Raw genomic sequence first — 72089 nt, 5'->3', positions numbered from 1 at the left:
AAATTTTGAATCAATTTTGATGTATTATTGTAAATTCACTGCATTTTGAGAAGCGAAGCGCGAATAGAGTAGAATGTTAAGAGTCAAAGGGGCTTTTAGGCAGGTCAAAGCCCCTTCTTTTATGAAGGGATTGATTGTTTTGATTTCCTTGCGTGGTTCACAAACCATGGTAATGTAATGTGAAAGCCCTAAAAGGAAGTCATATAGGGGTCATTAGGAAGATTTTTGGAAGTGTATGAATAATATTTTGAGTCTGTAATTCTATATTTTGGAGAAGGGGAAGGCTCCTATAGCTGAGTACGTGGAGACCTTGGCATGTCCGTAGCTAAGTGCGTAGGCCCCTGCAACTATATGGCGAGGGTCAAAACAAGTGTATTCATTTAAGATCTAAAGTAATAAATCATATTTGGAGAAATTTCATGTGTTCTCTACATATTTATTTGTCTCTATGTTTATGCTTAGTTATAATTTGGTTCTTTGTAATATTTTTTTAATTGCATAGCAAAGGTCAAGATGTACTTTTGTATGATAACTTATGCATGTTAGAACAACTAGGAAGAGCTCATAGATCTATTTAAGTAGAAATATCTTTAACTTTGTGATTCTGAAGATAAGGGTTGACGAAGGTCAAACCAGGCCCTGTATTAAAGAAACACCTTGATGCTACATCACATAGTCTTCTGGATGTAGAAACCTGGTTCTAGCATCCCCTCATACTACCTTGGGTCAGACTGCAGTCTCCACTAAGCGGATTGTTGCCAAAAGGGGCGGTAGTGTATGGTTTTGTTGGTTACCATAGCTAACTCTAAACCTGGGTCAAAGCCCCATCAAACCAACAAATGGTTTAGTGGTCGAGACCAAGATCTATCTGTTCGATGTGTGATGTGGCATCCATGGATACCAACTAAGAAAGAACTCGAGAAGTGGATAGATCGGAAGTTTCACGAGTTTGAAACTCAAGAAAACTGAAATCCGCATTGGTCAAAAGAGAGGTGGCTACAGAGATACATATACATAGAAGAGCACAAAGTTTTCTTTGCATCATTCCCTTGTGAATTGCACGAGTGGCTTTATAAGTTAGAAGACAACGAACCTACTTGGAAACATGACGATCGTATTATATGGACCCCTAAACTAATCAAGCGTCTTGAAGCGTCTGATTATAAGTTTGCAAGGGTTTTTGACTATTGGATCAATAGTATTTTGGGCGGTTTCAACACTGAATTTATAATTGACACATTTGTATCTTATAGCGAAGCTGAATGCTGATTCTTTAAGGGCGTGAAAGGTAAGTTACTGAAATCACTTAAAACATGCATTAAAATGTTGTTGTGTGAAAATGGTGTTATTCCTTTGAATCGATGTTTAAAATAGGTCATACCGGATCTACGTGAAGTGGAAGAATATTTAGAGTCGATTAGAACAAATATATTGAGGGTGCATACAATTTATTATTGGGTGAATCAGGAATCGAAGAAGAAAGGACCAGTCCTAACACACCTAGAGGTGCACCACAGGCAGAAGGTCAGTAATTTCTAGAGTTCCACATCCATCCACTCCATCTCCATCTCCATCTCCACCTCATACACCTATTTCTATGCCTCCACCTCCACCCCCACCTTCATTATTCAGCATGGTGAATATAGTTAAAATGCCTTCATTCAAGGGTCAGGATCAGAGGACGCTGATCATTTTTGGTTTGTAGTGAAAGCTATGTGGAAGGCACAGCAGGTCAATGATGATGACATGAATAAAGTGAAACTAGTTACAACGATACAGGATACACTGGTTACATGGTATACCAAATATAAAACAACCAATATGAATTCTAGGTTGGCTGAGACAAAGACTTCATTGAATGTAGAATTTAGAAAGATGAAATCAGAAGCTCAGTGTGTTATTGAAATAAAGGAGATCAAGGAGATGGCTATCAAGTCTACATGGGATATAGATCAAAGGTTGAAGTGCTTAGTGAGACAAGCTAATATTCAGATTTCATATGAAAAACATAAGGAATGGTACATAGCTTCACTATTGCTAGACTTAGGATTTCCTTTGTCTCAACAGAATATCAAATCTCAGGCCGAAGCATTAGAGATCGCGATGAAGCTGGAGGCTCCGCCGATGTAGTATACGAATATAGGAGTTGAACAGATCTAGTCACAGTTAGAAATCCTGCATATGGAATTGCAGGATCTAAAGAAGGGAAAGGAGGTTTAGTCAGGATTACGCCCTGAAGTTTGGTCACACAAATGAAAGGTTGTAGGCCACTATAAATTTGAGTGCCCTGTGTACTGGGACTATATAGCTTCGGGAGGTTCCAACCCACTGAAACCAGAGTCTCCTGCTCGATGAAGTGTTGGTTCAAGTGTCTGGTGTAGTATCTGCCAAGTCTCGGGACTGCATCCGATAAGATAATTGTTATCTGTTGCAAAATTTTGTACAGTCACCAAAGAAACTATTTTTAAAATTTTGTAAGTCGATTAGCTATCATGAAAGAGATTTTTGAAGCTTTGACATGATGATAGAAAAAACCACAATGTATAGATTGCAGGCTGAAACCCTCACGAAGAATGATCAAATCTCACCTACGGCTCGCGGAGGATTAGAAGGACGGGGAAGAGGATGGGGAGGAGGCACTAGAAGAGGTCGGGGACAGATCATCCGCTACAACTATGGAGAACCAAGACATTTTGCACATGACTTTTAGAATTCAACTCATCCTTCTTGTCAATATTGTGAGCAATTTGATAATGTTATAGAAGATTGTCCTGTATTAATAGAAAAGATGTAGGAAAAGAAGAACCAACATCCAACAAAAAACATTCATATTATGACATATAAGACATGTGAAGACAATACTAGTGTCAATATAGTCACGCGAAGCGGTATAGGCACTGGCAAAGACAAGGTAGGAGGCAAGCAACCGGTATAGGATACATGGGTTCGCAGGCCTAACAAGAAGAATGTTGGATTTGACTTACAAAGAGAAAAGGAGAGGTTTATGGAGGTAAGAATTTCTTTATGGATCCAAGTGCTTCTATGTCTAAAACTTAGATACAAATAGTCCCGCGAAAAGAGAAATATGAGGAAATTACTACGACGAAGGACTCTGATCCCACGGTGTTGAAGTCATGTCTGCATATATGCATGAAGCTGTTGAGGGAGAAGAAGGCAATTGAATGACTACAATAACTGATAGATAACTACGATAGCAAGGACAAACCATTACCACAATAGCACGTAGTGAATAAGGTGAACCGAAGCAAGAAAAGGATTGGTAGGGAGATGCGTTTGACAACACAAATTAGTGATTTTGACATGGACCAAATAATTATAGACTTAGGATATGTCACTAATATACTACCAAAAATTACTTGGGAACATATGGGGAAACTTAAGTTGCAGTGGTCGCCAATCTAGCTGCTCATGGAAAGCCAACAAAAGAAAATTCTGATGGATTTCCTACATGGAGTGGCTGGAGATATTGAAGGAGCCAGGTGCTCGCAGATTTTGAAGTTATTTAAATATTAGATGACAGTAATCCATACCCAACATTGCCTGGGATTGATTGGGCTTTTGAAATTAATGCTATTATTAATTTTAAGAAGTGAAGCATGGTGTTTGAAAAGGATTGCCTTAGAGTGGTTTTTCCATTGGATCCAGATGAAGGTGCATGACACACAGAGCCAGTATGTGATGACTATGATGATGAGGATATTGATCACATATGTAAGCTCACTAAGCAAGACGAAGACTCGATTAATCCCACTACAGATGGACAAATAATTTGGGAGAAGGATAGTTCATCCCAATCAGACTCAGATGAAGAATTAGAAAACTGGCAGAATTGGTTACATGAGGTCTCTACATTACGATGCAATAGGCTTACAAAGTCTCTGCACTTTATATAAACTAAGGTATGTAAATTACCATATTATGATGGGCTATATTATGTCGATATTTTTCTTGGCCATTTTGAAAGAGACGTACTAGAGGAGCATAGGCTCTAGACTCAATATTTGGCTTTAAGAGCTATGCCTGCAAGATGGTGGGGGACCCAGAAGAATAATATTGTTGATTGGAAGGAATATCATAGAAAGATGAGATTAATATTTGGCTCTGCAGCAATGTGATTCAATGAAAAATACATAGGTAAGGATGACCCACGCTAACATTTGTCTCAATGGCGTAAGGATTGGGGTGAGGTACCTCAACCGGAGTGGGTACATATCTTTATTCATACCTTAGAAGTTATACCAATGAACTAGTATTCGGAGACAGAGTTGCAACATAGGACTACTGATTGGGATGAAATGAAGGAGAGTTTCCTACTAACGTTCTGATTTGAAGACGAATTTGAATGCATTTATGGGGTGCTTTAGGAGATTACGACAATGATCTTCAGAACACTAGTAGAACCTATAACCTGGATGCAACCTGATTGGAGCACACAGACACAACATTCTTTGGAATGCTACGATGTTACTATGGAAGAAGGTGATGGGGATAAGATAAATATCAATATTCCTGACTCTGAGGGAATGCATGAATTTGCAGGACCTAATGCATAGATCCATGATATATCACAGCTAGTAAAGAAAAAACAAGTAAATTTTGGCTCAGAAGCATAACCAAAATTCACGAATATTGGTGACTATTGGGATGAAGACACAGTAGGAAAGATTGCTGAATTACTGCATTAATATCAGGACTTATTTATGATAAATTTCTATTAATTAAAGGGTATAGTAGGTGATTTGGGTCTGATGAAGATCAATTTAAAACCAGATGCGAAGCAAGTTAGGCAGCACCCATATCAACTAAAGCTCAAGTACAAGGAAAAGGTAAGAGAGGAGATGGATAAGATGCTCATGGTAGGTATAATTGAGCTAGTGGAAGAGTCGAAGTGGGTCAGTCTAATGGTGGTCCAGGAAAAGAAAACAAAGGGTGATATAAGGATCCATGTAGATCTACAAAAGTTAAATGATTCATGCATGCATGATCCATTTCCTATGCCTTTTACAGATGAAGTTCTAGAAAACATTGGCAGAGATGAGGCTTATTCATTGACAAAAGGAGCTTCGGGATATGACCAAAATAATATTGTGCCAGAGAGAGTGGGCTTCATTTTAATATACAGTTATGTCTTTCGGACTGAAAAATTCTCTTGAAATATTTTCAAGGGTGGTAGTCACAACATTCAAGGAATTTATTCACAAGTTTCTGGAGGTCTACTTCGACGATTAGACAATATTTGGGCTAGTTAAGAAACATGTTTCTAGTATCTACCTAATGTTGGATACATGCAGGAAGTATTAGATTTCCTTGAATTTGAAGAAATGAATTTTTTGTGTGCCTTATGGAATACTCTTGGGACATGTCGTATGTAAGTAGGGATTGATGGTCAACCTTGCCAAGATCGTCGTAATTATCAATTTGGATCCACCCACGAATGTAAACCAGCTACGTACAACTTTTGGTCATACAAGGTATTACAGGAAGTTTATAAAGGCATATGTGAAAATCACTGCACCAATGAAGAGGTTGATGAAGAAGGATGCTACATTTTGCTCGGATGATGACTATAAAAAGAGCTTGGATGTTCTTAAGGAGAAGATGGTTACTGCACCAATCCTAGTATTTCTGAATTGGAAGAAATAATTCCATGTGTATGTTGATGCATATTGTATAGCGTTGGGAGCTATTTTAACTCAACCAGGTGAATGAGATATTGACCATCTGATTGCCTTTGCAAGTAGCAAACTATCTAAGGAAGAGAGAAAATACTCAACCACAGAATGAGAAGAACCCACTAATATAGATGAAGGGTTACCTATCGTGCAACTCTTCACTATTAGAGTTTCTGACTAACATTTTGCAGACATTATTTATTTTATGTCTACTGGCGTAGCTCCTGAAGGTTACACAACGCAGCAAAGGAAGGAACTAGTAGTCAGGGTTGTAGATTTTTTAGTGATTGCAGGACACTTATATAAGATGGGACCAGATGAAGTTCTGCACCAATATTTACCTAATTATGAACGACACAGTATTTTGGCTGAAGCACAGTATTATGGTAAGGTAAAAACACAAAATATTCTGTGAGCTAGATTATGGTGGCCTATAATACATAAAGATTCTAAGGAGTATTATAGTGTGTGCGATGTGTGTCAGAGGATGGGAAGACCACTGCGAAGGGATGAATTTCACTTAAATCCATAGGTCGCATTGTAAGCATTTGATAAATGGGCAATTGACTTCGTTGGACCAATTAATCCACCAGGGAAGAAGATGCGTGCACATTATATTATCATTGCGATATATTACTTGATAAAATGAGACAAGGAATAGCCTATGAGCATGGAAATTTCTGTGAATTTTATCTTCGAATATATTTTGTCACGGTTTAGATGCCAAAATATCCTGATGAGTGACTGAGGTTCACACTTCTTGAATGAAACAATTAATGCGTTGACAAAAGAGTTCCAAATGCACCATTAGAAGAGTACGTCATATCATCCCCAGGAAAATGGAACTGTCAAATCTTTAAACAAAATATTGGAGAATGCCTTAACAAAGATATGTAATGTTAATAGCAATGACTGGGATGTGCGCATGCTAGCAATTCTATGGGCATATAGGGAAACTTGTAAGAAATTGACAGTGAAAACAATGTTAGACTAGTATATGGACAAGAAGCAGTTATGCCAATGGAGTATATCGGGCCCATCTTAAGGATCGCAATAGTAACTGAGATGGAAAATTGTGACTTCATGGAAGAATGATTAGCACAATTGCTTGCATTGGAAGAGGACCACTTTTTGGATGGTTTTCATTAGTAGGTGGAGAAAGCTAGGGAAAAGGTGTGGCATGATTGCAACATTAAGCAGTGCACTGTTAAGAATGGAGATTTGTCCTGATGTATGAAAACAAGTTCACAAAATTTCCTAGGAAGTTTTAGATGCATTGGCTGGGACCCTATGTGATCAAGAATATTTCGGTTGCTGGCCCAGTTCATTTCACAAATCTGAATGGGTAGTTGTTTCGTGGAAGTATTAATGGAAGTAGATTGAAGGTATATAGGGATGATCCTGCCCTTGTATGGATGTAATGACCATATGATAGCAGAAAAGTATTAGTGCTTCACATAGTTGGAAGGAAGCGTAGCACTATAAAATACTCTGTCGAGGAAGGATTCCATCAAAGGAGGAGGGTTGCATGATGTTTAGGGAGATGGCGCATGTGGAGAATGCTGTGACAAGGTAGCTACACCATAAGGGAGGGTCCAGTGTAGCCTACCCAAAATGTGACCATTGGAAAAGCTACAGTTGATTTGACCATGATTTTGTCATTAAAGGGAGCAGGGGAAGTGGATTTAAGGAGCATATCTATGGAAATATGCCACTAAATTCACATTTATGAGGAGGATCTGAAGGCATTCAAGGAATTTGAATTTGATTTTGGCTATAAATATGGCATCCCTCTCTACATTCGGATACTTTACCTCTTGATGAAATCTTGTGAGCTTTTGCGCCTAAGTCTAAGCTGAAAGAAGTGTTGCATGTCAGGTGAGGATTGGCAGGACATCTACTAGGAATTTCTAGAACAGGAATTAATAAAAATCATGACTGATACCCCTCCTACACACACCACAACTCCTAGATCGACAAGGTAGAAGCCCACAGTTGCAGGAGTGGTAGCAACAACAATAGAACTTATAGAAGTAGCAACAATGAAGAAGTAGAAGAAACTACAGAAGCCACTGATAAGGTAGTTGCCTAGGATGGTGTTGACTAAGTAGAGAAGCAAGGAAAATATGGGCAAAGGGAAAAAGAATCATCCAATGGAGCCAGTTGACTTAGAGGAGGAATAACTTGAGACAAGAGTTGAGGACATAAGTGTCGATGAGGCCAGCTAATTTCGCGGTTACCTCTGCATATGCCACCGAGAAAATCAACTGCCAAGGTGACAAAGGACCCTGATGCAGTAAAATTTTCCATTTTCACACCTTTGCTTCCTGAATATGTTCCCCTTGAAGGATCGTTGCTGGCATAGGTACCGCAACTGTGCATGGAGGATTGGGATTTGGAAGACAGTGCCAAATTCCCTCATTTTAAGCCAAGTAAATACCAAAATATGGTATACTATGAGGAGTCTGGTGTAACGAGAGTAGAACCAATGATGTGGGCTACTAGGATTTAGTGCGCCAGTTTACTGAACATGTTGATTATGCTTCATTTTGGGTGCAGCAAAATCAATGCAATATGTGTGCGCCAGTTACTGGCTTTGCTGCACGATGGAGCCTTATGGCTTGGGGAGAGGATCCAAATTGACGTTATGTTGATCAAGAGGATCACCGTGCTGCCATGTGTAGGAGTAGACCCTACCAATGCTTTTGTTAGAAATTCTCAAGAAAAGAAGCTTGCAGACCAGGTAAAGAAAGACTTCAATTTCGTCAAGAATTCATGAGGATCTATTGTAACCTCAATTTCTGATAAGGTTTTTAGCTTTGCCATATCCATTCTAGCTTGTAAGATAATGAGGAAGTCTAAGGAAGACGAGGTGCCAACCCCAGTAATTCAGTTCGCTACACAATGTAGCCAAGGGGTGTAGTTTAATTAGGCAAGATACCTTTTCCAAGAGCTTTTGGATGATTGTTGCGAGGCCAGGGAAAATGGGAAGCCCTTCCTTTATGCATGGTTGTTTCTTTTGATCCCTTTGACATCATGGAACCCTCGACGAGTCGTAGTTCCCTAATGTTGACCTAGACTTGTGCGAAGCTACGAGGTATGCTTCACTGTGGGTGTCGAAGGATCCAAGTTGGGTGGTAAAGAATAAATTATTTTGGATGTTGTTTGACATGGATCTATGCACCATGGTCAGCCAGAAGCCACAATTATCACCGGTGTTACTTAACCAATATCGTGGAATTGTGGACTTCTAAGAAAAATTCCACAACTTATACATACAAGTGAAGAAATATGTAAAGGGAATATGGTATGAGTTGCCCTATTTGGTCACAGAGAAGGATAGTTTTTCACTAATATCTTACTGGTCAAGAGTGTGGCTAGACCCCAACAAGGAAGTAGAAGGAGACCAGGCATGTATCGGAAAAAAAAAAATGTAGGCCACAGGAGGTATGTTGAAGGAGGACACAATGAAGGTGCCTCAAAAGGTCATTATGGACCTTGGGAAGAATATCATGCACAAGCTAGAGCACATAGACGAAGAAGAGCTGGACACGGAGGAACCATAACAGGGTGGATCAGACCATTTTAAGGAGATAGAAGATATTTAATCTCCTTTCATTTTAAAGAAGAGGAAGAAACCCACCACTGGAGGTGCATGAAAGAAGCAGAAATCTGACAAGACCTCGAGCATTGAATGGATGGTCCCCATAGAGGGGGAAATCGATGAGATCAGTGACATTATCCATTCAGTCACCAAGGAAATGTGGGGACATATAGAGGATATGTTGGCTTGATGGGGCCTAACCCAGGTTCAACATTATCTATGCCAACCAGTAAAACCCTAACTGCTAGCCCTTTTGGCAACAACCTGCATAGCGCAGGCCACAGTCTCACCTGAAGCAGTTTTGGGGGATGAAAAAATCATGTTTCTACATCTAGAGGCCTGTGTGATAGGTTCTTCCAATCCTTATGGCTTAGATCTACTTTCACGCACCCTTAACACTTTCGAACAAACAATTATTGTAAATGTACTTAAACAACTTACAGATCTTCGTGAAGGTTCTTAGTTAGTCTTAACATGCATTAATATTACATATCTAATATTTTCATGCAGTAAATAAGCATTAGTTCATGTAAATCATAACACAGAGGAAAGATACATAAAATTGTAGAAGTAATAAATAGTACACAGATGCATTCAAATTGGCTTAAATTTTTCTTTATTAAGTATAATAATTCAAGTACAAATTTCTTTTCCCTGTGTACATAGCTGCAGGGGCCTGCACACTTAGCCTGTGGACTTACCAAGGTCTCCACACACTTGGCTACAAGATCCTTCCCCTTTTGGCTAAGTATAGGAAAGATACCTTTCCCACCCTAGCTTCTTACCCTTACAAAGATTCTTCTCAGAAAGTTCAATGCTTAGACTCGCTATGACTCATCTATATATATCATTTTTCTTACAGTACCATGGTCTGCGAACCATGGTCAAGTCTCAAAAACCTCCTATCACTTGTTGGTGTCTAGGTATGAACAGATTATCCACTCCTTTCCCTACATTAATGTATCAATCTGGGTGCATATTCTTTTCAAGGAAACATGCAAGGTATATGCAGGGGCAAGGTTATGATCTACCCTCAACCAAGGGTTCGTGATTGGTAATCAAAACATTGCTGAGATAGATGTAAAACTCAACTGCAAAATGTAAAAAGGTATTCACAGTTATCTATGATGTTTGTAGTAGCAACAAGAAATAACATAGCAAATAAAAAATACGCACAACACAAGGAAACACGCAGCACCTGATTAGAAGAGTGGGCCTAGCTCTCTGATCAGGTCTGCGTTACTCATAGCGAACGATAGATCAACAAAGGGTTTATATCTTATTAATCTGAATAATGTTGTTACAATATCATACTGGGGTCCCCTTGATACAGGAATGACCCATCTTTTATAAAATAGAAAGGAGAATAATTCTCCCCGAAACTTGGCAACTATATGCCCAAAGATATACATCAGTTGTATCACAGCACTAGCACCGAGAGAGCTAAGAACAAGAATGATCAAAAACAGGTTGAGGGTAGCTGCAATCAGTTTTGTTGTTTCGTCGTGGTCGATCAGCTGCTGTGAATCGTAGAACTATTGCGATATGTTGTGCAGTCAACACCTGTGCTCCATAATCTGTGGTCATCACAGGTTTTAGAGGTTTGTGTAGGTAAAAACCTTCATGAATCTACTTCATTAATTAAATATCCCAAGAGACGATAAAGGGGAATTAACTCATAATGTTACACAACAAATATATGTGAATGAATGCAAAAAGGGTGAAAAGAGGAGTGGAAGTGCAAGGAAAAGATAGGCCAATTTGGTGCCCAATATCCCCTCCAACTAACCTTCTGCACACCCTCGTGCAGCTTGCCATCTCCGTAGGTTTGGGTTGGATACGCTGTGTGCTTCCTGAAGATAGGTGAGATCATATTCCTCGGCCATTTTTGTTCCTAGAACCTTGAATTCTTCTGAGAGGAGAACTTCCTTCCACCAATCATCTAGTACATTATAGGCTGGGGTGTATTGTTCCACTGGCAGCCATAGAACAGGGTACTGGAATCAAATTCCCATCCACCAAACCCCACATGTTTGGATGCACACCACATATCTTGGCACCCTGTTGAGTGCCCGTGGAAAATTTGGTGCTCCAAACGATTCTCTATTCCAAACAGATGTGGGTGACATCATCCACCTATTCTGACAACTATTCGGGGCTTCAGCTTGAAACATGACTAATTGTTTAACGCAGAGATCCATGCACCACTTTTGTGTCTTCGGTATCATTCCTTGTTTCCCATAATTTCCAAAAATGTAATGTGCTTATTATCCATAGTCACTGATCTCTCAGGTTCTCCTCTTACAATAAAAGGCTTCGTGGCCTGATTTGACTCAAATGTGTCAGAACCCTTCTGCCAACTTATCTTATTAAAAGTGTAAGAGGTGAGGTCCCTTAAATGAATGTCCCCCACATATGGAACCGGATTAAATTCTTTCTCAACACGCAAGAGATATCCATGCATATAAATATCGCACATTAAGTGTTGAGTTGGCACATCATGGGCTCTCAATATCTGGAGGAACTGTACACCATCCTTGATCTCGTGACTAATTTCTTTCTGAATGCTTTCCAAACAAAAGAAAAGAAAGCGCTCATGCAAAAACAAAGAGTAACGGGAAGCAGGAGGGCGACATGCCATGGCTTCCTGTGATAAATGGAGCATCTGCTCTTTCTCAGTTTTTAATTATGCTACTTGCCTTTCCAATTGCTCCACCTTGAATTGCTACTTTGCATGCCTCAGTCGCATTATATCAATGTGCTCTACATATTCAAAGATAGTTGTGGATGCTTGCTCTTGGGCTTTCTTAACTTCATTCCAATATTGCGCCATGGTCAATTTCCAGGTTTGTACCTCAGTCGACAAATAAAATTCACGGCCCTCAAACAAATATTCTATTTGGTCTTTCTGAGTTGCAATAGAAGTTTTTGTCACTTCATCTACTTGTGTCCCTACTTCGGTCATCATGGTTTCGTGCTTCTTAGCCCACCGCTTATATTTCTTCACTTGGTTCTTCAACCGGTGCATCTGTTTCCTCATCCTCTTAACCTCTGTTTTGGGTTACATAATTTCTTTAAACTGAAGCTAATATTTCTACTTCATAGGCATCCTTCATTGTTCACACAACTCCACCCATTCTTGTTTAACTACCACCTCCTCTGGTGTTGTAGCGGATTCGACAGGTGGTGATTTACTTGAGGGAGTATCCATAAGGTTACTCAATAGGGTTTCTTTGCTTGGTTTCTCTTCCTGGGGAGCATCCATTTCCTTACTGTCTCCTACCTCGCCCTGTTGTGAAGCTATCTCGACAGTTGATGGGCTTACTCAGTGAACGTCCATCTGTGGTTCAGCCAGTTTTTCCTCTCCATGTTCCCTTGCTTCAAAAACATCTGCCCCTTCTTCTATTCTAGGTCCTTGAGAGAAGTCTTTGTGGGAATCTATGGCGAACAAGCCTATGGCAGCTAGTCCCTTCTTCGACCCATCATATTTCAAAATCAGCGGAACGACCACCTCCTCTTATGTATGTCGGGCAAAGCGAGACACCCTTGCCCCTTTCGGAATGGAGAAGTAAGAGGAAAATTGAAATAATTCTCCTACCTGATCTATTTCAGCCCCAGTTGTGGTCTTGCGCTCATTCCCTTTGTTTGTAGTGTCTCTGCTCCGAGTTAAAACCCCTCCTTGTGCAGTCCCATGTTCTGAGGTTGACGCTGGTTCCTGTGGAACAACGTCAATCCCAACATTCAATTTCTTTGTGGTCTCCTAAGTCGGATAGGTTGATGGTGGTTCTTGTGGGACACCGTGTTCCATGTCCAGCATTTCTTGAATAGATGAGGCTGGCACTATTTCTTCTAGCACAACATTGATCCAAATGGATTCTTGCATAATCACATCAGTTCCATCCATTAAACCCCTATCCTCTTCTTCTGTTGGTCCCACAGTTCTTTCGGCTTCGGGCCCTTCTTGTTTTAGTTCTTCCTCCTTTGGTTCTACGGTCGAAGGTGGTTCTTGTGGGACACCCCCAGCTGCAATATTAATGAATTCCTCCACCTCAGCCTAATGTTGTCCTGCTTCGCTTCTTATAGTGGTGCTAATTTTCTCTACTAGATCTATAGTCGAGGCTAATTCTTGAAGGACAGCGTGGGTCGTGGTGCTAGTGGCCCTTTCTATATTGGCCTCTTGCTGCAGCATTTCTTCTTCCATTGGTTCTGAGGTCGAGGCTGGTTCTTGTGGAGCAGCCTCAACTGTCCTTCCTGGTTCATACTCCTGATTCTGTTCCCACTCTTCAAGTTCCATCTCCATTTCCTCTGGTTCCTCTTGATCTATGTATTCATCCTCTGCTCTGGTTCCTTCCTCCATCTCTTCCTACTCTTCCTCTCTAGCAGCTCTAGCAGCCATTATTTCTTCCTCTGTAGAATCCCAGAATGTTTCCCACGGGATTTGAAATCGAACAATTGCATGCATGACTAGCAGCCAGACCAGGCCATGGTTGGTAATGACTGCTGCCACTTTTCGTGAATGCCAAGCAGAGTACGCCATCAGCTGGAGACTTCTTAACAAGAAGAAAGGCATATTCAATGAGAAGGCTTCCACCTGTGGGAATTGGAGGTGGAAAATATTCTGAAATGGTATTTAAACATGGTGGTATACCTCCCCTCGTAGGTTATGTATCTCATTATAAAACCTGCTACCTCACCCCATGGGTGTGGTAATGAGTTTCGGTCATACCCTCGGCCCTTCTGAAAAACATTTTCTCTAGCCTGTAAGAATGCTTCAGGGAACTCCGGAAGGGCAGTTCTCTGTGAAAACCATTTATGCCCCTACTGTGGTAGCCCGCTGACCTCTACAATGGTTTCTTCTATGACAGGGATTTCTATCCCCCGAACCAGAGAGCTCTCTTCTTCTAAGTTGAGTGTGAATTCAATTGCAATTGCCTCATTAAATCCTGGCAACCTGTCAAAATAAACGTTCCACCCTACATTTTTGAAGACCTGCCATACCTCCAGATTGTTTCTGACCATTTTCGTGCCCTCCGACTCATGGCGCACAACCAACCCACCCATCGTTGTAAGAACTGGATCAACACGATGGGTATAGTCAGCTCGTAGGGGGAGAGTAACAGCAACCCAACTAACGATGACAATATTATTAGCATGGTGGTCGTGAGGTGAAAGGATAATAATGACTGGTACGCCTCGAAAAACACAATAATTAATGGCAGGGTATGGCAGTACAGGTGAATGATTATGGCAATTGAATACAGTGTACTGGGGAAATGAACGGTAAAGTTCTTAGCATACGATTTCAAATTCCAATGCGTGGGAATCATAATTACAAAATCACACAAATTTTTTTGGTTTCCATTTTCATTGTATTTGGTAATGATGTGATATAATTACAGCTTTAGGTACACTGTTGTCTCTTTATGACGGGATCCCCCCAGCTTAAATGCGGTCATCCATGGCACGTACTAATCTCTTTATGGAATATTTTAATTAAATCCGTAAGAGTCAATGAAGGCGTACCTGGTGACCTACCTGGCGGTGGAGTAGCAACAAATATAACTGGCAGAGTAACGGAAATAGTGGAGTAACAGCGTCGATGAAGTAACAACATCGGTGGAGTAACAACATGACAGAGTAACAACACCGATGGAGTAACAACAACAATGGAGTAACAACACCGGAGAAGTAACAACATCGGTGGAGTAACAACAACAGTGGAGTAAGAACATTGACAGAGTAACAACAACTAGTGGAGTAACAACAACAGCAATAGTGGAGTAACAACACTGATGGAGTAACAGCAACAGTGGAGTAACAGCACTAGTGGAGTAACAGCACCAGTGGAGTAACAGCAACCAGTGGAGTAACAACAACAGTGGAGTAACAACACCGGCGGAGTAACATCAACTAGTGGAGTAATAGCAACAGTGGAGTAACAACAACCAGTGGAGTAACAACAACAGTGGAGTAACAGCACCGGCGGAGTACCAGAACAGTGGAGTAACAACAACCAATGGAGTAATAGTAATAGTGGAATAACAGCACTGGCGGAGTAACAGCAACCAATGGAGTAACAGCAACAGTGGAGTAACAGTACCAGCAGAGTAAAACAACCAGTGGAGTAATAGCAACAGTGGAGTAACAGAACCGGCAGAGTAATTCAACCAGTGGAGTAACAACAACCATTGTTACTTGAAAAATTTCTCTATTTCTCCTTGTCATAATTCAGTTCTTATTCCTGCAAAAAGACAAACAAGTAAGTAGTAACAGCATATTATATATATATATATATATATATATATATATTTTAAAAGGCAGAGGGAGCATTCTCTGCACCAACAACCAGCAAACCAGATGTATTAGAAAGATGTTTTATGAAGGAATATTTAGACATTGGATGATGGTATAACTTCAGACGGTGTCTGTTCACTAGGAAGGAAGTACGATTTTCATCTACTGTAACCAATCTAATTGTGCCATTGGCAAATACAGCGTCCACTTCATAGGGTACCATCTAACGAGTGCGAATCTTTCCTTTAAAATCTTTCAACCGAGAGTCATATAACAATGCTTAGTCCCCTATATGAAACACCTTGTTCTTGATAAATTTATCGTGCCATTTCATTCTCTACTGTTGAACAATAGTAGTTCTCTGGACAGCTTCTGAATGAATCTCGTCCAACTCATTGAGTTATTCCAGCTGGTGTTTCTGGGCCTCTGATAAGTTCAATCCTACTTCTAATGCTATTTTGAGCGTACTAATATTGAATTCAATCGGAAATAAGGGAGATTTTTCGTAGACTAGTTCAAATGGTGAAAACCCGGTTGTATTTTTCCACGCCATCCTATATGCCGAAAGAGCTTCTGGAAGTTTCTGTGACCAATCCCGGGGATGAATTGTTGCAGTTTTTGTTAATATATTCTCCAACACTTTGTTTGTACTTTCTACCTGTCCATTCACTTGGGGATGGTAAGGAGTTGTCACTCTGTGTTTGACCCCATATTTTTGCATAAGCCTCTCTATCATGTGGGATGTGAACTAAGCTCCTCCATCTGAAACAATTTCTCTCGGGGTACCACATTGGGCAAAAATCTCTTGAGAAAGGAAGTCTGCCACCACTTGTTCTGTTGCTTTCGTAACTGCTCTGGCTTCCACCCACTTAGTCACATAATCGGTAAAGACCAGGATGTGAACCTTCTGATGGGAAGGTGGGTTGATGGGTCCAAAAAAATTGATGGCCCATTTCTCAAAAGGTTCCAAGACTATCTGGGTCTGTAATGGCATTTCGTCTAATTTCCCAGGTTGTCCCATAAGTTGACAGTTGTCATATCTTCAGACATAATCTCTAGCATCTTGAAAGATAGAAGGCCAGTAGTATCCCATTTGCAGCACCTTGTGGCCTATTCTTTTATCTGTAAAATCTCTTCCACAAGGCCCACTATGGGCGGCCTTCAATATCTCATAGATATCATCCTCTGATACACAGCGCCGAATTTGTTGATCCACCCCCTTATGGAAGAGGTATCCTGCCATCCATGAATATCGGGTACTATGATGAATAATTTTCCGTTGGTCCTTGTATGACAAATGACGAGGTACCTTTCTTTTAGCAAGATAGTTAGCAATATCTGAATACCATTGAGCGTTAAAAGAAATTACAAAAAGATATCCATCTAGAAAGCTATCTTCGATAGGTGTAACTTCAGTATTTTTTTCTAATCTAGAAAGAAAATCCGCAACCACATTGTCCTTTCCTGGTTTATCTACTATGGTAATATCAAATTCTTGAAGTAGCAAAATCCATCTTGTAATACGACCAGGAGTAACGGGTATATTCATCAGATACCTGATAGCTGCATGTTCTGTGCGTACAAAGGTGGGGTAACCAGTGATATAGTACTGGAACTTGTTGATGGCATAGATGATAGTGAATAATTCTTTTTCAGTCACTATGTAGTTTAACTCAGCAGAGGCCAAGTTCTTACTAACATAGTAAACTGCATATGGTACCTTATACACCTGCTGCCCTAAAACTACCCCAATTGTTGTTTGTGAAGCATCAACATGAATATGGAATGGTAATGCCCAGTCTAGTCCTCTAAGGATTGGAGCACTACAGACCAGTTTCTTGATCTTCACAAACGCTACATCACAGTCATCTGTCCACAAAAAGTCTGCATCTTTTGTCAGTAATTGAAAAAGCGGATGTGTTGTTTTAGCAAAATTTTCTATAAAGCGTCTGTAATAACCAGCACAACCAATAAAGCTATGTACCTGAGTGGGTGTTCTGGGTATTGGAAAATGTTGTATTACCTTTATCTTGGCTACATCCATCCAAATTCCTACAACCAAAAGAAAGTGTCCCAGGACTATTCCTACATTCATCATCATATGGCATTTTTCCGTACTTAAGGAGACATGCGCCTTCTTGCATACTTTGAGAACTTTTTCTAGCTTTCCTAATGCTTCTTCGAATGAATCCCCATATGCCATGAAATCATCCATGTAGATTTCAACACTATCATCCATTAGATCGGAGAAAATCCCCAAAATTTCCCTCTAAAACATTGCAAGTGCATTATAGAGACCAAATGGGAGGACTCTGTATGCAAATGTTCCCCAGGGGCATGTAAATGTGGTCTTATCCTAACCTTCAGGAGCTATCTGGATCTGGTTGTACCCACAAAATCTGTCCAGGAAGGAAAAAAAATTCTTCCCTGCTAATGTATCCAAGACTTGGTCAATGAATGGTAACAGAAAATGGTCTTTCTGAGTTGCCTTGTTTAATTCTCTATAGTCCACGCATATTCACCATTTACCATTTTTCTTAGGGACCATTACCAATGGGGAAACTCATTGGCTATCTGAAATGGGGTAGATAAACCCCACGTCCAACAGCTTTTGGAGTTCTTCCTTGACAATGTTTTTCAGGGCAAGGTTCATTCTTCTCTGGGGTTGCCTTATAGGGCAACAATCCTCCTTAATGTATATGTGATGAGTGCACAGATTAGCAGGAATTCCCTTCATATCTGAGTAGTCCTAGGTAAAGGCTTCTTTGTGTTTCTGAAGAACATGCAGGAGTTGTTTTTTCTGGGTATCTGACAACTCTGGATTAATATTCAGAGTCTTTCCTGGTTCTATTTCCATGGAAACACTATCATGGGGTGTAGCTGTAGGTAGCTCCTTGAATCCATTTGCTGCTCCAATACTTTCCTGAGTCTCACAGCTCAAGACAGACTCCAGGATTTGCTGATTCAAATCTAAAATAGAACAAGGATCACTGATAAAGGTAGTAATTGCATCATCTTCTATTTCATATTTCAACTAGAGCGCCTGCCCAATAGTAAGAACTGGTCTTAACTCCTCATTCTCTGATTCAGACTCTTTCTTGTGTACAGATTTCTTGTGGCCTGCTGGTTTTGCTGATGGGTTAGGTTCTACGAGAGGATATAACACTAGATTCTTAGTGTTTTGCCCATTTGAGATGATCATATGCGCAGACCGACACCCAATATAAGCGCCTGCAGTTTCCAACCACAGTCTTCCCAGAATCAAGGGATGGCCTCCAGCTGGAGAATGCGTTTGGAGTACTAGGAAGTCCACAGGGTAGTTCCATGAATCCATTGAAATTGTGATATCTTCTAATTTCCCTACTGGTTTGACTGTAGATCGATCTTCCGGTTCTAACACTGTAGGTAAGTTTGAAATCCTAATGCATGCATGGTTCTAGCAGTGAAGACATTTATGGGAGCACCCAAATCTACCAGTACATTTGGAATTTCTTCCCCATTAATGTGCACGGTCAAAATAGGGTTCTCGAGATCCCCATACTTTACTGGAATGGACCTTCCCATCATGAAATCTGATAATTTCCCCATTACATGAATGGTGAGTGGATCTCTTGATTTCTTTTTAGGCTTCTTAGCACAATATTCCCTAAGAGTCATTGCATATATAGGTACATCCTTCATGGCTTGCAGTAGGGGAATCTTGACAAATAAATTTTGTAACTCCCCTAACAATTCAAACTCTGTTTGAGGGGTTGGTTTACTCACAGCCAACCTTTCTGGATATGGCGGTTCAGCTTGGTGTTTCTGACTAGCTAACGATTGAGGAGGTGTATGATTTTTTTTAACTCAATTTGGTTCTTCTCTGAACATCTTTGGTTCTTTCTCGTCACTATCAATCTACTCAATGATAACTGGTGAGGGTTGACTGCCTATGGTTTGCCCAGATCATAAATGCATCTCACAAAATTCCGCGGTGGAGATGCTATATGAAGGCAGATTGAGGGTGTCAGCTTGCTGAACACCTTTATTGTTAGGATTCGGATTGGGTTGGTTAGGGAGTTGAGGATGAATAGATTGAATGCCAGGGGGCACATTAGAGGGCAATTGAAGTTGTTGTTATGGAATTGAATCAGAAAATTAACCAGAAGGAGAAGGTCCTCGCCAGTTCGGAGCCCACGAGGAGCTTGAACTAAGGTGGAAACTGGTAGTGGGGCCATACAGGCGGATAAGGCATAAACTGGGGGCCCATATTGAAATTGCTAGAATATTGAGATGGATCTAGAAACATACCTTGATTTCCCATTGACGGTTGAGGTTTCCATGACAATTTAGGTCCCACAATGTACAACTGCTCCATATGTTCTCCTATCCCTTGAAAAATTGCTTTTAGCCCTGGCAAAGATGGGCATGAACTTGTTGTGTGCTTCAGTTCACAGATTGCACACTCCTCTACAAAGTTCAACTGACATTCCCTCTGTGGATGTTTCTTTCTACATGTGGAGAAAAATATAGCCATAGTTCCTTCCAATTCTAGCTGTTTTTGTTTTACTTGTAGTGTGTCTATCTATTCAGATAAGGTACTCAGAATATCAGTCCTCAGGCTATCCAACAGGTTCCCAATTTTTGCTTTTGTAACACCTCCACTAGATACCTTTCAGTTGATCGAATCTCTTGTTTATTTCTTGCAACTCCTCTTGAGCACTGAATACACAACTCACGAATGGTATCAAAGTCCTCCTTTGATATATCCCCATTTCCAGCTATATTCAACAATTCCAAAGAATCTTCTCGGAAGGACCAGAGAAGGATAATTTTCAAAATGTCTTTCTCCAGGTCAGAGTGACCTAACCTCTGCAATGTGTATTCAAAGCGTTCCACATAATCTTCCATATTTTTGTCCTCTCTCTGTATAAATTTAAAAATCTCTTCTTTAATATCCCGTGATTTACAGTAGTCTTCATATTTCTCCAAGAAAGAAGTTCTCATTGCTTCCCATGTGGTGATAGACCTTCCCCCAAGACCCATAAACCACCACAAGGCTGTTCCTTTTAGCGTAGTAGGGAAAATTTTCAATTTCTGAGCATCTGTTATGTAATCATACCCTTGACACACAATGTCAAATTCAAACAAAAACATGTCAGGGTCTTCTGAAGTAAGCCCATGGAAACTGGGTAAAGCTGTTAAAGGGATGGGCTTTGTTGGTGCACCAGTCCCCAAATCCCCAATTGGGAAGTCAATGGTAGAGGTTGTAGGTGCCATGAATATCCTCCAATACTCACTAGGGATTTCAGCTGGCTCCGCAGGAAGGGATTTTATCACAGGGGTTTGAGTTGCCTTAATAGCACTTCCTCTATCCTTTGGTGATAGAAATGTTTCTACAATCTCCTCCCCCCTATCATCATGGCTAGACCCTTCGAATCTCCTCTCTACAATTTCTTCTACCCTACTGGAATGGATAGTTCCTTCAGATGCTTTATTTGTAACTTCTTCTTCTTCTATTGTAAGCAATGAGAGTCTTGTAGTAGGCATACTGTTGCTTGTCTCTCCGACTACTGGATTGGTCTATTGTATCAAACTCGCAGGGGGTGCTGTGAACATCACTGGTTGATCTACAGATTGTCCCTCCAATTTTTTTCGTGAACCTGGCCTCACGGCTGCATGGGAAGACACCTTCGACTCAGCTTTTGCAATGATTTGTTGGATGTAGGTGTTCCTTCCCAAATCCTGTCTTCCCTTCTTTGGGGCTCTCCCTCTGCCCGTTTTATTTGGCTCTTTGTTCATACAAGTTGGTGTGGCGGCAAAAATCAAACCACAATGCTCAAGGCCTGGAGTAGGGTGTCAGAAGACCATTCCCTCCCCAGGACGAGAGATCACTTTGAAGAGAGGGTAGTTGACGATAAAGAAAGAAAAGAAAAGAACATAGGAACCTAGGGTTCAGGACTTGGAGCAGGGCGTCAAAAGATTCCTCCCTCCCCGGAACAAACCCTAATCAAGAAATAACACACACACACGAGAAACCTTAATACTTCAAGACCTGAAGTAGGAAGTCAAAGGACCCTTCACTCCTCAGGGCGAGAGATTGGGTTTCTCGAAATCAAAACAAGAATGTTAGGGAAAAATCTAAGCTCAAAGTCTGGAGGAGGGCATCAAAAGACTCCTCCCTCCCCAGGGCAAGAGATCGGTCCTACTAAAACAAAAACCAATAAAAGCTCAAAATAAATGAAATACCTGCACTTAGGACTTGGAGCAGAGTGAGAAATTTCGTTCTCCCCCCAAGACGAGAGATTGACCCTTTGGTTAACATAGATTGTGTCTTGCACCTCGTTAGCCTCCCCGACAACGACGCCAAAATGTTGGTGTCTAGGTATGAACGAGTTATCCACTCCTTTCCCTATATTAATGTATCAATCCGACTGTGTATTCTTTTCAAGGCAACACGCAAGGTATATGCAAGGGCAAGGTTACGATTTTGCCTTCAACCAAGGGTTCGTGGTTGGAAATCAAAACATTGCTGAGACATAAGTAAAACTCAACTGCAGAATGTAAAAAGGTATTCATAGTTATCTAAGAGATCTGTAGCAGCAACAAGAAAAAACACAACAAAGAGAAAATACACACAACACAAGGAAACATGCAGCACCTGATTAGAAGAGCGGGCCCAGCTCTCTGATTAGGGCTACATTACTCACAACGAACGATAGATCAACAAAGGGTTTATATCTGATTAATCTGAATAATGTTGTTACAATATCATACCAGGGTCCCCTTGATACAGGAATGACCCACCTTTTATACAGTATAAAGGAGAGTAATTCTCCCCGAAACCAGGAAACTATATGCCCAAAGATATACATCAGTTGTATCACAGCACTAGCACCGAGAGAGCCAAGAACAAGAATGATCAAAAATGTGTTGAGAACAACTGCAATTAGTTATGTTGTCTCGTCGTGGTCGATCAGCTTCTATGAATTGCGGAACTAGTGCGATATGTTTTGCAATCAACACCTGTGCTCGATAATCTGCGGTCATCATAAGTTTTAGTGGGTTGTGTAGGTGAAAACCTTCATGAATCTACTTCATTAATGAAATATCCCAAGAGACGATAAAGGGGAATTACCTCATAATGTTACACAATAAATATAAGTGAATGAATGCAAAAAGGGTGAAAAGAGGAGTGGAAATGCAGGGAAAAGATAGGCCAATTTGGTGCCCAACGTCAACTACCGACCTAAGAGACTAGACCCCCTTTGACTCATACTAGCTTCGTGCTCTGCTTCCACATTTCACGGAGACTTTACACTTTACACAAAAAGATATTGAATTTTACTCAAAATTTGACCCCAAGGAACCTATCCCAACATGCCCCCAACACAAATTGGGTTACTTTCCCTCAAGTCACTCAAATGGCACAACAATATTTTCCTGGAGTTCGTGGAACTCCACCTTTAGCACCTACAAATTAGCAGTACCTTACATCGCGTCTTGTTGTACCTCTTCAACCAACTTTTCTGTAGTAGGACCTTCCACTACAAGGCCCATCATCCTTTACATTTGTTGGATGGTATTCAACTTTTCTTGAACTGATAGAGTAAGTCAGCATGATTCCTCTATCCATGGCTACATCCTGGCCCTCAAGATGGCCTATTTCCATTGCATTTCTTCAATCATGGTTTGCAACTGTTGTCCTTCCTGTAGCCGAGCGAAGCACTGGACTGGTGTAAAAGTGTGTGCTGCCAACCTGAATTCGTAAAACTTCCACTGCTTCTCCTGTATATATGTACCAATCTTCTGAAATCCTTAACTGTTGTGTTGAGAGTGGCCATTCCCTCTTTAATTTCTACTTTGCAGTGTTCCTAGAATTCTGGTGGAGTGGTTGACTGCAACTTTAGCAAAAATTCCAATATCTGCATCTATAACTCAAATCAGACTCAGCCGATTTCCTCCTTTGATATCCTGACTGTTGCAACCAATTTCTGAATCTTTGCTGCTGACTTTACATCTTCGGGGATGTTTAGTTTTGGCATCGTATTACATGCCTTTGTAATGGCTGCCTCCAAGGTTTGGCATTGTGTGGCCATTTCTTCCATTTGTTTCAACATATGCGCCTTTTCTGTGAAGATCTACTCATTATTGGTCTCCACTTTGTTGACTATTTGAAGCATGCGCTACTCCCAGACCCTTAGTTCATCGGATACTCCTTGGTGTAGTTCATGGATGGTCTTGATAGGGAATGCCACGAGATTCACACCCAAGTCCTTAAGATGTGCCAACTGAGTGTTTCCTTCTTCTGACTATGGGTGCAGGGACTCCTCTAGTAGTGGAATGACTCTAAGATCTAGAGTCCGATCAATATCCAACACAGTCACACTCACTTCCTGCAAGCTCTCTTGAATCCCACTCGCTTGACCAATGCTCACTTGCAACTGTCTCGTATGAATCTATAGGTCACACAGATCCTTCTCCACATTCCCTACTGCCTGCGGGTACTGTTATTCAAACTGCTGCCACAATTCCACGTGGTGTCATGGATCTTATCTCCAATTTCATCCAAGTCCCCCTTAGTGAGGACTATTGGATCAACGTGTGTGTGCTTATCTGTTTTCTACTTCTTTCTAGGTTTGGAAGTTGTCTCCTTGGTCCACTTTGTTAGTTTAAAGGGAGTGCTCTGCTCCTTGCCCCCACCTCCTTTGACATTAGATTCCCCTTTTTAATCATTGTTCTTGGAAGAGGACCCTTCAACACCAATAGTGGTCTCCTTAGCCACCCGGTCTTTCTCAGTAGTTGCCTTAGCAGTAGCTGCTTTAGCAGCAACTTCCTTCTTTTGTTGCATAGCTTTCTCTTGAGATGCGGACTTCTCAACCTCCTTCTGCTTTTGCACTACTGTCGCCTATGTAGAGGAACTTTCCCCAGCCTTTCTTGTACCTGTGTCGAGATTTGATGGCTGCAGCCACTCTCCTGGCCATTTCCCCACAATCTCTTGTGCATCAACCTCACTCACCAGGTACGAAAAATGTACCATGTCTTCTTTGGATCCTTCCTCGCACGGATAAGCACATTATGAAAATCTGCCTTGAAATTTGCATAGGCCTCGAGTTGCTCAAATACAGTTTGTGATAGCCTTGGGCTTTGGCTAAGCACCATGTGAAGATCCATATCGACTAGTACCCAAAACATCAATTTGATGGCATAACCTGTTTTTCGCACAACAACATCTTAATCCAAGTTTTCAAATATTTTATGTACTTACCTCTTGGTCCCTTGAAGAACCTGCACTCTGATTCACTATAGTTGATGCTCATATCAGTCTCAATCTTAGTGATGTGTCCTCCAAAGATACGATCAATCCATTGATCAACGACTTGTGCGATGTTATTTTCTGAAGCTTCCAAGCGCTTTACCAGCTCTAGGGTCCACACAATAGGATTGTCAAGCCTCCACGTAACCTGACAATCCGCTAATCTAGACAACCACTCATGTATTTCACAAGGAAAGAAACAGAAGAAGGCTTCAGTCTCGTCGGCATACAAGTACCTATTTAGCCAATGTTCCTTGGATAACCACGGGTTTCTATATTCCTAAGCTGCAACTACGTGCAACTTCCGATCGTTCCAATTTTTTATTTCTTTCTTAGTGGGGAACCACCTATTCGACATCAAACATTCCTTAGACAAATTCCCAACAACAAAACCATTTATTGGCTTGATGGGGCCTGACCTAGGTTCAACATTATTTGCGCCAACCAAAAAAACCCTAATTGCTTGCGCTTTCAACAACAACTTATGTAGCGCAAGCTACAACCTCACCCGAAGCAATGTTGGGGGATGACAGAACCACATTTCTACATCCAGAGGCCTGTATGATAGGTTCCTACAGTCCTTATGGCTTAGATCTACTTTCGCGCACCCTTAACCCTTTTGAATAGACAATTACTATAAATGCACTTAAACAACTTCCAGATCTTCGTGAAGGTCCTTAGCTAGTCTTAAAATTCATTAATATTACATATCTATTATTTTCATGCAGTAAATAGGTAGTAATTCATGTAGATCACAACACAAAGTGAAGATACATAAACTTGCAGAAATAACAAATAGTACACAGATGCATTCAAATAGGCTCAAAACTATCTTTATTAAGTATAATAATTCAAGTACAAGCATCTTTTCCCTGCACATTCAACTACAGGGTCCCATGCACTCAGCCTGCAAACTTACCAAGGTCTCCATGCACTCACCTGTAGGAGCCTTACCCTTTAGCCTAAGTATAGGAAACAAACCTTTCTTTCCCTAGCTTCTTTCCCTTACAAATATTCTTCTCAAAAAGTTCAATACTTAGACATGCTATGACTCATCTATATATAGCATTTTTCTTACAATACCATGGTCCACGGGCCATAGACAGGTCTCAAAACCCTCATATCACCTACCCACCTAAGGGACTAAACCCCCTTTGATTGATACTTGCTTCACACTCTACTTCCACATTTCGCGGAGACTTTACACTTTATACAAAAAGGTATTAACTTTTACTCAAATTTGACCTGAGGGACCCTATCCAAACAGGATCAATATAAGTCAATACTGATGTAGGTCCAATAGGGCATCAAAGAGCTATATGTACAAGCGAGTGTGATTCAAGCGAGCATGATTCTGGCGAGCGAGAATCAAACAAATGTGGGAACTGCAAGTGCAACACCAACATTACCTTCGACGTTGGTGGTGATCACAAAGGTCTGTGCAGTGGCCATTCCAAGATCAACAACCAACTACTGAGAAGTTGGTCAAGGAGGTTTTGTAGGCCGCCACTTAGTGCACAACAGAGCTTCAAGCCTTCAAGATAGGGTTCAGTGGACTTAAAGCATGCATCAAGGACGTACCAATATAGTGACTTGGGATGAGTCATGTCATTGCGTTGGGGGCCTGTTGGGATGGGGACCCCCAAGTGTAATTTTTTTCTAAAGTTTGAATCAATTTTGATGTAATATTGTAAAGTATATACACTTTGAGGAGCAGAGCGCAAATAGTGTAGAACATTAAGAGTCAAAGGTGCTTTTACGTATGTCAAAGACCCTTATTTTGTAAAGGGATGGGCTGTTCTGATTTTCACCCATGGGTCACAAACGATGGTAATGTAATGTGAAACCTATAAAAGGAAGTAATCTAGGAGTCATTAGGTAGCTTTTTGGAAGTGTATGAATGAGATTTTGATTCTGTAATTTTGTATTCTGGCGAAGGGCAACGGTCCTACAGCTGAGTGCATGAATACCTTGGCAAGTTCATAGCTTAGTGTGTAGGCCCCTGCAGCTGTGGGCGCAGGGTGAGAACAAGTGTATTCATTGAGCATATGAAGTAATAAATCATATTTGAAACAATTCCATTTATTCTATGCATATTTATGTGTCTCTGTGTTTATGCTCAGTTATGATTTGATTCTCTGTAATATTGTTTTAATTGCATGGTGAAGGTCCATATCTACTTTTTTTATGATAACTTATGCATGTTAGAAAAACTAGGACAAGATCATAGATCTATTTAAGTGTAAATCTCTTTAAGTCTATGATTCTAAAGATAGGGGTTTATGAAGGTCGGATTGGGCCATAGATTAAAGAAACACCTTGATGCTACATCACATAGCTTTCTATATAAAGAAAACTGGGTCTAGCATATCCCAATACTGGCTCGAGTGAGATTGTATTCTGTGCTAAGCGGATTGTTGTTGAAAGGGCCAGTAGTGTAGGGTTTTGTTGGTTAGTGTAGCTAACTTGGATCCTGGGTCCAAGCCCCCTCAAGCCAATAATATATGACTAGATAATATATGACAAAATTAATAATGATTAATGTAAATGAATACTATAGTCCAAAAATAAAAATACGACCAAATAATAAGTACAACAAGTATATGAATTACTCATTTATGTTAGTAATTTTTAATTGTGTCACTTCAAAAATGGAGAATTGCAATTTTTATACTAAAGTGTTTCATTTCACTATAGAGGTCTATGAATCCATCTACAATGTTAAAATTTGAATACCCTTTTGTCTATAAATTCTAACACTGTAGATGGATTCAGATACTCTCAACATCAGGTTGACCATCCTTCATCGTCGGGGAAAAGTTCCCTTCACCATTTCATCTAAGGAGGGTGAGGCCAATGGCACTTGAGATGAAGGACAAGATAAAAGACAAACTGAAGGCAATTGTAACTTCTGAAACTTCTAAAATCCACAAAAATGTCATAGCACATTGCATGTCTTTCCCTGATCTCTATAAGGGTGAAAGGGAAACCAAACTTAGAGCTAGAGAACCCCAAGAAGAGTTTTGCAACCCCTCACTAATGGTCTCGAGGCTTTGTCTTACTGAAACTAGAGGACCTGAACAGTGCACAATTGGAGCAGGGGTTAGGGCCTCTGAATCGCTAGATGACTGCCCTATAAAATTATTAACTTTTCTTTCTAAAGACCTGGTAGGCCCGAAAATTGAGGCATGGTGACCTTTCTATCTAAATTCTAAATGAGAATGGATAAAATCCTTGTGACTAGCCCAAATTTGTTGAAAACTCCCTCCTCCAATGCATCATCCACCAACTCCTCCTCCTTCATGTAGGTTTGATAGTAAGAAACCAACATCTCACCTGAAAAACATATTTGATGAGTAGTTGTGTGTCTCAAAGGGTTTATCATGACAATGATTTATGTACTTAAAATATATACATCACGTAAATAAAAATCTCAAGGTTATCATTAAATCTTATTTTTCATTTTGACAAGGATATCAGAGCCTAAGATTGTCTAGATCCCATTCACTCTTTGTTAAAACTATGCCTCTCTCTATTCAAAAACTCCACATCCCTTTATTTGCCCACAATGTTTCCATAGGCCTATAGGGTTTCTCCATAATTATTGAATTCCTCTCCCATGGTAGAGATTTTTTGATGTCCTCTTTAACATTTTGACTCTGTAAGAAAAAAAAAAAAAAAAAAATCATAACTATAACTATAATTATGCTGATAGGAATTCTTTTTGAATCAGTTCACTTTATAATTTCTTTGACCGGGATATTTATGAGAAATAGAATGGAACTATCAATGTTCTCATAGAAGAGATGATGCAATGAATTCTTAAAGAAGTTTGAGACACTATGTTGGCAAGCAAATTCCTTCGCATTCAGGAGGCTGGCATTGGGAGAACATAACAGTTGTGATATTTTGCAAGAGTATAGGGCTATGATTTGTTTAGGCGAGGAATCAAATCTAGGGTATCCAAGAAACGAGTTCTTTGAGCCTATTGTTGTATGCCTCCACTATCTTATTATATACAGTGAGGTTTGTGGTTAGCAACATAGGTGCTTGTTTTCGAGGCAAATTTATTCCTAATACAAGAGCTTTTCAATCCCTATGGTCGGTGGCGTTTGACTAAAGTAAAAATATCATTGTTGTGCCATGATAAGATTCAGTAAAAGTGTCATGCATTCATACATTTTGAAGATATCCTTTCTTTGGTAATTTATTTGGATTAAACATGCATTTCCTGCCATCTTGCATGCCTCTTGTGTGGAATTTCAGAGATTTGATGAAACCCCTATCCCATAACTATAGATACAAGTTTTCATACATTTTAAAGATATCCATTTTTGGTAATTTCTTTGGAATGAATCTACATTTTCTCGCCATCTTACATATCTATTGTGTGGCATTTTGGAGATTTGATGAAACCCCTATCCATAACTACAGATACAAGTTTCCACTATGAAAGTTCACATGTAACATTACATGTCACCACTAGGGTTTTATGTCCTAATGATTTTTTTTTAAAGAAAAACCCTAGCCCATCTTAACTCGACATTGATACTCCTTTTTGTTTTATGCAGGTTTCATTCTGGAGATACCCAAAGGCCTTCTTGTACTCTGGTCGACCTGAGTGATGATGTGGAAACTCAAGGGATCAGATTGATTGGGTAATCATGGGTTAGAAAAAATCGTGTTTTCTAGTTTTTAACCTATTTAGTTTTGGATGTTACTGTGTGCAACCCACTCCTACTTTTTGGAATTAAGTTTTGGCAACTTTGTCTGTTTCTTTGGATAAGATAGAGAGGTTTGCTGAACCATCAATTTCAGCATGCCAACACCAACAATTATAGCCAATAAAATGCTAGATAATGCAATCTTTTACTATGGAAAATGTTGGTTGAACACTTTCTCAGATAAGCCATGTCTCACTAACTGTCGATGCATGAATTTTATTGGATTCTCAAAATCAGTAGGGCAGAGCTTCGGCTAATGCATGCTATTTAACTAGAGTGGGTTTATTAGAGGATATTGTAGTTTGTTTTCTTAACTAATGGCACTTAATGACTAATTAGTAATTAGTAATGAGTTAATAACACTTCACTAAATGTACTTTAACATATGTTACCTTATTCCATTAAATTACAGTATTGGAGTGTTTAACACTCCAACATTTTTAATTTACTAATTTTCCTTTTTCACCCTTTTGTCTGGATAGTCTCATATATAGGCCATGTCAATTTTGCTTTTACCTAAGACTTGAATAAGATGGAGTTTTCTCAATGGCTAAGCCTGCATTGTCGGGGAATATGGGGTATGATGAATGAATTTAGAGATTCTTTTTACATATTATATATGGTTTATAATAATAATAATAATGTTGTCTATATACTTGAATATTTTTTATTATTATTATAGTATTTCAACTATCATTAAATGCAATTTAGCAAATGAAATATTACTGAGCAATTATCTTAATTGTCATTTATTAAGTCCATAGAAAGAAATGAAAGTTTTGGAGGCACAATTTTTTAAAGTTTCCAATGTAAAAATTTGCAAGTTTTCATTGTAAAAAGATTTACACTTCAAGACATTTGATCTCTCATGCTCTTGTTAAATTGGTACAAAATTGGTAATTAATATCTATCTATATATATATACACACACACACACACATATATAATTAATATATATATATATATATAATATATATATATATATATATATATATATATATATATATATATATATATATATATATATATATATATATATATATTAATATATAGTTACATATATATATGTGTGTGTGTGTGTGTATGTATATATATGTGTGTGTATATATACATATATACATATATATATACATACACACACACACATATATATATTAATTATATATTAATATATATATATATATATATATATATATATATATTTCTTCCAAGAAAACCTCACTGGCCATCTATAAAACTAAAATATTAAAAAAAATAAAATATAAAATCTCAGATTACGAAGGATACTGGTAAGCTATAATTCAAAGCCTAAACATGTATCAATCTCTATGTGTCACAACGATGTAATCCATATGCCCCATAGAAGAGGAGTGCCTTTCATTAAACCCATTCTTTGTTGAAGGCCACAAAGACAAGGAAACTCAATGGGAGAAAGTAGGTTTAGGATTATAGAGCTTGTGGTCATGGTTAGTATTCGCTTGGTCTTATGTTCAAGTCTCAATGAGGGTAGCTTACAAATGAGATTTTACTCTTCAACTTGTCCCACAATAGAGTCTGTCATGCGCTCAACCGTGCAGCAGAGCGTCTAAGCCAATCCAACTCTTGTAGCAGTGCTTATTCATTTGCACTATCATGATTTTTTCATCCAGGTATCCCCATTTTTTTGTTAATTATGTATACTTGTTTTGTGGAAGAGAACATTTTGAGTGATTTCCCTAAAAAATCGATCTTCCCCGGAATCGATCACACGACCTCTTGTGAAAATTTATGCCTTGAATGTTACTACTGGGCATAATTATATATATGTGTTTGGGTGTTTTATTTGGACATTTCAAGATTGCGATGCATCAATCCTTTGTTGGGTGTTGATCCTGATTATCTTCTTTATTTAGAAGTATCACCGCATTGGACCCTAGTTCGTAATGTGGCGGCAATGCCACCAATAATATTTGCGTTGCAAGGGGGGGATCTATGACAACACCCTTGAAGTTAAAAATATATGTAAAATTCCCTTGTAAAATGTTGTAATTTCATAGTCAATCTGGGTCGTTCATTAGGCAGAGATCTGATGGTAGAAGTTATGCTTAATTTAGGTTTTTTTCCCTAGAAAGAAACTCCTCGCTATATATGATGGAATTGTATCGCGTCTATGTAGATATGTATTCTGAGTGAGAAAGAGAGAGGAGATTGTGTGAGAGCGAAGAGGGAATTACAATAGATCTGTTGTAGGTTGTATCTCTTCAGTTTGCTGGAAAATATAAAAGGAAGGACTAGATGTTTCTCATGGACGTAGCCCAAATTGGGTGATCCACGTATATCTCCATCTCTCTTGTTTTATGTGTTTTATGTGTTTATATTTTTGAAATATATTTTATTTGTTCCATTGCTCTGTAAGATATAATTTTCTAACATCCTTATTGCTAGGTCCAATGTTGAATAGATAGCGTCGAGCCATTCCAAATTGCAGGGCTTTGATGTCATATAAAATGCCAAGAAAAAACTTGAAGTAATTTGTCCCAAAGTCGTTTCCTCTACTGACATCATTGCATTGGAAGTCAGACATGTCATGGCAATAGTACTCTAAAGCCTTAAATCCCTCTCGTCATATTTATGTACCTTTGGCAGGCACATTGCATTTAACACGCAATAATTATCTAGTGAAAAAATTGTTAGAGTAATGGACCCAATTATGATGTACCCACTGGACAAAGAGATGGGATAAGATCCTCTCCAGGGGACACTTCGAACATGCTAGACCATACGGATTTAGTCAATGTTCTCAAATGCAAATTTGTCGCAAAGGTTTTATCTGCATCAGATCATGTTGTTCTCAATGGTAGGCCAATATCATCCTTCCATTCAGATAAATAGATTAATGGATAAAGATCCACTTGATTTGTTATACATTTCATAAAATGTGCTTTAGGATTGTGAGCATAATAATGATTAAATATTTAATAAAATAGGAAATAAAAAATATTTACTTGTGATGCATAGGACATAGTAAACCTGAAAATAATATCAGCCCTAAACCTTGAAGGAAAACTTTATGTCCCTTAAATGTTTTGGGTCTGACCAGTAAAGCCAGGGTCTGGATGTCAGAAAGATCTGAATTGTTCCAGTATGTGTTATATGTCACTTTGAGGTCATGGGAAAAATTTCAGTATATAGAAAGCTATAATTCACACAAATCTATAAGTACCAAGTAATGTTGCAGTTTTTAAGTGACAGGTACTGCAGGTTGGAACAATTTCTGCCAATAGATCAAACTTGCCCCTTCAAGGTTATGGGTATATAACAAGAATAGGGTTGGTAGGCAGGTTGAAAAGTTGTCCACCATGTAAATTCTGGTCATTTCAAGGTTTTGGGCAGAATTTCCATATGTGGAGAGGAGTTACACAGTTACTCAACAATAGATAAGCACCAAAACAATGTTGTATTGATTGCAATGCACACTGATAGATATATTGGTTCTAGTCTGAGATGCTTCATAATATTCGAATATTATGGTGTGTTTCCTGCTATGTATTTCATTTAATGCAACATTGTTCGTCTGTATAGTCTAAGCAGTCTAATCATATTTATTGCAATAAATAAATGTGTGTGTGTGTGTGTGTGTGTGTGTGTGTGTGTGTGTGTGTTTGTGCATGTGGATTTTCACAGTTAACAATATAATGTTGAGAATAATTTCTAGAGTAATGTGTGCTCTCATTGAGGTGTTCAACATTTTGGGGGAACACTTAAAACATCTTCAAACACTTAAATATAAGAATGAAGTGTTCCCACACAGAACTCCAGGAATTTTTTTCTCAACGTCACCTTCCTTTTTTTAACTATTAATATTTAAAATTCCTAGACAATTAACAAATTATCTACATCATTGAGATTTAAATTCACTTAGATTATTAAAATTTAAACTTAAACATAAAATCACTTATATTAAGAGATATTTCATACCATTCAAATTTTTTGTTTGGCAAAAATGACTAAAAATATATTAGAAGGATGATGGTTGACATAGTTAGCACCAATACAAGAAAGGTGACATTGGAGCCAAACATTGGAGAAATTTCTTGCTCTAAAGGCCTGGATATTTTGTGGACTTTGAAAAGTTTTTTTTTTTGCAATATTTTTTTCATAACCTGGAATACGTGAGAAAATGTGAACAAACTGTGAACATAAGAGAGTGCAAAAACAATAAGTGGTTAAAACAAGTTTCAATGTTGGTCACAATGGGCTGCAGAGATTGAGTGCCCTTTTTCTTCTTGATTGTTTTTGTTTGTTTCTCTTTTGAGTTTTGAACATGCATTATTGGTTTCTGGAGTTTCCCTTTTCCTTAGGTCACTCAATTCTAAGTAAATGATATACAAACAAAAATACATATAAAATTCTGATAAGTGTATATTGATGACTAGTATATTCAAATTTTAACCACAATTGTCAAATGAACCACCTTTTCCATATGTTTTTCTTTGCTTTATCATCTTTTTTTTCCATCTTTTAGCATAAATCCTTCTCCCAACCTCTTCCCTATATAATCAAAACACAATATCTTTTGAGTGCATTGCTCTCTTTTGTCACTATACAATCTTCATCGAGTTCATCACTCTCTTTTGGGTAACACTTTATTTCCACCATGTCCATTTTGAATAGACAACCCACCTCAACCATTACCTCTTCAACTATTGCACGATATATTGTGTTGCAAATCCACTTCACTTCGTATTCAACATTAATAACCTTTCGGTGTTCTTAAGAATTCCAAATCAACGCCTTCAAGCGAAGTCAACACTAAACAAATCTGTCTTCAAACTATTCGAATTTTAGAAATTTCAGGTTTGTGACGAGGAGATTGAAAACAAGTCTGTCAACACTTTAAAATTTTGACCTTAGACACATAAAAATGCGAGCTTTGCTTGATATATAATTCAAACAACCTTTTGGAGTATACTTGTAGTTTCTTGCTCCATTATTTTTTTAATTTTCAAGTCCTTTTACTAGTTTCAAATCAATTTTTTACTTGAAGTCTGACTTAGTCAATTTTTTGTCTACTTAAGATTTCAAAAACAACAAAAATTGATTTTCTTTCTTTTAAAAATGTCCAAATAGGACATGTCTTGAATACAAATTTCTGAATCTTATTGATCATGAAGAACATGCATGATAAAAAATAAAATAATAATAAATACATAAATCATTATTTTTACATTATGAAGACTGATACTAGTTACATTTTCAACATAAGCCTCCATGTAAGAAACCATGCAACCCCAAGTTGTTTAAGGCTCAATGCTCTCCTTTGGAATTCCTAATAGTCCTCCAATGCAAGGTGTCCTCCAAGGAAAGAAATCTCCCTTCATGTGCTTCTTACATGAAGTGACCAAGCTCCATAGGTCTCCTACACTCCAAGGAAGAATGTCATACAAGCATCCATACAAGGTCTAGAACTCAAAAAGTCCAGTATGCAAGGCCATCATGCAACACCAAGGATCAACCACACACCATGCAGTTTGAAATGACTATTTTATGTAGTTTGTATAGTGGAAAAGTTGGTTTGGATGTTTCAGAAGCACAACATTTAATGGATGGCCTAGATTGGCAAGGTGTTGTTAAAGATATTGCAGCATTTGTGAAGTGGTTGAAGGAAAATGGTTCAAAAAAAGTGAGTATCAAAGTTTAACAACTTTGAACCAAAAGATATTAATCAAGAATGTTTCCCCATCTTGTGAGGTGGCTAAAGAAAATGTTGTTGATGAATATAACAATGTCTTGGACCCTCCTGTGACATAGCCTTAAAGAGTAATGTAAATATTTTAATTACATGAATCAAAATCAAGAACTAAAGGTGTTTGTTGTTTATACTGAATGTAATTGTGGTTTGGGTTGTGTATACAATATTGACCTCAATTCATAACAACAAATAATAAACTCACACTCACAAGTCAATTTCTCTTACATTACTACAAGAGTTTTGAAACTTGATGATCCAAGACTAACCGCATTTCCAAACATGTCTTCCTCTGTCTCAGGACAATTTGTATATGGATATCTAGAGGGAAAGTTCTCTTGTTTGAACTTCAATTGTTAAGATCCTAACATGATAACTACTGATAAGACTTCTAAAATATCAAGTTTTACACATAAAATTTTAATTGGAAATTTGTTGTCACATGGACTATTTTGTTTGAGATCTATAATTTTCCATTATCACTGGGGAAAAGATAGATTTGATCATAGATATTTCTTGTAACTGAGGAAGATGGGAAAATTAACATGTTATTGCATCATTAATACCAATCCTTTATTTAATTTTGATGTGAAAGCCTTGTAACTTAGTTTGTTGTTGAACTTGGTTCTTTTTCTATAAGAATAAATAGAAAACTTTTGTGCTTTATTCTAATAATAAATTGCTACCCAATAAACATTGTTTGAACTTTGCCAGAGCATGTATAAGGGCCAACATTTGTATATCTTAGATAGATAATGACTTCTCCTCATTAGTCAACTTCCTTCTTTCAAATGCAATTATTTTGCATGAGGACAACTCTAATTTTTTTGCTTGATGCACATTCCACTTAAATAGGTTGTGAAAATTATGTAAGTACAAGTACAGGGTAAAAATTCAGTACCTTCTTCCGGTGCTAGAATGTGTCTTTTATTGTCTCTGTCCATTTTATCTCATCCTTTTTTGTAACATCAGTGAGGAGTGGCATGAGGCCTATAAATCACTTAGTAGAGTTCAAACATTATGTGGAGTCTATATCATCAATGAAATCCCTTCAATTGTGTCAGATTCTTTGGCATGGGCCAATTAGGATTGTTGTGAATCATTGTCGGGCAACTTTAACCATGTTTTTAGTGATGATGTGTTGTAGATTTTTTCTTTATAACTTCAAACTTCTTTTGAAAATCCGCAGTTAATCAATTCCACCCTCAAGTTAATCTTGGTAGAAGGGAGTTATTTCTCCATTAAAAAGATTTTAGGAGTCCGGTTGGATCTTTCCTAACCCTATCATCTTACTGCCTTAATAAGAGTGCTCGAACTTGAAAGCATCTTTGTGGTAGTTCCAGATATTTGTTTTTGAATTTCCAGGGCTAGTTTATTGCATTGTAAGGCCACTATTTGATATTTGTATCCTTCTTTGTTGGTTGTAATCATATCATAGTGGTAGTGTATATTCCAATAGGGAAAAGGCTGAAAGTGTGATGCTTTGTTTTCTTGCAACCCTTCTTAACCCCAAGATGGGGAAGTGGCTCTCCAACAAATTTTGTTACAACTATTTTGTTAGAGTTGGAACATGCTTTACTACATATCCTAATCCATTAAAGCACTACTTAGACTACTTCATGATATCAAATAATTTGCCTGCAGGTGAATCGAATTATGAAACTAGATATTAATGAAATAAGTTGGATTCTGCCTCTATCTTTATAAGTATCTTCGAAGCTAGCTGTCCTGACTGCGAGTTGAAATTATTTGGTTGTTGGGATTTCAAATAGTCAATTCCTTCCCAAAATTATTTAATTGAACCCCTGCTAGTAGAAAACTTAACAGCTAATTCAACTAGCATTCTAACATCCTTATATGTATTCCCTGTGTTTCTTCAACTATCAGTAGATTTCAGACAAAGGACATTCTTTCTTCCAATTAAAAAAAAATCATAGATGAATGTCATTCTCATCTAGAATCACCAATATTATCTGCAACAGCCCTGCCCATCCTTAAAATGATGAAAATAATTTGCATCCCTCAAAACAATTTTTCTCCTGGAAATATGACAGTTAACTTGACAGTGATGTGACAGTCAACAAAAACACATAGATTATTCAAGAGTCTTAGAGTTGTTCAAGGCAATCTGTTGATGAGTACAAAAGGAATGGCCTGCTTCTCACAATGATTCCACATCGTGCAACACTAGCTTAATATTTACCATTGGGTACATGCTTAATATTCACAGTTCGATACGTATCCTGCTGACTTCATCTGCCCATCTAATTTTTCCAACTTCGGATAAATCTCTTATTTTTGTGGATGCATGTTATCTCTTACAGCAAATACTGAAAATTGGGTTTCTGAATTGAATCCAGCTACATCTTGCTAACTTTTTTAAGCCTTTTCCTTTTGTCATTGTTCTTATCTTTGCTACTTCATCCCACATGCCACTTGAAAAAAAAAAAAAAAAAAATTGACATGAGGGCATACGTTCCATGGTTCTGTGGCTGCAATTCCAGAAGGCCATCTGCTACATGTCTACCTATTTCCATCTATCCATGAATTATGCACCCACCTAGCAATGCTCCCCACACAAGAGGATTAGTTTCAACTAGAGTTTTGTTGATAAAGTCTTACACCTCATCCAAGTTCCCAACACAGCCAAGAAGGTGGATCGTGCAACAAAAGTTCTCTACTCTAGTAGTGACACTATACTCTGCAATTATCAAATTGAAATATTTACAACCTTTGTCCACTAGACCAACATGACTTCAAACACATAGCACACCTATAACGGTGACAAAATCGAGACAAATTACTGCTTGCATCATCTACCCAAATAATTTGAGAACCCCATACCTTAGCCATGCTGAGCACATCCAACAATTATGGAATTTCATGAAACCACATTTCTTTCAAGAATTTTCTCAAAAGCCTTCAGTGAATCCTCTACTTCCCACATTTTGCATACATGTCAACAAGGGCACTCGCCATGATAACGCCTAATCTAAATCTTGGTATAAAGTGGGCATGGACCTCCTTACCTTGTTGTAGAGATGCATGTTCAACAAACACAACCAAAACACTGCCCAAAGTGAATTGTTCTTGCTTTATCCTTATACATGTCGACATGTCTTGGTACATACTAGAGAAGATAAGTGTGTTGCAAGTGTCAAAATCAAGTTCGATGATTTTAACTGACATGTTATCCCTAATTCTAAATGTCGCCTCTAATTTTCCACTCCTACAATAGCCATGGATAACATCATTGTAAATAGAAACAACTAGAGTCAACCCCCTGTCCAACATATTGTCCAAGAGTCATTTAGTTGCCTCCAACTCTCCTTTTACACATAACCCATTGATGAGTATCTTGAAAGTATCAACATTAGAAGCTAGACCCTTTCTGATCATCTTCTCCTGCTCTTTTAAAGCTTACTGCATTCTATCTTCCTTGCAATAACCATGATGTTGGCATTATGATTCTGGTATGGCTTTATGATACATATGTTGTACTTGATGGCAACCCACTCATCTCAGATGATAAATTATAGTGCAGAAAAGTTCACGCACTTATATGCAAGAAAAGCTTATTCTATGTAGAGAAAAGTTCACGCACTTATATGCAGAGAAAAGTTTATTTCATGTAGAGAAAAGTTCACACACTTTTATGCAGAGAAAAGTTTATTTCATGTAGAGAAAAAGTTCACACACTTTCATGTTGGAGAACTTACCTTTGGTCCATGGTAGTTAGTCCTTGGTATTTGAACCTATGGTTTTGGACCATGGTACCTCGTCAAAAGTGTTGATCTCATGCAATTTCATGGTTGGTTCATGGTATTTGTCCGACAGTTTTTGATCCTATGGTTTTGGCCCATGGTATTGCATCCAAAAGTGTTGATCTCACGTACTTTCATGGTTGGTTCATGGTATTAGTCCAATAGTTTTTTGATCCTATGGTTTTGGCTCGTGGTATTGATCCATGATTTGAGGAAGAGCTTGCCTATATAAAGCAAAGGAGATCACTTGGCTAATTCATTCTTGCAAATCGAATATCTTAAGATCTGAAATATTGGGTTATTGTTTTAAAAGTTTGATCTATGAAAGGGAAGTTGAAAGCGAATCTGTGAAGGGTGATCTCTCGAGCGCTGCAGCTGCGGAAGTGCGGAGGTGCCACAGAAGGCGCAGTGTGGAGGCGCCACAGAAGGCGCAGTGCGGAGACGCCATAGAGGCGCCACAGAAGGCGCAGTGCGGAGACACCACAGAGGCGCCATAGAAGGCGCAGTGCGGAGGCACCACAGAAGGCGCAGTGCGGAGACGCCACAGAGGAGCCACAGAAGGCGCAGTGCAGAGGCGCCACAGAAGGTGCAGTGCAGAGGTGCCACAGAAGGCGCAGTGCGGAGGCGCCACAGAAGGCGCAGTGCGGAGGCGCCACAGAAGGCGCAGGTGCGGAGGTAGTACAGATATCCACAGATCTATAACAATCTGGTTGATAACTCTCATAATATCATTGTATATGTATGGATCTGGTGATTGGGTGATTCAAAAGGTTGTTTGATTATGAGCTTCAATGTTGTTGTTGGATCCAGTTTGAAAATTTATGAAAAGTGGTCCTTGAAAGAAAAGAAGTAGGGGGTTGTAGCTCCCTTCCAGGAGAGACTGGAAAACGAGAGAGAGTTGTAGCTCTCTGCAAGTTGCAGCCTGCGTACTGGTAAAGGACTGCACCAGTACAAAATCATTGTAACAGGAGTTTCTAATTTGAAAGAAGATAGAGACATATTGCAGCAGGTGGTTTTCACCCACATTGGGTTTCCACCTTATATCTGGTGTTCTTTGGTGTGACTATCTATTTTTCTTGTTCATGCTCATTATTTTATGGTACTGATATGCAAAAATAATTCAAAGTGTAAATAAGGAAGATTTGTTAAAAGAACTTGATAATACTGATTCACCCCCCCCCCTCTCAGTATTATTTTCAACAATTGGTATCAGAGCAGGTCCTTCAGAGAAGCTTGATCGCTTGAAGGTAGATCATTCATCATGAGAAACTACGAGAGAGAAGCATCAATCAGGCCACCAATTTTTGATGGGACGAACTTCAATTATTGGAAGACAAGAGTTACTGCCTATCTTCAATCTCTTGGTATAGAAGTTTGGGATATCATAGAGACAGGCTACACTTTTCCTTCAGCTACTCCTACAGATTCGGCCGAGAAGAAGAAATATGAAACAAATGCGAAAGCAGTCAATACTCTATTGGGATGCTTATCCCAATCGGAATTCGTGAATGTAATGCACTATAAATCCGCAAAAGAAATATGGGACAAAATTGTCACGAGCTATGAAGGAGACGAACAGGTAAAGCGTGCTAAACTTCAAACTTTCAGGATTCAGTATGAGAATCTCAGAATGTATAATGATGAAAGTGTGGCTAACTATTTCCTTAGGATAGATGAAATTGTTAACTGCATGAAAAACTTGGGTGAAGAAATAAAAGAGGCTATTGTGGTTGAAAAAGTCCTAAGATCCTTGTCCCCCAAGTTTGAATCTAAAGTGTCCGCTATAGAGGAAAAAGAAAATCTACAAACTCTCACCATGTCTCAACTACATGGAATTCTAACTGCTTATGAAATGAGAAACGGAGGTCCATCAGACAGAAGAGAAGCGACTTTCAAGGCTTCAGGCAAAGGAGATTACTATGAAGCAAGTCACGTGCCAGAAGAAGAAGAAGAAGAATCAAATTTTGTCAGAAATCTTCAAAGGGGTTCTGGAAGGTTCAGAGGTAAGGTACCTTTTAAATGTTTTTCTTGTGGAAGAGTAGGTCATTATGCTGCAAAATGTCCTTATAAGGATAAAGGAAAGGAACCTGCTAGATGGAACAAGAAACAGAGTGCAAACAAGAAAAGTTACTACACTCATGAAGATAGTGATGGTCTATCGATTAGTGATGAAGATGAACAAGGTAATGACTATAAACTGTCAATGGCATTTGAAGATGATGATTATATGGATGCTATAGATGTGGATAGCCTTTTTGAAGAAATTACTAGACTCAAGAGATGTATAGAAGAAAAGAATATGATCATTGATACTCTACAATTTCAAATTGATGAAAAGGAAAAACATCTTGAAAAATTAGAAGGTGAAATTGTTGGTCTTAGAAAAGAGATTGAGAAAACAAAAGTTATTAATCTTAAGTTTGTCAAAGGATCTGAAACTTTGGATGAGATTATCAATGTACAGCGTTCTCCACTAAACAAGACAAGTCTGGGCTATAATGGAGAAACTTCTCAAGCAACCACTTCAAAAAGTTATCTTGATGCAGCAAGAAGGAATGAGCAAAAGCACAATGAAGACCATCAAGCAAGGCAGGGATGAATTGCAAACAGAGACTATCAAGGGCAATCCGTTTTAAGGGTGAACAAAAGCTACAACCAGCCACAGGTAAAATCTTCTCAATTTAGTTCAAGAATGGATGACAATAGAAATTACAATCATTTGGCCAGTAGATTTGATAACCGCAGAAATTTCTTCAATGGACAATGTTTCTCTTGCCATAACTTTGGTCACAAAGCAGCTCAATGTGTTGCATATAAAACAATCATGACTAGAGAAGCTCAAAAACAAAGAAGTATGATCGGGATTACAAAAAGGACCTATAACAACTTTTCGGCTCTTGAAAATGAAGTTGAATGTTCTATTTGCAATAACTTTGGTCATGAAGATTCTGAATGCAGGAGCAGGTTTCAGCAGACAAAGGAACAAGCCTCAATCACCAAAACATGGAGAATAAAGGAACCACAAACAGAAAGATGTGGGATAGCATTCTATGCAGAGGGACAGGAAAATCTATGGTACATTGATAGTGGATGTTCGAAGCATATGACAGGTGATAAAGAAAAACTTGAGTCATATTCTGCTCTAGAAAAGGGAAAGAAAGTTTCTTTTGGAAGTGATACTCCTGCAACTATAAAAGGAAAAGGCACTGCTCAGTTAAAAGAAAAGGTCAAGGCTGGAAATGTTTTGTATGTTGATGGATTGAAACATAATCTTCTAAGTGTCAGCCAGATGTGTGATCAAGGAACCGAGGTGATATTTAGAACAAATGGATGTCTTGTTCGTGATCTTGATACAGGTAAAACGGTGATCAAAGGTAAAAGAACTCCAAATAATCTATACGTATTTGAAGAAGGACAACAACAATGCTATCTAAGCAAGGATGATGAACACTGGCTATGGCATCAGAGGTTGGGGCATCTAAGCTTTTCACAAATAAGGAAAGCATGCAAATATCAGGCAGTTCGCGATCTTCTAGATATCAAAATTCCAGACAACACCACATGCAAATCATGTCAGTTTGGAAAGCAAACCAGAACTAATTTTCCAGAGAAGGAAGGATCAGCTAGCATGCCTCTTGAGCTAGTACATACAGATACATGTGGTCCATTCAGAAAAAGAACACCTCGAGGAGAAGAATACTTGATATTATTCATTGACGATTTCTCCAGGTTTGTCTGGTTAGGACTAATGAAGCACAAAGATGAAGCATTCGAAAAATTCAAATCCTTCAAAGCCTTGGTTGAAAATGAATCAGGATACAAAATTAAGTGCCTCAGATCTGACAGAGGTGGGGAGTTTACCTCGAATGAATTTTTCGATTTCTGTGAAGAACATGGGATAAGAAGAGAATTCTCTACAGCTAGAACTCCTCAGCAAAATGGAGTTGTGGAAAGAATGAACATAACAGTCCAACAAATGGCTCGTGCTATGCTTGATGAGTCGAGTACTCCCGCAACTTTCTAGGGTGAAGCTGCACATGCTGCGGTTGTTATTCTCAACAAAACAAATGTTCGTGTTAACAGCACTCAAACCCCTCATGAGCTCTGGTGTGGTGAGACTCCTTCGGTGAAGCACTTCAAAATCTTTGGGAGCAAATGTTATATTAAGAATACTGATGAGCAAATTGGCAAACTTGAACCTAGAGCAGATGAAGGCATTCTTCTTGGTTATTCTCCACATAGCAAAGCATACAAGTGCTACAATAAAAGACTTGGCAGAATTGTTGACAGCATTGATGTAGTGGTTGATGAGAAGGGATACATTCCTAGGCAAGTACATCATGAAGACATCGAAGAAGATGAAGGCTACCCTCAAAGACAGAATGATGAAGAAGAAGAACCTCAAGAAGAACCAGAGGAGCAGACAAGAATAGAAGAGAAGACTCCATCCAGATATGTTCAGAAGAATCATCCAGAATCTCAGATTGTGGGGCAGAAAGAAGCAGGTGTACAAACAAGAAGAACAATTGCAGAAGCTTCAAGCTATTTGGCATTACTCTCTTCCACTGAACCACAAAATGTGAAAGAGGCATGCAAAGATGAATGTTGGGTCAAAGCAATGGATGAAGAACTTGAGCAGATCGAAAAGAACAACACTTGGGAGTTGGTTCCTAGACCAAAAGATAAGAATGTTATAGGAACAAAATGGGTCTTCAAAAATAAATTGAATGAAAATGGAGAAGTAATTAGAAACAAGGCCAGACTTGTTTGTAAAGGGTATGCGCAGCAAGAAGGAATAGATTTTGAAGAAACTTTGCTCCTGTTGCAAGACTTGAGGCCATCCGAATGTTCCTTGCTCTCTCAAGCTTTCAAAACTTCAAAGTATTTCAAATGGACGTGAAATCAGCCTTTCTGAATGGAGACTTAGAAGAAGAAGTATATATTGAGCAGCCAGATGGTTTCATTCTTGGAAATGATCCAAATCTTGTATGCAGATTGAAAAAGGCTCTCTATGGTCTCAAACAAGCTCCAAGGGCTTGGTACTATCGTTTGGACAAATATCTTCATCAACAAGGTTTTTCAAAAGGATCAGCAGATAGCAATCTTTATATAAAAGTTGAAAATGACAAATTGCTAATACTTGTTGTGTATGTAGATGACATTATCTTTGGCAGCAATGAAGAAGCTATGAGTGAAAGCTTTGCCTTGGTCATGCAGAAAGAATTTGAAATGTCCTTGCTGGGAGAACTGACATATTTCCTTGGTTTGCAAATCCAACAAAAGGAAGGAGGAATCTTTTTGTCTCAAACCAAGTATCTCAAACAGATTTTGAAGAAATATGGCATGGAAGATGCAAAACCAGTATGTACACCCATGGTCACAGGATGTAGCCTCAGTGCAAATGATGAATCTGCAGCAGTACATCAACCAACCTACAGATCTATGATTGGAAGTCTACTTTATCTGACAGGTACCTGACCGGACATCATGCATGCAATTGGATTAGTTGGAAGATTTCAGGCAAATCCGAAGGAGACTCATCTTCAGGCAGTGAAGAGAATTTTCAAATATCTTCAAGGGACTCAAAATTATGGTTTATGGTATCCTAGAGATACAAATCTCACACTTCATGCTTATACAAATGCCGATTGGGCCGGAAGCGTGGATGACAGGAAGAGCACAAGTGTTGGCGCATTCTTTATGGGTTCCAGACTAGTATCTTGGTTTAGCAAGAAATAGAGTTCGATTGCCTTATCTACAGCTGAAGCAGAATATGTTGCTACTGTATCTTGCTACACTCAACTCCTTTGGATGATGCAGACCTTGCAGGATTTTCAAATCACTTGTACACCACCTATCTCCATCTTATGTGATAACACAAGTGCAATCAGCATCTCAAAGAACCCAGTCATGCATTCAAAAACCAAGCACATACCAATCAAGTATCATTTTCTTCGGGAACAAGTGCTTGAACAGAAGGTCAAGTTGGAGTATGTCCCTTCTAAGGAACAAGTTGCTGATATACTCACCAAACCATTGCCCAGGGAGACTTTTGAATACCTCAGGCAAAAGCTGGGGGTTGTTGATGCATCATCTTGTTGTTGAATCTCTTCTGATTGTTGGTTGTACGGGAATATGCGTACATGTGCTGGGTTGCGGATTGGTTGAAGATCAAATAGCACTGGTTCAGGGGGAGCTTATAATGCATTGTTGGCATTATGGAGGATGTACAGAAGGCGATCATGGATGCTGATCTGAATATTACTGCAATATGTCTCTATCTCTTTCATGGTCATTTATGGTGTTTGGTGGATTATGTTTCTTCTTTACAGATCTGGTTCATATTCAGGGGGAGCATAACCCTTTGCCCTTGATGTCAAAGGGGGAGAATGAGCTGAAGATTTTGAGGTTGCCATCAAGTCCAAAGGGGGAGATTGTTGGCATTATGATTCTGGTATGGCTTTATGATACATATGTTGTACTTGATGGCAACCCATTCATCTCAGATGATAAATTATAGTGCAGAAAAGTTCACGCACTTATATGCAGAGAAAAGCTTATTCTATGTAGAGAAAAGTTCACGCACTTATATGCAGAGAAAAGTTTATTTCATGTAGAGAAAAGTTCACGCATTTTTATGCAGAGAAAAGTTTATTTCATGTAGAGAAAAGTTTATTTCATGTAGAGAAAAAGTTCACGCACTTTCATGTTGGAGAACTTACCTTTGGTCCATGGTAGTTAGTCCTTGGTATTTGAACCTATGGTTTTGGACCATGGTACCTCGCCAAAAGTGTTGATCTCACGCAATTTCATGGTTGGTTCATGGTATTTGTCCGACAGTTTTTGATCCTATGGTTTTGGCCCGTGGTATTGCATCCAAAAGTGTTGATCTCACGTACTTTCATGGTTGGTTCATGGTATTAGTCCAACAGTTTCTTGATCCTATGGTTTTGGCTCGTGGTATTGATCTATGATTTGAGGAAGAGCTTGCCTATATAAATCAAAGGAGATCACTTGGCTAATTCATTCTTGCAAATCGAATATCTTAAGATCTGAAATATTGGGTTATTGTTTTAAAGGTTTGATCTATGAAAGGGAAGTTGAAAGCGAATCTGTGAAGGGTGATCTCTCGAGCGCTGCAGCTGCGGAAGTGCGGAGGCGCCACAGAAGGCGCAGTGCGGAGGCGCCACAGAAGGCGCAGTGCGGAGAAGCCATAGAGGCGCCACAGAAGGCGCAGTGCGGAGACGCCACAGAGGCGCCACAGAAGGTGCAGTGCGGAGGTGCCACAGAAGGCGCAGTGCAGAGGCACCACGGAAGGCGCAGTGCGGAGGCGCCACAGAAGGCGTAGGTGCAGTGGTCGCGGCTCCACAGAAGGCGCAGGTGCGGAGGTAGTACAAATATCCGCAGATCTATACCAATCTGGTTGATAACTCTCATAATATCATTGTATATGTATGGATCTGGTGATTGGGTGATTCAGAAGGTTGTTTGATTATGAGCTTCAATGTTGTTGTTGGATCCAGTTTGAAAATTTATGAAAAGTGGTCCTTGAAAGAAAAGAAGTAGGGGGTTGTAGCTCCCTTCCAGGAGAGACTGGAAAACGAGAGAGAGTTGTAGCTCTCTGCAGGTTGCAGCCTGCGTACTGGTAAAGGACTGCACCAGTACAAAATCATTGTAACAGGAGTTTCTAATTTGAAAGAAGATAGAGACATATTGCAGCAGGTGGTTTTCACCCACATTGGGTTTCCACCTTATATCTGGTGTTCTTTGGTGTGACTATCTGTTTTTCTTGTTCATGCTCATTATTTTATGGTACTGATATGCAAAAATAATTCAAAGTGTAAATAAGAAGATTTGTTAAAAGAACTTGATAATACTGATTCACCCCCCCCTCTCAGTATTATTTTCAACACATGAATTAATAGATTATAGACTAAAATAGTGTGTCGTAACCCATTATCGATCATGCACTAAATTTTTTTATTAGCTGCATTTGTTTCTCTTTGTATTCAAAGTCAAGTAATGAACAATATGCATATGTATGGTTCTGAAAAAATGGCTTTTGAGAGCATTTCATCCATTACAACCAATGTCTCCTGAATATTGCCTTCCTACAAGTTCCCATGAATTAGTGTGGCATAAATGCTTTTTTTGGAGTACATTACCTTTCTTTAGTATTTGAATAGAAATATTATGAGCTTCTTGAATATCTTCATCTTCCCAAAGCCCACCAACAACCTTTTCGTTGAAAACTTTGGTAGGAGGAGGAAAACCTTTGTGAATCATTTCCTCCAAGAAATTCAATGCCATCCTTAAATTCCCACTATGGCAATGGCTGTATATAATATTGACATAGCTACTGTTTTTGGGAGTCAAACCCCTTTCCTATTTTTCATTAAACCATTCATTTGCTTCTTCTAGCTGTCTTCCTTTATACAACCCTTCAATCAGTGTAGTATATGCAACATTCAATACTATAACTTTTCTAAAAATGTCATCATGGATTTTGTCTAGCTGTTCAACATTGCCCTTGAGGCAATTGATCTCCACAACTGCAGAGAAAATTGTTGATGTAGGAACTAATCCTTGGTCTAACATTTGAAATATAAGATTATTTACTTCCTTTACCATTCCAATATTACAAAGTATGCTACTGAATGAACTATAGCTAGTATGTCAAGGAGAAGACCATGTTCTAGCATTAGACCGTGTAGCTCTGTAACATGTCCAATGCTTCCCTTCTGCAAATGAGTTTCAATTAAAACTGTATAAATTTGAAATCTTGGTTTCAATCTCCTTTGTTGAAATTTTTGTAGGAGGCAGTTAACATCCTTAAAATTACCTATCCTGTAAAGACCTTTGATAAGTGCACTAAGTTTTAATTTGAGGCACAAAGCCTCCTTGTGAAATGAGATAATTCACAAGATCAATAGCCTCTAACGCTTTAGTTTCCTTGCAATATCCATCAGTAAGTAAATCATAGGTAAAATAGTCAGTAACGTAGTCTGTTTGATGGATGGCTTATATAATTTTGGGGGCTTCTAGTAGCTTACCCCTATAACAAAAAGTTTCAACAACATAAATACAAGTATTAGTAGTTGGAAAAAATCCCCTTTCTTGCCTTTATTTAAATATTTCCATCACTAATTCCAGTTGTTCCATATGATCTAAAGCTTTAAGAAGCATATTGCAACAATGAACGTCACTTGCAAAGACTTGTAATATGTCAGCGATTTTTGGCATCATTTTACGTTGTGCACAAGTCTTGTTCAGCTTGTTAAGGACTATAGGTATCAAATAGACCTAATATGTAGAAATTAATGCCCTAAAAATGCCTGAAATTCAGGTTTGATACTTGCATGCAATAACAGAATGATCCATTACAACCTGTGCATCACTGTACAACTTTTCCCTTATCAATATATGAATCAGAGTTAAGTGAAATTTTGTAGTTTGTTGAATATATTGTTTGTCTAACCAGCTGAATAATTTCAATGCCAATCCAACATCATCCTGGATTTCAAGCAATACTTGAATTATAGCACATGGAATCAATTTAGATGATAATTCCTCCAACATATCTCAATGATGTCCCTTCAACAAATTACATACAGTAGCAACATTCCTAGAATTAACTTCCTAAGTGTAAACACATTGTTTTTATTCTTCACAAATTTCAGTGTCGAACTTCTACGAGACTACCTCTACTAAAATATATCTTGTTTCGGTAGCATGATCAAGAAAATAGTTAATCCTGTGATCCAAGTATTTTGTACTTATGGCATCAAACTCTTTCCATCTCCCTAAACTATTTTGAATTTCAAGCCTTCTTAGCAGGCGTATTTTTGCAAGTGTTATGGCTTTAAACATCATATAGGGTTTAAAATTCATTATTTTAGCAGCTCTATACAGCCAACAAAACCTCAATTCACAGAGCACGAGGCCTTTCATACTAGGGTCCCACTTTTGCTTGTGTTTTCCCAACCCATATGTCATGTCGAAAAAAGGATAAGGATGGGTTCTGTACTTGCGGATCTAACAAAACTAATGCCCTTAGACCTCATTAATAAAAAGGCCAACACCCAAGAAATACTATTCCCATCATTTTCACTCTTGGTACAGTGATGTGGGTCCAATTAGCTATGGTTGGCTTGTTTTTCATGGTTTGGTTTTATATATAGCTTTCTTCTCACCTAGCATGGGACCAGTTCCATGGACAATCAATTCCGAAATGTATCCTTCAAAATATAGAAGTATGTGTGGAGGCATTGTTGCAACATTTGCTGGATATTTAATTTGATTGTTTCATAGAGATTCCTATCTTTTATTGGTGTGTTGGGCACATCCAAAACATTTATAGTATCTGTCGCTATTGTTGGGGTTGCATTCCTTTTTTTCCTTGCTTTTTCTCCTAAGATGAAAGGCCTGACCTTCGAGGAGGTCGATAAATTATGACAAGGGAGATCATATAATGGTAGTATAGGTAAGGAAAGTTATTTTAACAGACCCCTTCTCAATGATCATCATACATTCTGAAGTAGAAAATCAGATGTTGAAATCTCTCATGAGAGAGTGCATTCAAATCAATTGTTGCAAATCTATGGATGACATTTTTGAGGTATTGTAGGAGCATGTACAACTTAAATGGCATATCATTGATCATATCGATAGGCTTTTCATAGTGGCATATCAACATGTTTTGCATGGTGTTGGTGTCATAATTTGCACTATTTCTTGATAAGACATTGTTAATATTTTTGAAAATTCCATTGGATATGTTGGATAATAAATTATTCTACATACATCATTCATCAACATCCCCTTTGAAAACCTTTTGCATTTCTCACACTCCCCAAATATAGGAATTTTAATTTAGCACTACATTTGCATATGAAAAGGATATATGTTTTATGCTTTCCCTGAATTGGGATATACATCATCCCGCTCTATTAAAGTTACATCATGTGTAGATTAGGTTAGGCACAAACCAATGGGATTTTTTCGGTTAGTCTCCTAAAACTTGTTGTGGTCCAAATGCTTTAGGTATCGGTATTTGCCCACTGTTGTTTTTTGGAATGATGATCTTCAACTGGAAATACAAATATAGACTAAAGAAATGCATCACCAAGCTGAGTTTGGAGTTGTTGCACATTGGAGGTACAAGGATGGTGAGGAAACACACTCTTCCTTCATCGCTCAGATGGTTGAGTGGGCATGATGGGTGCTAATGTGGAACAATGATATTATGGAAACTAAAGTACGGTTATCTCCCTAGGATGCAAACGTGATACCAACTTTCCCTTTCCCTTCTCATAAAGTTGGTTGCCCACATGTGGATAAATTATGTAGCCCACCATGTGGCACAAATGATAGTATCCGTCTAATTATGTTGGAAGATGATAAAGCGAGTATAATTTTCTTAAAAACACCATATTATGATGTAGTTTCTTTGATATATGCTTGTTTTGAAATTCATTTTCTAATCTTTTACACAATTTTTTATGTATGTTTTTTGAAATTTCTACTATAAGTTGGGAAAAATACTAAGCAGGGGGGTGAATCAGTGTTTTAAAAAATCACAATAATAATTTTCTTATTTGAAATGTATACGCGACTTGACTGAACCCAACTAGCATATATACACGACTGTTGTAAAAGAAACTAGTGTATTCTTAGTAAACTTGTAAAACAACTAATTATTTATCTGTTAAAATTTGAACCAAAATGTAGGAGATTTATCAGGCATTTGATAAATAGTAAATAGGTGTAGTAAGAACCGAATAGACTATCACACATATGTAAACACACATGAACACCAGGATTTAAGGTGGTAACCCAATGAGGGAGAAAACCATTGTTGTTGTCATCTTTGTCTTCAAAAATTATTAATATCAAAAACTTCTTACATTCTTGTATTGGTGCAGACTCATACCAGTACGCAGGAACCAACCTACTGAAGGCTACAACCTTCACTCGTTCTCCAAGAAAATTTTGAGTTCAGTAATTTCTTCAAAGAAATCCTTCTCTTCTAATGCATCGACAAACTTATCATTAGACTCATTAGTATTTTTCTCAAAAGCCATGAGTAATTTAAGATCTTGATCAGATTCACCTCTTCACTATTTGACAAGCCATCGCTATCTTCATGAGTATAATAACTTCTTCTACTGTAAAACTGTCTCCTATTACCTTTTGCAGAATCCTTCCCTTTGTCGTGGTTGTATTTTATGAGGACATTTACTAGCATAATGACCAACTCTACCACAAGCAAAATATTTGAAGGGAATCTTACCTCTGAACCTTTCGGTGCCTAGTTGAAGTTTCTTTACAAAGTTCACCTCATCTTCTTTTGATATGTATGTTGATTCCTTGCATTCCTCCTTTTATTTTCCTTTTTCAGATGCTTTAAATGCGGCTTCTATGAGTTCTGAGGGACCTCCTTTCCTCAATTCAAAAGCAGCCAGGATCCCATGAAGTTGAACAACCAGTAAGAGTCTACGGATCCTACTTCTCTTCAATGGAAAACACTTTTGACTCGAATTTAGGAGTTAGAGATCTTAATATTTTCTCTACTAAAGTAGTGTCCTTTATTTCTTCACCTAATTTTTTCATGTGATTTATAATCTCATGTATACTTAGAAATAAACTAGCAATGCTTTCATCATTATGCATTCTAAGAGCTTTATATTGAATTCTGAGAGTTTGGAGTTTAGCACTTATTATGTTGGTATCGCCTTCATATCTTTCAATGATTCCGTTTGATATTTCTTTTGTTTTGTTTAGCTACATAACTTTGAAAAATTATGATTTTGTGAGACTTCCCAATAAAGCATTGACAACTTTGGCATTGGTTTCATACGTCTTCTTTTTTGCTGCATCTATGGGAACTGCAGTTGGATATTGGTAACCTCCTTCCACAATTTCGCAAAAATCTGCTCCAAGGGACTGAAGATAGGATCTGGCTCTTGTCTTCCAATATATAAAATTATTTCCATTGAAGAGTGGTGGTCTGATAGATGTCGATCTGTTTTTATTGCTCATCTTGGGAGATCTTCCTTCAAGCAATCAAGCTTCTTTTAAAGGACCTGCTCTTAAACCAATTGTTGGGAAAAATACTTACAAGGGGGGTGAACTAGTGTTTTAAAAACTCACAATAATAATTTTCTTTTCTGAAATGTATACACGACTTGACTGAACCCAACTAGTGTATATACATGACTATTGTAAAAGAAACTAGTGTATGCTCAGTAAACTTGTAAAACAACTAATTCTTTATCTGTTAAACTTTGAACAATAATTTAGGAGATTTATCATCCATTTGATAAGTAGTAAATAGGTGTAGTAAGAATAGAATAAAGTATCACACATAAGTAAACACACATTAACACTAGGATTTAAGGTGGAAACCCAATGAGGGAGACAACCACTGTTGTTTTTGTCTCAGTATTCAAAACTTATTATTATAAAAAACTTCTTACATTCTTGTACTGGTGTAGACTCATACAAATATGGAGGAACCCACCTACTAAAGGCTACAACCTTCACTTGTTCTCCAGCTCCTACCGGAAGGGAGCTCCAACCCCCTGATCTGATTAACAGCTACTATTGGTAGGAAGCTTTGAATTCCTCACTAAACGCTCCAACCCTCAGCAACATCCATGGACCACGTTTCATCAAATTTTTAGACTAGATCCAATATCAATATTTATACTCAATAAGCACTAAAATACAATCATAAATCTATGACACAGAATCAACCAATCATTGAAACCCAAACAAATGACACTTAATCAAAACTCAACCAATCAAATGGAACATTTAGATCACTGTAACCAATACATAGAAATGATCTCAGAGTATTGCATCAAAAAATAGAATCAACTGCAACCCTGATCATTAATTTGCCAAAATGTATACGTTATTTCACTTAAGGCAATTCACGTGCATACGCCCTTTTCTGTAGAGAAACCTGCATATAGATATTAATATACTGAAAACTAAAAAATTGAACACTGCAATTTCGGAAAAGAACAATAAATCATACTCAAATCTACTGGAAAACTCTGAACAAATCACACAATTGCCTCTAATCTTCAATCACAATCAACAAGTAATCTTAACATTCTTCAATCAATTAATAACCAAATTCAACTTCATCATTCAATCAGATCTACTTCATACATTATCATTCAACCTAGATCAACATGGTGACATCATTGACAGACAACAGAGAAACAACATGACTGATCAGGTTGATCAATCATTTATGAACTAAAACCCCTTACCTTATATACATGACTTTGCAGAAGTGAACCGGCGTGTATACGCGCTTTTCCTGGAACCAACCAACGTATAGATCTACAAATTTTGACCTAAAATTGTGCAGCTCTTCAAAACTTCAAAAAGACCCAGATCATAATAATCAGAGATAAAAACATGCATCATTACTTAGCTCCATTCAATCCTTGAGAATATCATACAATGAAAATTCATTTCAGGTCTCATGATCCTGATCCATCATTGTATTCATCGGTGCATAATTATTTTAGATCATTGTGATAATTATGGCCCTTACAATGAAAATATACTTCAGATTGAAGTATTCATCAAAAACCCTTTCACTTGCACACTTTTCACTTTGATCTACACCTCTTTATATAGTTTAGCCCTTATCGAATACCACAGGTCAAAACTACATTAGTGCTAATGGTAATCTTTGATGGGATCAATATTCGTTGTCGCACTCATTACTGTGGGCCAATACCATGGTAAGTGCCCCTGGTTTTTAGAATACCATGGTGCAAAAACCATACGCTAATTTTATTCACTAAACTCGCGTGCATACATGACTTGGCTTAAAAAACCCGACATATAATTCTTGAACTTCCAACTTTATCGTTCCTCTGAACTGAATCTTCCGAAATATCATGCATTCTCTCACATCTGTATTCATTATAGTATTCTATTGTATTCATTCTATCACCTCTTAACTAACCTGTGAATTCTGTTACAAGTGAGTTATAATCAAGGACAACACATGCATCATAATGCCAACACCATCATATTAATTTCATGAATAAATGATTTCTTATTATTGTTAACTAAATGAATGTGCAACAACTACCTCCAAATTCAATTGTGAAGGATTTTATAGACAAAATAAGATATGGTAGTTCACTTTTTACATCTTATTGTTTGCCAATACAAGAGGAGTTGAGGCGAAGAGTGAAGCACAAAATCATTACTGATCCTTGTCAGAAGCTGAAAATGGGTCTTTAATTGAATTGACTTTGTCAATACCACATACATTTTTTATTGAATACAGGAAAGAAATAAGTTGAACGTTTTGGTAAGGCAGATGAATGTCAAGATCCAACAAGAATATGCTAGGAAAGAATTCGCAAGTCGCAACTATGACATCACTCATGTAGCAATTGGGCAATTGTTTTTGCAGTGAACTAGAAAGGATGGTGACCAAAGATTTACCTCACTGAATGCCAGTCAACAACAAAGTTCAATGTCATTAAACCAATATGCTTTTTATGATCTCAGCACGTCACTTATGGAAATTGAAACTAGGTTGGAAGGATAACAATCATTCCTCATAACCACTAGAGATAAACCCAATTGAAAACTTTCTTTGTGGAGCTTATCATTAATATCATTATGGCCACAATTGTTTTGTAACAAATTCATTCTACTCTTTAAATAATTTAAAGCACATTATTTTAGCAAGGCTAGGAGATAGGTATGGATAACTAGGAAAGGAAGGTTTGGGATTGTCTGGGTTGTTTCTATTTCACTTCTTTAGAGAAAATGATATATTCAAATACAAACTCAATTCAAATCAAACTAAAATAGGGAAGCCTAATTATGAAGATGTTTCTCTCTCCACTACCTTACAATTTCGTTAATGTTTTTGAATTATACTTGAATTTCACTGATAATAACCTCGATTTATATATTCCTTTTAATGCCAAATTGACATCACATTAAACACAAAAACATCCCATTAAGTATGACCTAAATATGGTTCAAATAATCTCAAATTTAGCCCATGCACGTGGCAGAGTAATTTCTTAGATGTAAAGTTTTATTAGAGGCACTATTTGTTTGTTTATTTTGGTTAGAAAAAGGGTTTACTCTTGGTTTTATGTGAATTTCAATTTATCATTTGTAACATGTTGAGAAGTGGAAAAGATTAATGTGTGACATTTATCTTTCAGAAATTGATGTTGAATGAAAGGATAAATAGTTTAAGAAATCTACAGTCTTCTTTGGTATAGGCAGAAGAACATCTAAAACACTACCTACAAATACACCATAAATAGATTTTGAACACAAGTAATATATGGAATTTTCTTTTGGAGATATGTTATTTTTTCTACCCAAGATATCACAATAACAAAAATATTTATATTCTAGGAATTGCTTGAGGACCTCATTAAGGTTTATTTTTCTTATGTCCTACTTCAAGATTGATACCTTCTCATGAGAGGAAGGCTTTCAATATGAATTAATATGTTCATGAAATATACTAGATTCAAATTTTATAGATATAAAAGATGAAAAAAAATGTCAATTTCTTCGCTTGATTGTTACTTGACTCTCATGTGGGAAAGTTACAGGAAATGGGATTGGAAAAAGGAAGGGGAGACAATGTAGAACATGTCTTTGATATGATTCATTTGTTGTTGGAGATCCTTCGGGCACCTAAACCATCAACTTTGTAAATGTTTCTAGTAGGGATTCCTATGGTTTTTAATGTTGTGATTCTTTCACCTCATGGTTATTTTGGGGAAACAAATGTTTTAGGAACTCTAGACAAGAAACTGGTGGACATGTAAATAAATTTGTTATAATTGCAATGTTCATTCCACGATATCCTCTCTTATTGTTTTATTTATTTTGAATGTTTCTTTTGATTTTGTTTTTTCTTTTAACTATGAAAATGAAAATACTTGGTATCATGTCCATTTAAAAAACATCCAAATCTTGAAGATGAGTTTAGTATTACACAATATTAATTGAAATCCTTTTAGTTGCTTTTTGTTAAAATATTTTCATGACTATTAAAAAACTTTCATGTTGTTATTTGAGCACATGTTGTCTATATACTTTACCAATTTCACGTGTTAGAGAATGAAATGTTGTTGTGAATAAAACAACAATGGTTAAACATCACACCGCATATTATTTGTTTTAAGAAGTTATCAACAACCTAAGTTTTTTAACATGTAACTTAATTGGCATGATTGCGCCTAAGCTTTCTCTGAAGGTTGAATATAACAAAGTTACTGACATTTTATTTTCTATGGTGATATTTATTCGCTTTGTCTATACATGTCATATGGCTACATATTGCCACTATCCACAACTGAACATATCTTGTTCGCTTTTCTTTATTTTATGGGGGAAAATGACATTGGGATTGTTGATGTTGAGGTATATGTCGTATGAATATTTTATAGTCTACTTTAGTTTATATTCAAGTATTCATCATCTTTCATGTCTTATACTCTGCAGTGTATCTTGTTTCATTTTCAGGAGAGGAACTCAATATTGATGGTAAGAAGCAGGAATTGAAGAAAGAGGAGAACAATAACACTAGAGTGACAAATGCAAAATGAGAGAGAGAAGAGAACCGGTCTAGTGATACCCTTAGAGAAAAATATATCTTGCATAAGACACACACATAGAGACTAATGGTCAAGTATTCGAAGTTGGTAAATTCACTTGCAATGCCTTGGCAACATAGTGATAATGTTTTGAAATGTCGATGAAATAGTATTTCATGTGTAAATTGTAGTCCAACCAATATTATGTTGGAAACTCATATTGTAATACTTGACATTTTATATAATAAAATTTATCTGGTTGAAATTATTTTTACGCCGTAATGTGTTTCCCTCTGAAAAAGCATTCCCTAAAATGCCACTCTGTCTCCTTTAGCACCCTTTGATCAATTGTTAGACGATTCAAAAAATCTTAACCATTAGATCTCATCACCGCCACAACTGCTTCAACTGTCAAGCCCATGAACCCTAACCACCTGAACTATGAGCCTAAAACCCCATAGACGCAACCCATTTTCTCAAAGCTTCCACTTTTTTCTACTTAAAGCTAGCCACACGAAAAATAATGTGGAGAAGAGATGCCATTACTTCTTGAATGGACACAACATGGTGGTGGCTGCCTTCTTTACCTGCCCAGGAATGTCGGCAGCCGCTAAATCTTATTCTTATGTGATGCCATATTTTGAGACATGTCCTTTAAATTTATGGGGAGTTTGATTTCAATGGTGGCATTCCTCCCATACAATCGTTCTGGAAACCCATACAATTTCTCTTCTCAAACGGTTGCTTCAATTTTTTGTTGATGGCACCGGTGCCCAGAGGGAATTTTGCTTACGCTTTAGGGCCCTTCCGATGAAGGTACCATTCCATCATTTTCCTTTCAATTTTTTCAATTAAGCACACCCATTTCTATTTTATCAATTTCATGGAGATATGCATGCGGTGATATTGATTGTTTTTTGTAGAGAGGGGTTGAGCAGGAGATCGAATCCCCAGAGCGAACAATTGTAGTTGAGGGTCAATCCAATTCATGGGGACCTGGATGAAGAGATTGATGGATTGCATCATAAGGTTTCCCATCTCAAAAATGTAGGCCATGCATCCCATATTTGTTAACCCTTGTTTGTCTACAAACCCCAATAAAGGGATCTTGTATTGAGCTTTGTACTGAAATCTGTAATTTTCGAAGTAGTTTGTGAAGGTAATCTTGGCCTTTTTGTATTATTTTCATCAACTTCCAGATAGCTCAGGAGATAGAGTCAGAGGCTAGGTTCCAGAATGGGTTTCTCAGCCAGCTGGTAAGGATGAATTCTCTCAATATTTCCTTTTCTTGAAAATGATGCTCAAACTTATCAGAAATGTAATCATATCACAAATATATGATCACCCTCTAAGGAATTTAGGGAAAACTATGCAAGAAAAAGAATAAAAAGAGAGGACAGCCTCATGCTCAAAATCTTAATCGGTCTGTCTGCAGGTTAACATATCAGAACAAAACTTACGCGACTGTAGTTTGATGCAATATTTATTTTCTTCCTTTTTAGAAGTTATTTTGATAAACACGCCTCAGGGTCGAGGTTTCACCACATTGCATAGACTTTCTTCTGCTCAGGTGCCATGCCTGATGGGTTTCTATTCTGCCATAGCTGCACAGGGCTTACACGGTCCCTTACCCCTTTTTGACATGACATTAGGGTGGGGCAGACGAGATCAAGAAAGAAAACCCCAATGGATGGCTTAATTTTTATTTTTGGGTTACCAATTTTTTTGTTAAATCACATGTAAGATGGAATGTGGTGTACATTGTTGTTTCAGTAATAGAAAATTGATAGCATATTTTGTGACATTAAGAAAATAATGTTGGACTATATTCATGGTCTTAGAAATCGGTTTTTAATTATGATAGAAATGTGAAGGCAAACCTCACTGTTGGATTACTGCGTCGAACAAAAGCATATCATTTGAGGCTTTTCAATTGAGTTTGTGTTAAATGCAGATTTTAGGCTGGAATTTTGCACTCACTAACTTATTTTTGTAGGGAAGAGAAGTCTCCCAAGAAAATCAGAACAAAACAGAGGTCTATTTCCAAATTTTGTTTGAGAGTCAATAAATTACAAAACTGAGTATACTTTGAGTATATATTTTTGCTCAGGAAGGATTACTTGGAGTATATATTTTTGACCAGGAAGGATTGATGTTAGAACCCTTTTTTTGGATTATTTATGTAATGATTCTATTTTTATTGTTTAATCAATTGTCCTGTCTTTCATTATAAAAATAAATTGAAGGAAACACGGAAAGAGGAAAAGACAACAACAGGGGTGTATCTTAAGAATTTTCATGTGAAACTGCTGATCAATATGATGTGAGAAGCTGGTAAGGTATTAATTCTTGGTTTAGGTCTTAAATACTGTCGGGGTTGTGAGTTTTTTCATGGTCCATTTAAATCAAGGATTAGGTTTCACCGTTGGTATCCTAAATCTTTTTCAGCATTTTCTTTCATGCATTGAACGTCCATTTCTGGATGTTGTTTAGTGTTGAAATCAATAATTCTTACAACATTTGGGTTTATAAATTAGAAACAACGAAATCTATTTTAAATTGTAGAAGGAAATCAATTTTATCTCATTGATGAATTCTCAATCCATGAGATAACTGTAGTTGAAATTAATTCACTGACATGTTGATGATGTAATTGATACAGGTTTGTGATTTTTTATTCTTGATAGCTTCAACAAGTTGTTAGTTTAAATCAGATGGAAAGGATTCTTTGCTCTCACCTATAACTAAAATGTAGGAAAATGTTAGGTCATTTACAACATTTTCACATACAATGGTTTAGTGACTTCCTATTCCTCACATCAATGAAAGTGTTAAGTTTAGAGTGTTGCCCATCAAGATTCTTAATTTAAGAGTTATCCATAATTTGAGTCTATCAATAATACCATGAATTCTAACTTGCAATACACTAGATTCAACAAACCTAGTGTCGTGTACCAATTGTGTCAACAAGGGCAAAGAAGTCATTTCCAGGACCCAAAAGCTGAAGAAGGGACTCTACCAGATGGCATGTCACTAATTCTCGAACTAGGTGTTAGCTTGGATATCAGAGGCATTGACGAGAGAAACTGGGTTTCACATGGATTTAATAGTGACGAGAAAACCAATGGAGGAGCTCAGGATCAATCAGGATGCTACTATTGTTATCCTACCACCCCATATAGGGCTCAAAGATCAGGGCATGACGTTTTCCACAGCTCTACAATAAAATAAAATGAGGAATAAATTGTTGCTACTATTTTTTTCATTATGATAGAACTGTGAAGGCAAACCTCACTGTTGGATTACTGCGTCGACCAAAAGCATATCATTTGAGGCTTTTCAATTGAATTTGTGTGAAATGCATATTCTAGGCTGTAATTTTTCATTCACTAACTTATTTTTGTAGGGAAAAGAAGTCTCTCAAAAAAATCAGAACAAAACAGAGATCTATTTCCAAATTTTGTTTGAGAGTTAATAAATTACAAAACTGAGTATACTTTGAGTATATATTTTTGACCAGGAAGGATTGATGTCAGAACCCTTTTTTTGGATCATTTATGTAATGCTTCTGTTTTTATTGTTTAAGCAATTTTCATGTCTTTCATTATAAAAAGAAATTGAAGGAAACCTGGCAATAGGAAAATACCACAACAGGGGTGTATCTTAAGAATTTTCATGTGAAACTATTGATCAATATGATGTGAGAAGCCGGTAAGGTATTAATTCTTGGTTTAGGTCTTAAATACTGTCAGGTTTTTTAGTTTTTTCATGATCCATTTAAATCAAGGATTAGGTTTCAGCGTTGGCATTCTAAATCTTTTTCATCATTTTCTTTCATGCATTGAACGTCCATTTCCAGATGTTGTTTAGTGTTGAAATCAATAATTCTTACAACAATCAGAAATAGATCTCTGTTTTATTCTGATTTTTTTGAGAGACTTCTCTTTCCTACAAAAATAAGTTAGTGAAGGCAAAATTCCAACCTAGAATCTTCATTTCACACAAATTCAATTGAAAAGCCTCAAATGAGATGCTTTTGGTCGACGTAGTAATCCAACAATGAGGTTTGCCTTCACATTTCTATCATAATGAAAAAAAAACAGCAGCAACAATTTATTCCTGATTTTATTTTATTGTAGAGCTATGGAAAACGCCATGCCCCGATCTTTGAGCCCTATATGGGGTGGCAGGATGACGATAGTAGCATCTTGATCGATTCTGATCTCCATCGGTTTTATCATCATTTGGGTTTATAAATTAGAAACAATGAGATCTATTTTAAATTATAGAAGTAAATCAATTATATCTCATTGATGAATTCTCAATCCATGAGACAATTGCAGTTGAAATTAACTCACTAACACGTTGATGATGTAATTGATACAAGTTTGTGATTTTTTATTCTTGATAGCTTCAACAAGATGTTAGTTTAAGTCAGATTGAAAGGATTCTTTGCTCTCACCTATAACCAAAATATAGGAAAATGGTAGGTCATTTACAACATTTTCACATATAATTAAAATACAGGAAAAGTTCTAGGCCATTTACAGCATTGCACAGTTATATTCTATTGAATGGTTGCTTCTTGTTCTTTTGGGTATTTTTTATTAATTTTCCGTCTCTAATTTGTGTAGATTATTTTTAAAAGTTGCCTTCTTTATCTGATTATGTAATGACATGGTTGTCACAGGAAATGACAATGATTAAATCTCAAGCTGGAGTTAAGAACAACATGAAAAGATTAAACAAAAATATAATACATAAGGGTTCTAATCATGTAATGCATGTAATTATCTTTGGTTTGTTATGCTTCTTCATTGTATATCTGTTATCCAAGGTGTAGAAAAGATGAGCAAATGGATTAAAAGTGACAATAATTCGAGATTGAGGGCTGTTTCACCTATTCTCATAGTTTTAGCACAGACCCAATATGGGTTGTTGGAGAGGAGAAGGTAGGTTGTCCTCACTTACCCATTTTCTTGTTTACAGTGCATTTTACGTAAACAACTCCTTTGACTATTTTCAGTGTTTCATTCCCATGATCTAGATCTATGGTATTCTATATACTCCAAATTTAGGAAAAGCAAAGAACATGTGCTTTGACAACATAGTTACTAGTTTTGAAAGGTTCCATAGGCTTAGGAGGTTCCCATTTGGAAAAACTTTAGAAGGTTAAGGAATATGAAACCTATATAATTATAATCATTAAAAAAAATTGTCATAAACATTTGGTTCATTATTTCATTATCTTCGACCTTTTACTCTTGAAATCAACAGACTCTCCAACATATTAGGCATGAAATTCCTCTAGAAGATTTTTGAAGTTTGAGAAAATAGCTCATTTTCCATTGAAGCTAGGATCATGGATCATAACTAACTTGAAGAAACCAAGTCTCTGATTCTAAGACGATCTCTCTTAATCACTTTATTTTGCCCCTCTAGATTGTATTGAAATTCCCTCTTTAATTTCATGTCAAATAGCGAACCTATTAAAGAAGTGAATTCCCTCTGCTTGGTTCACGATCAATTCTTTCGCATTCAACTAAGCGAGGAGGTGAGAAAAGTCCCTTTAATCGTAATGGAAAATCCATTACACAAGCTAGCCCTAAGGCTTATGGAGAATACGACACGCATGTTGACTTGGAACCTAGGAACAATGGTTTAGTGACTTTCTCTTCCTAACATAAATGCAAATGTTATGTTTCAAGAGTTGCCCATCAAGATTTTTAATTTGGGAGTTATCAATAATTTGAGTTTATAAATAAAGACATGAATTCCAACTTGCAGTACACTGGATTCAGCAAACCCAGTGGCATGTACCAATTGTGTCAACACGGGCAAAGAAGTCATTTTCAGGACCCAAAAGTTGAATAAGGGACTCTACTAGATGCAATATCACTAATTCTCGCACAAGGTGTTAGCTTGGATATTAGAGGCATTGACGTGAGAAACTTGGTTTCACATGGATTTAATAGTGATGAGAAAACCAATGGAGGAGCTCAGGATCGATCAGGATGCTACTATCATCATCTTATCACCCTATATAGGGCTTAAAGATCGGGGCATGATGTTTTCCACAACTCTACAATAAAATAAAATTAGGAATAAATTGCTCCTGCAATTTTTTTTTCTCATTATGATAGAAATGTGAAGGCAAACCTCACTATTGGATTACTGCGCCGACCAAAAGCATATCATTTGAGGCTTTTCAACTGAATTTGTGTGAAATGCAGATTCTAGGTTGGAGTTTTGCCTTCACTAACTTATTTTTGTAGGGAAGAGAAGTCTCTCAAAAAAATCAGAACAAAACAGAGATCTATTTCCAAATTTTGTTTGAGAGTCAATAAATTACAAAAGTGAGTGTACTGTGAGTATATATTTTTTGACCAGGAAGGATTGATGTCACAACCTTTTTTTTGTATTATTTATGTAATGATTCTGTTTTTATTGCTTAAGCAATTGTCCTATTTTTCATTATAAAAAGAAATTGAAGGAAACCTGGAAATAGAAAAAGACCACAACAGGGGTGTATCTTAAGAATTTTCATGTGAAACTGCTGATCAATATGATGTGAGAAGTTGGTAAGGCATTAATTCTTGGTTTAGGTATTACATACAGTCAAGGTTGTGAGTTTTTTCATGGTCCATTTAAATCAAGGATTAGGTTTCAGCGTTGACATTTTAAATCTTTTTTAGCATTTTCTTTCATGCATTGAACATCCATTTCTGTATGATGTTTAGTGTTGAAATAAATAATTCTTACAACGTTTGTGTTTAGAAATTAGAAACAATGAAATCTATTTTAAATTGCAGAAGTAAATCAATTTTATCCCATTGATGAATTCTCAATCCATGAGACAACAGCAGTTGAAATTAACTCACTAACATGTTGATGATGTAATTGATACAGGTTTGTGATTTTTATTCTTGATAGCTTCAACAAGCTGTTAGTTTAAGTCAGATCGAAAGGATTCTTTGCTCTCACCTATAACCAAAATATAGGAAAATGTTAGGTCATTTACAACATTTTCACATATAATCAAAATGCAGGAAAAGTTCTAGGCCATTTACAGCATTCCGTAGTTATATTCTATTGAATGGTTGCTTCTTGTTCTTTTCGGTATTTGTTATTAATTTGCATCTCTAATTTGTGTAGCTTATTTTTAAAAGTTGCCTTCGTTATCTGATTATGTAATGACATGGTTTTCGTAGGAAATGACAATGATCAAAGCTCAAGCTGGAGTTAATAACAACATGAAAAGATTAAACATAAATATAATACAGAAGGGTTCTAATCATGTAATGCATGTGATTATCTTTGGTTTGTTATGCTTCTTCATTGTATATCTATTATCCAAGTTGTCGAGAAGACGAGAAATTGGATTAAAAGTGACAATAAACTATATTTTCTTGGGTTGAAAATGAATGGCTCAAGGTTCCACTTATATATGAAATATAAAGATCCTTCTTTGAAATTTGGATAAGAAAAATCATTTTCAGTGTAGAGTTGGGAAAGGAAGATAAGTTGATTTTGATCTATCATAAACATAGCACAAGGGATTAGAGGTTCTTATAGGTTTTTGTCTATCAAAAATTGTGTACTCTGTTTTAAATGAGTTCTATGCATTATTATACCAAGTTATAATAATTGTAACCGAACATGTTTTGGAGTGTCCAAAATTACAAACCAGACCAGAACCTGCTGAAAATCCAGTTGAATAAAAAATACAATGTTTAATTTTAAATAAAAATTTAAGTATTCATGTACATCAGTGTATATATCATGTAAGGGTGAAAATAGCTAATGGCATTGACACACGAAACATCAAGACTACAAATGGCCTTTAGAATTGAAAAATAATTGTACTACAAATAAGTCACTACATGTCCTCATTTAGAGTTAAAAAATAGTTGTATTACAAACAATTCACTTCATGTCCTCATGATCATCCCCTGTATCAAGATGCTCTCTTTGAATGGGTATCATCAACCTCTGACTTGATGGTTTGGAACCTGTGGTGGTAAAAGTGACTGCAAATCCATCGAGTTAAATTCATTCTCTACCAATGTTGCATGGATGACTTTCCATGATCCCCTCCAATGAGGGATCAATATCCTCTAAGATTATGGGATTTGAGTCTGGTGTGGTGTCCAACAACCTGTTGCACCTCAATCAAGGGTTATATTGCATAAAGACTAAAGCATTCAATTGTTGTTTTTCTAACTGGCTTTTGTTTTTCATTTATATGTTCTTAAACATTGTAAATCTGCTCACACCCAATAGTACTCACAAATACTTAATGAAAAGAATGTGAAGAGTGTGGGGAAAATAGGCGGTTAGGTAGGGATCTAAATACAGCTATGTTATTGTTGAAAAGGGGCCTAGATCCTTCTTTTTTGGTGTTTTTTCATGGGTCATGGACATGTGTGGTTGGGGTCGTATAGTGTATTGGTTTGTAATTGAATTGGTCCAAAACTAATTTCGAGGGCAAGTCTCGACAAAAATTGTTTAAAACTGGTTCGTTTTGAACTGGACCAGTTTCTGATAACGATATATTGGAAAATATTTATTGTTTTAAGGAGAGTTTTAAACACATTAACAAGTTTTGGAGAGGAGGATTAATCTTGGTAATCAGTAAGTGAATTCACAGTTAGCTGCCTAGAACATTAACTCTTTTCTGCATAAGTAGGGGTTCCCTACGAAAGAACTTGCATTTAAATGAGAAAACGGGATTTGTGGGACAAGACTGGAAAAGTTATTTTAAGAGAAATTTGTGGTGATGAAGTTTGTCATTTTCATAAATTTAGTGGAAATGCTCTCGTTGAAGTGATTTCTCAATAGTTTTAGAGAGTAGAGATTGCTTATGATGGTGATTTCCATTGGGATGGGACTGTTGAATTCATTTTGGATAAATCATAATTTTTAAGATAAATATTATTACCAATTTCCTTGGAATCATACTAGTCAACCTATTTGTTCTAATATTGATATTGTCAGGGCATTCAAATTTCTTATCTCCCTAGGAATCTTACCATAAAGTCTATTCTTTCTAAAATTTATGTTTTAGAGAACTCAAGTTGCTTATCTCCCTAGGAATCTTACCCGAAAACCTATTCTTGTTGAAATTGATATGTTCACACTTACCCAGATGGCCAATATCTAAGGGAACATTACTAGACAACCTGTTTGCATTGAAATCAATGTATGTCACAGCATTGAAGTTGCTTATCTGCCTAGGAATCATACCAGAAAGGTTGTTCTTACTAAAATCGATATGCTCAATTTTACCGAGACATGTTATATCTGAGGGAACATTACCATACAACTTTCTTGCGCTAAGATTAATGTATACTAGAGCACTAGTAGACACCGGGCTATTAATATTGTGGTAATGTACAATGATGTTTTTTTAGTTTATGCCTTACGGCATTTCCTTTGCAACATTTGGTGCAATTGCTAGTTATTTTCACTTCATATTATTTGGTCTTGTGATTAACATATGTAACTTTGTGCTATCATATTGGATGAGCATGCACATTGTATGACATTTTTTTAAATTTAGTCACAAAATCATACTAATTGGTTTATGTTTATTAATAATGAACACATAAAATCAATCTAAAACTACTAAATAATATTTTATATTGATTAATGATTAAAACCAAAAAAATGAATATATGACTAGATTAGTAGTTTATAATGATTATAAATGAAATGAATAAAAAATACTAAATCAGTGGTTTATATAATGAATATGAAACTACCAAAAAAATATAAACAACTATTGCAAATGATAAATATTTTGTTACAAATGATGACTATTTTTTGCATATATATTACTACTAGTAGCTAATTTATAGTATCTTATACCGCGACTAAAATTTACTCATATTTATTTGCTCATTAATTGGTTTTAAAGGATGACTAACATTTGCATATATATATGACTATTAATAGCTAATTTACAATTTCTTATAACATGACCAATATTTTTGTCATAATTCTTTGGTCATTAATTGTTTTTCTCGGGTAATCATATAGTAATATATTTTGTTGTATATTTGGTCATTAATTGCAACAATTAATGACTAAATCAATGACTAAATTAATGACCAAATTAATGACTAAATATACTACTAGAGGATAAACTTGAGACAATCAATTAATGACTAAGCTAAAAATGACTAAAAGTTGGTAGCATTATAAGATACTATAAATTAGCTACTATTCGTCACCGACTGAAAAATGGTCATTTATATGAAAATTTTAGTCATTTTTTTAGTAATTAATTAGTCGTTTTGTACTAGTCATTGTTCAACTATGTAATCCATGAGACTATTATTCATCCAGAATTGTACATTGGGAAACTTCAATCCTCAAACCTCAATCTTCAGCCCTTGAACCCCTCAACAACGCAATATCCCAACTTGTTCTCTTACTAAAACTATGTATTTGGAAACTCCAAGCTTCAAGCCTCAACATTGAACTCTTAATCCCATCAACTATGCAGTCACCTAGCTTGGCATTTTAGAACCATGCAATGGGTAAATTTAAGGTTCAAGCTTCAAGCTTGACCTCCTAAGTCCTGCAATTGCATAGTTCCTTAAGTATGTCCTTTTAGAACTATGCATTGCGAAACCTCACGCCTCAAGCCCCAGCCTTGAGCTCTTGAACCCCTAAATTGCGTAATGCTTTGACCCTTCCCATCCTAAACTGTGCATTGCACACTCTCAAGCCTATGTCGCAATAGATCAATCCCTGAGACAATCACTCAGTGAGTCACCTCGTTCCAGCCCTAATAAGTTATTTCATAAAACATGTTAGATTAGGAGTTATCAAACTGATGTCGGCTTGTGATGAGTGGTTTTTAGTTGCAGTTACTCTATCTTATCAATACAGGATGCTGAAAAAGGAAAAGGAGAAGGATAGCATGCTAGAAGACACCTATGGAGCTGAAGATATAAGATGATAATCAAGAGAGAAGGCAAAGGAACACCAGAGTACAAAAAATGATCAAAAATCAAGACCACATTGAAGACTCCTTACCTTCAAGCTAGATGAAGGAGGAAGTAAAAGAACATGCACCACATCTCAAGAAGACTCAAATATAGAAGAAACAAGAATGGCTTGACACTTCCATGTCATCATGTAGCCCATGTCATTAATGTCTTGTCATATCTTATCAAAGTTTCATGTCATCATTGGCCACATCATTTGTGTATTATGTGATTTCAATGTATATGAAATGTAATTTAAAATGGAAGTCCAAGAGCCATGTGTAGAATCTGAAAAGTCATGAGGGAGTCTGAAGGTCATAGAGAAGTCAAACATTCATGAGGGTAGTATTAGAGTCACAAGGGAGGTGAATGTTTAACCCATTTGTTATATATACACCCTTATAGCTCATGCAACGGACTTTTCACATTGACTCCTCCTACCAGGTATTAGAGAGGAAGATAGTTCTTTTGGAGGAGAAAATGACTACCCTAATGTTCCACTATTAGGGGGAGTGGTTTTCACTATCTTGATGTATCTTGGATTTTTTTAATTCATAAGATTGTTGAGCCATTACACTTTCATGCGCATGTTGTAAATATTGTAAGACTCTTCCTTAAATGTTTGCAATGTATGTTGTTTTCATCTGTACTAAGGAAATTTAATTATTTTAGTGGATTTGGTACTTATCTTGATGAGTATATGTTGTATTTATTTCAACAATCGTTGATTTTGTGTGAAATGTTTCACTTTTTGGTCTATGATTCATTCTTAGGTACATGCTCGTGTGTCTTTTCTAGATTATTAATATTACTTGGATTCAAAATGCTCACTTTTCTTTCCCTTTGGGTAGAAGGACCTTGATACATCTGCAACTGAGCATCCACAAGGCATACTCACTTGATAATATGAAATTACCTATGTATGACTCTCTCGTGTTGAAAATTGAAGCCAAGGCATATCAATAAGAAAATATGGCAGTCGGGCCTTAGTTCAAGAAGGGCTTCCAAACCAAATGGTGTGAAGTCTAATTGGGAATTTTCATCGGGAAGACCCCCTTGGTTGAAATATTTCTAACACTATTAGCAAATGGCATGAGAAGGACGGTCAGATGATAAGTTGTTCTAGTTGAGTATGTTTTTAATCTCTTATCTTAAATGGCTCAACCCCAAATAAAAATCTCAGAATGTTTTTCTAACTTTTCCCCTAATAAAATTCTCATCTCTATGGAATAATTTGATGAATTATCTCAATTTAAGTTTGATGGTGAGGGTAATACATCCTTTACTAAGCACACATTTGTTTTTCTTAAGTTTTTTGAACACTATGAAATTAACTGTGGAGAGGTGGTTTGAATTATTTTCTTCCTCACAGTTGAAGGTCAAGTTAACCAATGGTGTCACACCCTATCACTTGCTTCCATTCATTCTTTTGGAAACCTCATCAAGGAGCTTCATTTAGCATTTGATAGGTATAATTATTGGGATGTTCTTAAAAGAATCAATCAACTAAGAATTGTTGACCTAGGTTGTCATTGACGTCAATATGGCAATATTCTAGATACTAGATGATCCATGAAGGAGAAGCAGAACAACTCCATGAAGAGTCAGGAGCAAGGCCATCAGGATAGCCAAGCCATAAGCAAGAGTCTGTTAACGGAGGAGTTAACAAAGGAAGCATATCAAGGCTACTGCAGAATATCAGAGCAAGAGAGGCATATTGAAGAATATCAGAGCAAATAGAGGAGGTTTCTTTGAAAGACATTGCCAAGCCAGAGGAGCCACATCGGAGGAGAATTGCATGTAATACATGCCCAACAAGAACCAAGAGGAAGAAGTCATCAAAAAAGGAGTTAACATGCCAGAGGAGGCAAAACATAGCTATCGGAGCTACAAGAGGAGCCATATATATATGTCATATATATATATATATATATATAGATATATATATATATATATATATATATATAGATATAGATACATATATATATATATATATATATATATATATATAGATATAGATATAGATACATATATATATATATATATATATATATATATATATATATATATATATATATATATATATATATATATATATATATATCTATGCCATAGAAGAATATATTGGAGGAACAAATGGTATACAGAGGAGAAAACAGAGTAAACAGAGGAGCAAATGGAGAAAACAAAGCTATCGGAGAGCATATCGGAGGAGCAAAGAGCAGACAGAGCCATCGAAGGAGAAAACAGAGCTATCGGAGCTCAGGAGGAGTCTTATCAGGAGTAATACATGCCAAAGTGCCAAAGAGCGGAATACATATATAAATGCGGAAGAGTTAAAGGCAGAAAACTCATATATATGGAATTTACACTATCGGTGGCCAAAACATATATATATATATATATATATATATATATATATATATATATATATATATATATATATATATATATATATATATATATATATATATATATATATATATACACTATAGGAGGCGAAAATCATAGTTGCATTGGAATACACTATCGAAGTGGGAATATATATCAAAGTGGGCTACTGGAGCGAGCCGTCGTGGTTTTCAACCAGAGCTTCAGTGACGGGGCTATGTTGGCGGGGTTGACCGTGGTCATGGCCCTGGCACTCTTGTTGACAGGGGTTATGGGAACGATCTTGAACGTTGTTGCGGTGGGGTTTGCGATCGTTTCCATGGAGCGTTGCACCCGATGATTTGTTTTTGGATGAAGAGGAGGCCACTCGCGGGGGCGTAGTCTCCTCCACTAGCTTCACCTCCTAATAATAGTGGTCGTAGCTTCTGATGATCTTAGGTTTCTTGCAGATTAAAAGGCTTATTGAGACTCTGCAGCTAGGTTCTAGATCTAATCTTCTGCAGCTAGATCTAGATCTAGATCTAATCTTCGGCCTTATTTCTCTGCGACTGGGTTCTAGATCTAATCTTCTGCCTTATTTGTTTGCGGTTGGGTTCTACAGGCAAGTAAAATATGGCTCCTAACTTCGTGAAAATAGTTGTTGGCTCAGTTCCGCCTGCTTCTGGAGGGCAAGCTCCTGCTCATATCATCAGTGAAGCCCCATCTCCCACTATCCAGGTGGTCTAGGCCTCACTCGATGTGGCTTTGAAGTTTTCCGAAAGTGCCCTAATTTACCGGTTCAATGGTTTTTGGCCGCGGCTGACAGCTCTCCACAATTGGATCTCGGAGGTATGGAAGCCTATCATTTCTGATGAAATTAATATCTACCCCTGTGCAAGGGGTTTCTTTATAGTAGATTTTGAAAATCCTGAAAGCAGGTAATGTATTGTAGATTCTGGCCCTTGGTTTTGGGAAAACTCAGGCCTATTCATGAAGCCATGGAACCCATCATTCAATCCATCAATAGAATTCATAACCTCAGCACCAGTTTGGGTGAGATTGCCAAGCCTACCCTTGCATCTCTGAAATCTCTCCTCGCTAAAAGCCATTGTAAATGCAATTGGGAAATTTTACTACAGGTGCCCAGAAATGGAGGAATATGCCAGAACCACCTATGCACGCATCTGTGTGGAAATGGACTTCTATGCTGGATTCCCAGCTGAAATAAACCTAACAAGTAAAGACTATGTGTGGAACCGGAAAATCGATTATGAAAGTGTCCTCTTCAGGTGTCGATCCTGCTTTGAGACTGGCCATCTAGCCAAAAATTGCCCAAAAGCCTCCCAGAAACATTCTGCTAGAAAAAACCACCACAAATCTACATGGTGGGAAGGAGCAAAAAGAGCACACTACACTGTCATCAAAGAAGATACTCTAGAGAAAACCCCGAATCATAAGAAATCGAGCAAGAAAGAAACAACTCTCAAGACAAACAGGGAGAAAGCCCCATCCAAAAAAGTGAACTCGACAACCCCTCAAGCGTCAACAGTTATGAGGATTCGAATACTGCACAAAATAAATCTTCATTTTACAGCAAAGTAGATCTCCTAGACCAAACTTCTTCTCCGACTATCTTCAAAAGGATGAACACAATAGATCGCAAAGCTAAGACACCAATGTCCCAAGAACCAGAAGAGATGAAGGAGATGCAAGATAAAGGAAGTTGGAAGACCGTAGAGAAAAAAAAGAAAGCTATAGCACCAATCTCGCCAAGAAAGACGAGGAGCCAGACAATTAAAAACTAAGAAAATTGTAGGTCCAATAGACCAATTTGGTCTCAGTGGACATTAATCACTATCATCATCATCATCATCATCATCATTATCATATATATTGGAAATAGTGAAATTGGTGGTTGCTATGTGCCATCACCCCAGACCCCCGACAGTGACACAGATATATAGATAGCGGAGTATAGAGGTGGTATAGATATATATATTGG

General features: G+C 37.3%; 1 pseudogene; it reads left to right on the top strand.

The window, feature by feature from the left end:
• The first annotated feature begins 26234 nt into the window (after nucleotides 1-26234).
• LOC149236889 (bet1-like protein At4g14600) lies at nucleotides 26235-61572 on the top strand (annotated as a pseudogene).
• Nucleotides 61573-72089: the final 10517 nt, after the last annotated feature.

The sequence above is a fragment of the Pinus tabuliformis genome, chromosome 8 (genome assembly GCF_031772625.1).
Source record: "Pinus tabuliformis cultivar Carrire ecotype Pingquan chromosome 8, CPIR1, whole genome shotgun sequence".
Lineage (NCBI taxonomy): Eukaryota > Viridiplantae > Streptophyta > Pinopsida > Pinales > Pinaceae > Pinus > Pinus tabuliformis.
Note: the sequence above shows the minus strand (reverse complement) of the source record. Positions and strands in the feature narration are given on the sequence as shown.